This window comes from Nuphar pumila, chromosome 3, assembly GCF_984573655.1.
Source record: "Nuphar pumila chromosome 3, dmNupPumi1.hap1.1, whole genome shotgun sequence".
Lineage (NCBI taxonomy): Eukaryota > Viridiplantae > Streptophyta > Magnoliopsida > Nymphaeales > Nymphaeaceae > Nuphar > Nuphar pumila.
The window spans coordinates 47209759-47281847 of NC_143251.1; the positions used below are offsets into that span (position 1 = coordinate 47209759).

The 72089-nt window shown below is 38.1% G+C and overlaps 3 protein-coding genes across 5 annotated transcripts; 1 reads left to right on the top strand and 2 right to left on the bottom strand.

The window, feature by feature from the left end:
* Positions 1-2066: 2066 nt before the first annotated feature.
* LOC149842813 (nicotinamide adenine dinucleotide transporter 1, chloroplastic-like) lies at positions 2067-19287 on the bottom strand. Of its 3 annotated transcripts, none has more exons than XM_090001593.1 (7): positions 18849-19287; positions 4582-4627; positions 4248-4357; positions 3109-3200; positions 2933-3021; positions 2763-2857; positions 2067-2669 (listed from the first exon to the last, which is right to left on the bottom strand). In XM_090001593.1, exons 1-7 carry the CDS (start codon positions 18885-18887, stop codon positions 2655-2657), a joined length of 486 nt encoding a protein of 161 aa, XP_089857719.1. In that variant the 5' UTR covers positions 18888-19287; the 3' UTR covers positions 2067-2654. The 3 variants fall into 3 exon arrangements, with proteins under 3 accessions (XP_089857719.1, XP_089857722.1, XP_089857720.1); XM_090001596.1 differs by lacking the exon at positions 18849-19287 and adding an exon at positions 12411-12584; XM_090001594.1 differs by lacking the exon at positions 4582-4627.
* Positions 19288-22526: 3239 nt separating this feature from the next.
* On the top strand, positions 22527-45447 carry LOC149842814 (uncharacterized). Its single transcript, XM_089999453.1, has 3 exons — positions 22527-23810; positions 35590-36613; positions 44998-45447. The coding sequence occupies exons 1-3, from the start codon at positions 22713-22715 to the stop codon at positions 45228-45230; spliced, it is 2355 nt and encodes a 784-aa protein (XP_089855579.1). The 5' UTR covers positions 22527-22712; the 3' UTR covers positions 45231-45447.
* Positions 45448-46064: 617 nt separating this feature from the next.
* On the bottom strand, positions 46065-53343 carry LOC149842815 (uncharacterized). Its single transcript, XM_089999454.1, has 7 exons — positions 53282-53343; positions 50916-51000; positions 48567-48603; positions 47795-47868; positions 47602-47695; positions 46971-47053; positions 46065-46843 (listed from the first exon to the last, which is right to left on the bottom strand). Exons 1-7 carry the CDS (start codon positions 53338-53340, stop codon positions 46667-46669), a joined length of 609 nt encoding a protein of 202 aa, XP_089855580.1. The 5' UTR covers positions 53341-53343; the 3' UTR covers positions 46065-46666.
* Positions 53344-72089: the final 18746 nt, after the last annotated feature.

The following is a 72089-nucleotide window of genomic DNA, read 5'->3' on the forward strand; positions in this document are numbered from 1 at the left end:
GATTAATATTTTTGAGGTACTTAAACGAAGATTCAATTAAAACTAAAAACATAAAAATTTTATATCTAGGTTCTAGCTTTCCACATAATCAAACAAAACGAATTTTCATGCATGGAATCTCCAGATAACGAATAAATACCGAACACTACTAGGAGTGTTCTGAACCAAACTGGTGACAGTGGAGTCCTGTCAGTCTGGGACTTTGACAACACTTTTCAGGGACTCAAACGACTAATTCATGAAATGGCCTCAACTACAAAGTTGTAGGAAAATGTTTTAGCTTTCTGGGAAGCAAAGAACGCAAGGATATGACCAGTATCGAGGCCAATACAGATGATTATTTAGAGTCGTTCCAGACAACCCGGGATTCAGGAATCCGAGTTTTGATAGAAAATTTGATTTATATAATAACCAATAAAACTGGATATTTTATGAATAATAGAATCACTTCTTAATGAAAATACTTCAAACATTCATTCCAATCAAACAACAAATGGTTTACTTGCAACTTTCAAGCAATTTGCAACAAAGAAGAAAAAACACATAAGATAAAATAACACAAATGAAACACATGAACCAATAAATAATATCTGGATGAAGATGCCAATGGATGTCGCTGGGAAGCAGCCGACACCGAAAAAAAGTACACATCAACATCCAACACTTCTTCATGAGTTGTTAAACCTTTCATTAATGATGGAACTTTAGTGCTGCCAGTGGTTCATCGTGCCCCAATTACTTTAGCTCTCTCTCTCTCTCTCTCTCTCTCTCTCTTCATGCCAACCTCAAGGCCACCATATTCTCTACCAGTTCAATTGACTGACATGTTCTCATTAAACGTTTTGTGTACTTACCGTAGAGGTATGATCTCCACAGTCTCTGAGGTTGTGGTATGTAAATACAAGTTTCTAAAGGAATCTGAAAAACAACAGCTCACAGATAGGGCTGGTAAACGAGCTGGCTGAACAGAAGAAGGGTTGTTTGAGCTCAGCCCAGCTCATCTGGCATGTGCAAGCCAAGCTGAGCTCAAGCTCGTACGAGCCCGAGCCAGACAAGCCAAGTCACGAATTGGTTCACTAAATAAAATAAAAAAATGCTCGGCTCGGTTACACTATATGAGCAGCTCTTGGTTCGTCTGGACGAGCGAACTTGATGATCATGAACGAGCTTCAGGCGAGCCGAACTGAGCCAAGCCACAAGCTGTTCGGTTCGTTTACCAGCCTGGCGTACTCACAGTGCAAACAGAATTTGACAAGAATCTATTTTTACATCAAAACAATTGCATTTAAATCATGCTTCTTACTAGACACTCATGCAACCCACATGCAAACACACATACGTGCTGGTTTGTGTGTGTGTGTGCATGCATATGTTGTGTAAATTAGGTCCTCAGCCGTTGGCTCATCCACATGTACCTACCACACAATTGGGCGTAACAAGTGACTACTAGTCCTGGAGCCAGGAGTTGTAGGGACACTCAGTACCGCGTTTCAAATCCCATTTTGTGATGTGCACGATAACCCAAAACTCAATAGCAATATCGCGTAGAACATGTGACAATTATTCAATTATTTGTTGGGAGTATCACTTGGTGATTCAATGATTACAAGCTTGCTTCCTTTGTCATAGTTTTGTTGCTGGTGAGGGAAGAAATTTGTGGTGAGTGATTACACTAACACGGCCAATGATCGATCTGCAACTACAGGCTAAGTATTGTGAACACATTCTGCAGCAAGAGGTATTTCCCATGAAAGTTGCGCTCTCTTATCTGCAGCAATTGTTGGACTCGAGCAATCACCCTGAGCGCAAGTGAACTGCAGCCATCATCGACTTGACATATTGTAGCACAATGATATGATCACTGGGAGTATTTTTCCTTCGACGACACATTGGCTCTTATTAATGAAGTTATAATGAAGTCATTTTATGCTTGAACTTGGAGGTCATTCAAAGAACAGGAATAAATGAAGAAACCATTCTACCTGTAGACACACAGAAGTATTATTACACAGTAATAATCATCCAATCAAATATTGTATACTCGCATGGAAGTTCTTGTCCTTTGTAACACCCACCTACTCATTCATCATTTTACAAAATTGATAAAAAAAAACTGTTGCCATGATAATTTTAGTGACATTTAAGAAGAATTTACAATATCTTTTGAACAACCCCCAACAATTTCAAAAATGAATACAAACTATGATCATATTAGTAAAATAAAAGAGAGAGTCTCCCCACCGCAGCTTTTTGTCATCACCAGTTTACACAATCAAGGCCCAGTTTGCTATATCCATCTTCTTCAAGTAAGATCAGGAGCAGTTCTCTAACACTGTCTCACTCCATAATGCAGTGGGAACAAAGATGGTCCTGGTACACCTTTTCTGCCAACTGGTTTAAATAATGCTGAATTTTGCGCACAAGCTCAAAGTGGCTGAGGCTATGTTTCTGAAGGAAATAAGGTGATTAAAAACCTATGAATCATCTCAAAACTTGTGAAAGTAATTACAGCTGCTGGTGTGGTCCTTAACAGGTTGGTAGCACAGCCACGGTAAAATCCAGCGATCCCCTCTTCATGAAAAATTTTTCTAACACAGTCCATAACACCAAAATAGCGCTTCTCAGAGTGGTTCGCATGGCCTTGTTCCTGAAGCCTAGAGCGTACAACCCTGCATACACAGAGACAAATTAATGGAGAGAGAGTTTTATTTGCTGAGTACTCCAGGTCAGGAATGATATTTTGCTGAATCGTACTACAGTACCTCATGCGGGTATGTCAAAGTTGATGCGAATATTTTAGAGACTGAAGAGGCAACAGCAACATCACTTGCAGTGAGAGCATCTGTGTTAGAGTTATCTGAGGCAAGCCTTTTTCATCAGTAATGAGTTTCCTGGCATCAAAAAATACTGTAAAACATGAACAGCAGAATACCTCTCCGAGCCAAATAAAATTTGATTTTCTCGTATGTTGGAAACTGGATAGCAACATGGCTGATTCCTGCCAATGCAGGTAGAAGACCACTGTACACAAGAGGAGTAAAGATGTTAGCAACATCATCATTCGTAAATCATGTAAATAATATTTACTTTTCAAAGATAAGCAGCAACCTGTATAGTCCCCGTATGCCTTCCTCATGTGAAATTCGCCTTAAGGCTGATAATGTACTTCCATAAGGTACCACCCCAGCTCTCATCCGAGTCTACATAACAATGTGTATGTTAGCCTCCACAATGCTAGACATCAGCAGTCCCAGCAGTCAGCTAATAAATCAGAAGTTGAAGTGTTTTCCTAAAAAGATCATTTCAGTTTGTCTTCCTCGCTACCTATATAAGGTTATGCAGAGGCATACAGACACCCCATTATTTTGTTTTAACAGAAATATGAATAGCAATTCACTGCATATATTCCTTCAACTCTCTCTAGGTTGTTGGAAGATAATATAAAAGATGCATTTTGCTTGTTTCACCAATGCCTGATCCTAGATGAGTGAGTAATCCTTATTTTCTTTTAGACACCTGATTAATATGACATAATACAAAACGAGGGTGTTTATCTTCAGTCATGTGTCACGTATATAAGATGGTGTTCTAGGTTATCAATCTTTTTGTGATGACATGGAGGTTTGGCACCAATAAAGGCATTTATCATGCATGAAGTGAAACATGATTGAATTACTGTATGAGAAGCTTAAAATTTATCCAAGATAACTCAGTCAAATACCAAAATCAAAATTGCAGAAGAGGTAAGGAAATATCTAATCACAACTCAAACTTATAAGATTTCAACACCACCAAAAAATTTACACGAGGCAGAACAAAAGACGTGAAATTTATATTTGATTGATGAGCAAAAAATGTTAAGGCAGTCGAGTTTCTCAAATATTGTATTGTTTTGCACCACTTTAAAAATGCTGTGAGGCCGTGTCTTGGTAGCAAAATCCTTCAAGCAAAATTTGTTCTCCGGCTCCATGCATTTTTTGAAATCCTCCACATCTGAAACTTCCACCAGTCATGGTTTTGACACCTACATGCCTTACTACAACAGCCCAGCCACCAACTGATGGTGCTATTTTAATGTGTTTGTCATGCCTCTATTTGTATGTGCAAAGCCAGAATTGCATACATTATACTAAATATACAATCAAATAAAAAGGCAAGGAAAATAACAAAGCATCAACACTGTTTCTTCTGCATGACAGTAGTAATCTCAAAAATAATTTACCTAGACTTTAAAACCCCATGCATACCTGAAATCTAGTTTTGACAACCCAAAGGGGATTTGTGGCAATGGACGTTGCAGCTCCCGCACCTGAAGCAGCTAGCATGGTGGCACCTACTGAGAGTTGATGACTTTTATCTATAAGAGTATCACATCTTAGACAATGTTAGATGCAGTTATATATCAAAAAGTCAAAACTAGATAAGTAGCTCAGTGATGACAGAAAATAAAAATACAAAAGGAGAAGAATCACAGAAAGAGAATAATATTGCATAAGATGCACCATGAAACAAAAATGAGTAAAAATGGAAATAAGCACACAAAAAATAAAACCATTTTAGTTAAAAAGTTCTAAGACCAACCATGTGAAAGACAGCCTTTAAGTTGGCCATATATGGTGAAATAAACCTGAAAAATAAGTGAGAACAGCATTATTCACCTAGATCTGACACGTCAAAAAATCTAAAAAACAATTTCAAATGAAGAAGAAAGCAAAATAAAACAAGAAAAAGAACAGAAAAAGAAGTATAACTCATGAAGGTATCTGTATAATTACAGTTGTAAAATGCAAAGTTGTAACAATTGCTAAAACAATTGTTATTGATTTTGTATAGAAATGTATTTTGATCACTTAAATAAATTCTGCACCCAAAATACCATATTTTTTCAGAGTGACAGTAATGCAGTGCTTATCAGCACCTCTGGAGGTACCAGTTCTCTCAAGCAGCATTATGCATGCACATCAGGTCTAGGTTCAGAATTGGTTTGCTCAAGTTGTAGTCAGCAGATAACTATGAACTACAAGAAACAGAGACATGTCAGGCACTAAGAGTTCCTTTTTAATGATATCAGTGTATTGGCCTGGTAGTGCTAGCTTTACTCATTTTGCTTGCAAAATATGTAACACTTCTATATCGCCTCAGAATCATACATTTTTCAATATGAATCCCTGTGGGTTCAGATTTTTTTATAAAACTAAACCATGTTTCTAGATTTATGATCAATCCACTGTTCATCACACGAACATGTCATAAGATTTTCTAACATCTAACTTTAGAAAACAAGGATTTTAGTGAGCAAACACAGGATTAGTCAACTTGCATGAACTACGACTTCTGCATAATATGTCAATATTTATTGAGGATGTTTCTAGTAAAAACCAATCATAATCCTATCTTGGAATGTTCACATACTCATTATCAATAGACAAATAGGTCTAACCCATCCAATCATCACAGTATGTTTGCTTTTGGGATGGTAATAGACATAGTTTAATCATTTAATTTAAACTGACACCCTCAGTATAGATGTATGACATGAAGAACATTCTTGAAAACCTTGTCTTTTAGAAATGGATTATCTTGGATATCTTCAAGGATTTCTTTTCCTCATAATGAGCTTGTAGGATTAATGACAACTTATGTAGGATCTTCAGGAATAAAATCAACAAAAGGGGTGAAAAGAGTTTGTGGGAAGGAATAGGGTGAAAAAGTGTATTCTGGATATATTTTGGATATTAAGACCCGGGTCCATTGTATGTACAGTCTGAATATTAGGACGCGAGTCTTAAGTATGGTCCATTGTATGTTTTATTTCTTTTGGGTCTTTCGAGTCTGGACATTACACCAGACCCGGACCCATACTATTCATTTACACTTATTAATACAATGTTTAGGTCACGATTTCATTGATTGAAATCGTGACAGCCGCACCCTCTGTTCTTCTATTTCTTTCTCCTCTTTTCTCATTTCGCAGGTTCCTCTCGAACTTTCATGGTATCAGAGCCGAGATCCAGGATCGAAGAGGCTTCAAAGAAGGGTTCAACCAGAACTAGAGGTTTGAGGTTTTATCTCTCTCATGTTCTTCATTTCTCGTGTTTTTCTCCCCTGTGGATTCGCGCTTCACATGAAATCCCTAATTTCATCACGGTAACGTGAATCGTGTTTCTCTCCTTTATCTCCTCTCTGTGGATTCACGTTTCACGTGAAATCCCTAATTTCATCACGGTAACGTGAAACTTTGAAACATCCAAAAGGATCAGTTCCCTCATCCCTCGTTTCTCTCCCTGATTTTCTGGTGGACTCACGTTTCACATGAGTCCCTAAAGTCGATCTGTTTTGGTCTGATCGTTTGTACTTGGAAATATCTCAAATATTCTTCAATATCCAGTTCTCCTCCTTCTTCGTCTGATATATCCAAATCTGATCGCATCTTTGCAGCAGATCTGAGGCATTTTTCCTTCTGCGTGTTCCTTTTCTTTGATTGAAATATCAATTCATTCCTAACCAGCGTCTCTATCTCCATTTTGTCTTTCTATTCTCGCTGTCTCATTTGGTATTCAGAAAATAGTTGACTGTTCATGTTATTTTACCTGTGTTTTGTCTGCTATTTGTTCAATTTTTTATTGCTTCAAACATAAGCCTTATAAAAGGAGGAAAAGAAATTTTTTTTTTGGATCTGACAGATTCAGATCGTCAATCTCTTGAAAAGTGACAGCCGAGCAAAAAAAAAAAGGGCGGTGACCAGTACCCTTCTCAGCAACAAATTGAGCATTTCACTTCGTGATTATTATTGTTAATTTTCTCCTCCCTCCTTTCTCTTCATGGATTCTCATTCCTCTCAATCGAGCATTTCTTCGAGTTTTCTCAATCAGCTTGTTTCCGAAAAGCTAAACACCTCAAACTTCTTGATCTGGAAGAGACAAATCATCCCTTTTATAAGGAGCCAAGGACTCTTAGGCCACCTGGATAGAACCACTCTAGTACCACTAGAGTTTATTACGAGAGAAGAGAAAGATGACAAAGGGGTAAGTTCAATTGTGTATGTTAAAAATGTGGAGTATCTCAACTAGGAAAGGAAAGATCAGTCAGTAGTTGCATATATCACTTCTACCCTGTCCCAAGAGGTCCTTGTTGTCATTCCCGACAATTGTACAACCCTGCAACTATGGGAGAGATTGGTTCAGACGTATTCACAGGTTTCACAGGCGAGGATGGTTTTTCTCAAGAGGGAATTTCAGTTGCTAAAAAAAGATTTCATGACCATTATGGAATATCTGAACAAGATGAAAACTATCACAAACCAGCTTGCAGTTATAGGATGTGCGGTAAGTGACAGTGATATGGTGCAACAAACTCTGAGTGGATTGGGATCTGACTACCATATGATCATTACTTCACTATTGTGTCTACTTGTCCTTCCTACCTTTGATGAGTTACGAGCTAAATTAATTCAGTACGAAATGACTCTGAAGGGTTTTTCTGAAGAAACTCATGTTCATACAAATTCCCAAGAAATTTTTGCCACAAGGGTGACTTACGGTCGAGGAAGAGGACGAGGGGGGCAAGGGCAAAGTGGACACGGAGGACGTGATTTTCTCCCCACTCCGAACATGATGACTCATGCACAGGGACAAATATCCATCCCCACTTGCTTCCTTTGTAACAAAATGGGGCATATCAAGGCGAATTGTTGGCACAATCCAGAAAATAAAGGAAAGGCTTCACAGACAGAATCCAAAAGAAATTTCACCAATATCAGAGACAGTGGAGAGATTAAAGATTTGTTGATATCCGCCTTGTCAGAATTGAAATTGAAGCAGAATGATCAAGGCGCTTGGTTCGTTGACTCAGGGGCAGCAACTCACATGACTGGTTATGCAGGTAAACTTTCCAACCCTATTCCTTATTTTGGCAAAAGTAAAATTGTCATTGGCGATGGATCCCACCATTCTGTTTCTCATGTTGGAAAAATTGTCATTCCCATGTCACATTCCACCCTTGAACTTTCTGATGTTCTTCATGCTCCCAACATCAAGAAAAATATTGTCTCTGTTTCCAAACTTATTGATGATAATCATACTTCAGTTGAATTCACTCCCTTCTCTATGCAGGTCAAGGACCTTCGCACGAGGGAAACATTCATTGAAGGAAAGAGAAGAGACAATATGTATGTCTTTGAAGAAGCTCCATGTCATTCTGTCCCTCCTGCTCATCTAGATTCCAAGTCTTCATTAGAGTCGTGTTCTTCCTCTTCTGCAAATGTTTTTAGTATTTCTGAATGTAATAAGCCTTTCTTATGGCATAGTCGATTAGGACATTGTGGGAGTCGTTTTATTGAGAAACTTGTCTCGAATAATCTCATCCCAAAAGAAAGTCTCAATGGGGATGAGAAAAGTCAGAAGTGTTCCAGTTGTCTTTTATGCAAAAGTCATGTATTGCTTTTTCATTCCATTAATAAGAAAACTTCAAAACCTCTTGAGATAATTTGTTCTGATGTATGGGGACCCGCCCTAGTTGCCTCTGGATCTGGAAGCAGATACTACCTAATCTTTGTTGATAGTTATTCTCGATACACCTGGATATATTTCATAAAAAATAAGTCGAAAGTTTTCCTTTTGTTTCGAAATTTTCTTTCCTTAGTAAAAAATCAATTCTCTGAGTCTATCCAATTTTTCAAATGTGATGGAGGTGGGGAGTTCAGCACTAGTGACTTTATTTCTTTTCTTCAAAATAATGGGATAGGAAGAAGGGTGTCATGTCCACACACCCCTCAACAAAATGGGATTGTTGAGCGAAAACATAGGCATATCGTTGAAAGTGCCATGAGTATGCTTCATGATAGTAATCTTTCCATCAATCTATGGACAAAAGCTTTTCATTATGTCGTACATGTGATAAATAGACTGCCTATGGTTGTTCTGGAAAATAAGTCCTCTTATTACTGTCTTTTTGGAGCTCATCCTAATTATCATGATTTGCGTGCCTTCGGTTGTGTTTGTTATGTGCACATTGATCGGTCCTTGAGAAATAAATTTCAGGACAAGGCTCAAAAGTGTAGATTTGTGGGATACGCAGACGACTACAAAGGATATAGGTGTTATGATCCAACCAACAGGTGTATCAGAATCTCAAAGAATGTTGTGTTTGATGAGCAAAATTTTGATCACAGAGTCGACACAACGGACATGTTCTCTAACACAACTGAAGTTTATTATCCTTGGCTGAATTCAGAACTTTTTACTAGTTCCAATGAAGTCTGTCCTCCAGATTGTGTGCAGCAAGAAGAAGAAATGTTTGAAACCACCGGAACATCGAGATCACAGAATGAGGAAGAAGTATCATCATCCATACCGGGCAGATACAAGGGCATTTCCTATTCTAGACAGAGAACGAGAACATCAAGTCATCTAAATCCCGTCTCAGCAACCGACCCTACTCCCTCTCATACCTTTGAAGTTAGGAGATCAAATCGCATACGACATCCTATTGATAGGTGGGTGAGCTACAACAACTTTTCCTTGGATTTTCAGCTGTTTTTAACAGCCCTCAATAAGGAAGATGAACCTATTATGTACAGACAGACAGCTACTTCTACCAAATGGGTAGAAGCCATGAATGATGAAATGCAATCCTTACATGAATGTGGAACCTGGGAAATTGTTCTCAGACCACCTAACAAAAATGTTGTCGGATGCAAATGGGTCTACAAAATAAAGTATAAACCAGATGAAACCATTGAACGATACAAGGCAAGACTGGTGGCAAAAGGGTTCACCCAAGAAGCAGGGCAAGATTATGATGAGACCTTCAGCCCGGTGGTGAGAATGGGAATGATTCGAATCATTTTTTCCCTGGCTGTTGAACATGGATGGAAGCTGAGTCAGCTTGATGTAAAAAATGTGTTTCTGCATGAGGATTTGAAGGAGGAAGTCTATATGGAACAACCTCTTGGATATCAAGAACAAAACTGTAAAACCCATGTGTGCAGGCTAAAGAAAGCTATTTATGGTCTAAAACAAGCATCTCGTTCTTGGTTTGACAGCTTCTCGCTTGAGATTCAAAAGCATGGATTTTCACGTTCTCTACTAAACCACTCATTATTCATTTTTAGAAGTCAGAATGTGACCACCCTGTTGTTAATCTATGTTGACGATATTGTCATCACAGGAAACTCTGAAGCTCACATCAAAGAAGTAAAAAACTTGCTAGGCCAGAGGTTCAAAATGAAAGATCTTGGTGTGTTGCGTTACTTTCTTGGTGTAGAAGTTGACAGTCAGGCTCATGGTTTGACTCTCACTCAGCACAAGTATACAGTAGATGTTCTCAGTAAGGCAGGTATGAAAGACTGCAAGCCTCTAGGAACTCCAAGTGTGCTTCACCAAAAACTTAGCATTCATGATGGAGACCTGTATGAGGACTCCACCAGATATCGCAGTTTAATAGGGATGTTACAGTATCTCACATTCACTCGTCCTGATATTGTTTATTCAGTCAATCAAGTGTCTCAGTTTATGCATGCACCACGTACTGGACATATGGAAGCGGTTAAGAGGATCCTTAGATATCTGAAAGGAACCATTGGGGACGGATTGATATATTCACCACAGTCATCTGGCAGCAAAGATGAGCATGAACTTACTGTATATTGTGATGCAGACTGGGCAGGAGACCTTGATGAACGAAGATCTACATCAGGATATTGTGTCTTCATTGGTAGAAATTTAGTCTCTTGGAGTAGTAGAAAACAAAAGGTTGTCGTTAGATCAAGCACTGAGGTTGAGTATAGATCCATGGTTGCCGCTACTGCCGAAGCCACATGGATCAGGCATCTACTAACTGAAGTGGGAGAAAAGATATCTCACTCTACCTTGTTGTATGACAATCAAAGCGCTCTCAACATGTCATTCAATCCCGTACATCACAGTCGTGCTAAGCATATTGAGATCGACCAACATTTTGTGAGACAAAAGGTTGAAGAAAAAGAGATCGAGCTTGAGTTCGTCAATCCTGAAAGACAAGTTGCAGACATATTTACAAAGGGTTTGACAAAAGATCGTTTTTGGATGCTTAAAGGCAAGTTGTTCATGGTCCAAAACCATGATCAGCTTGAGGGGGGGTGAAAAAGTGTATTCTGGATATATTTTGGATATTAAGACCCGGGTCCATTGTATGTACAGTCTGAATATTAGGATCCAAGTCTTAAGTATGGTCCATTGTATGTTTTATTTCTTTTGGGTCTTTCGGGTCTGGATATTACACCAGACCTGGACCCATATTGTTCATTTACACTTATTAATACAATGTTTAGGTCACAGCCGCACCCTCTATTCTTCTATTTCTTTCTCCTCTTTTCTTATTTCACAGGTTCCTCTCGAACTTTCATAGGGATAACCCTAGACCATTAAGTTTAGCAACTCAGGATTTTAACAATGCAAAATTTCTTGGCGCAGTTTCTGTCATTGAAAAGAACAATTACAATCAGTGTTATTAAAAATGTGCCTCACGGCGCAAAAAGCGTGCCTCGCCTCAAGGCAAGGGGCTTTATGCCTTGAGGAGCATGAATAAAACACAAAACCCCAAGGCGTGCGCCTCATACGCCTTGAGGCGCATGCCTCGAGGCGAGGCACGCCTCAAAATGAGGCGTATACACCTTTACTGCTTTTTGTCAAATGAGGGTCAAAGCCCTAATTTGACTAAAAGTTGGGGTATAAACAAAGAGCGCCCGACCCTAATTAGGGTTGGGGGCCCTAAGCTTTTACTTTTGCATTTTGTTTCTCTCTCTCGTATTATTCTCACACAGCTTCTCTCTCTCGTCGTTCACACGCAGGCTCTCTCTCGTGGTCGAGCCCAAAAAATAGGTACTCTCTCTCTCTCTCTCTCTCTCTCTCTCTCTCTCTCTCTCTCTCTCTCTCTCTCTCTCTCTCACACACACACACACACACAAAAAAAAAGAAAAAAAAAATCTACGATATATGATCAACATAAATTTCAGTTAGAGTGGAAGCAAATGTATACATATTGGGATGCTCTACAGATGCAAGTAGATAGGAACTAGTAAGAGCAAGTCTTGAAAGAGTGCTTAAAGCATAGTGCAGGAACTAAACAAGTGAATCTAGTCAACAACACTAACAAGGTTCAATGGAACTTTTGCAAATCAAGTTGACTTCCCCAAACCATAGCACCACCAACCCACCCAGTATCAGTACTGGCAGCACAGTGCAGACCAGATTCTCCATGTCAGTTATACGCCATGACTCATGAGTCATGACCAAGCATCCAATAGGACCAATACAATTCACTCGGTGGTGGTCATGAACTATAGTTCACTTTATGGAAGATGTACCTCAAAAATTTCTACGGGATTCATTGCTCAAAAATAAGATAAAGAAACTGGAAGGATCATCATATACCATCGGATCTGATTGTTTGATACATTCTGGACAGCTACGACTCCAGTATTTGGTGGAGCCAGAGATCCCCAAAATATGGCTAGGCAGTGCATATGTTCTGGAGTGTATTTCAACATACGATGCCGACCATTTTGGTCTTCAATGGCATACACAGGCATTGTTTGATAACGCCTCCAACCGATCGAAACAATGATTGGGTCTCTCGTTTTCAACACTTTCCTATGCCACCTATGATGCTTTAGTCGGACCTGGAAGAAGGAAAAACTAACCAAGTCAGCCAACGAACTAGCGTAAGAAATTTATTTCAAATAAATTGATTGGCAACGTCCCAACACAACGCTGGCAGCCCCAAAAAAAAATCTTCTGGGGGGGCGCTGCCCGCCTACGACCCCCGCCATGGGCGGCCCCCCCTGATGCGCCGAGGGGAGCCCCCGGACCCCTTACTGCAAGGGGAAAAATTCTGAATCTTTGCATTGTAACTATGTCTTTTATTTCATAAAATTTGTTTATATTTGAATTGACCTTATGTATTCACATTCATTGAAGTCGGAGTTACAACTTCAATGCTTACTACATGTGTAATCATTCACTTAGCTTTGCCCATGATCTGTTATCATTCACATTGAATCTTTGCCCATTTACTTAGATATGCCCATGATCTGTTATCATTCACATTGAATACATTGTTAGTTTTTTCTATATTCTCCTTTTAGTTGCAAGTAATTCAAATTGATTCCTAAATAAAAAAAATTAAACTAATAATTATCTAGTTCTCACTGACTTCATGTGTTTGTGTTTCCATTAGTTTTCAATTTATATATATTGATTCTTATTGAATATGAATCTAATTTTTTTGTTAATATATATTTTGTTATATGTATTTTTGCAATTGAACAATGAGAAAAGATGTATGATGAGATCATGGAATTAAAGTTTCAAATCCCACTAAAGATCCCAAACTCGTAGGACATGTAATTTGCAATTACTGTCATAAATAGACTACGGGAGGCATCTATAGGTTAAAGCATTACTTAGCTGGCACAAAACATGGTGTAAGCATGTGCGAAGCAATTTCATCTGATATGAAAAGATTTTTTCAGAATCATCTAAAGGATCAGAAGCAAAAGAAACAAGAGGAAGAATAAAACAAGTTGGATATCGGGAGAAGTGTTTATTTTGGATCATCAACCGGCGATAATGTAAATAAAGAAACCAGTGGATATGCCACCTATGACGCTTTAGTCGGACCTGGAAGAAGGAAAAACTAACCAAGTCAGCCAACGAACTAGCGTAAGAAATTTATTTCAAATAAATTGATTGGCAACGTCCCAACACAACGCTGGCAGCCCCAAAAAAAAATCTTCTGGGGGGCGCTGCCCGCCTACGACCCCCCGCCATGGGCGGCCCCCCATGATGCGCCGAGGGGAGCCCCCGAACCCCCCTTACTGCAAGGGGAAAAATTCTGAATCTTTGCATTGTAACTATGTCTTTTATTTCATAAAATTTGTTTATATTTGAATTGACCTTATGTATTCACATTCATTGAAGTCAGAGTTGCAACTTCAATGCTTACTACATGTGTAATCATTCACTTAGCTTTGCCCATGATCTGTTATCATTCACATTGAATCTTTGCCCATTTACTTAGATATGCGCATGATCTGTTATCATTCACATTGAATACATTGTTAGTTTTTTCTATATTCTCCTTTTAGTTGCAAGTAATTCAAATTGATTCCTAAATAAAAAAAAATTAAACTAATAATTTTCTAGTTCTCACTGACTTCATGTGTTTGTGTTTTCATTAGTTTTCAATTTATATATATTGATTCTTATTGAATATGAATCTAATTTTTTTGTTAATATATATTTTGTTATATGTATTTTTGCAATTGAACAATGAGAAAAGATGTATGATGAGATCATGGAATTAAAGTTTCAAATCCCACTAAAGATCCCAAACTCGTAGGACATAGAATTTGCAATTACTGTCATAAATAGACTACGAGAGGCATCTATAGGTTAAAGCATCACTTAGCTGGCACAAAACATGGTGTAAGCATGTGCGAAGCAATTTCACCTGATATGAAAAGATTTTTTCAGAATCATCTAAAGGATCAGAAGCAAAAGAAACAAGAGGAAGAATAAAACAAGTTGGATATCGGAAGAAGTGTTTATTTTGGATCATCAACCGGCGATAATGTAAATAAAGAAACCAGTGGATCATGTAGTGATGCAAAAACAAACACAGGTGGTCCTATGAACCTCTTTGTGAACAAAGAAGCATGACAAACCACAATAAACACTGCTTTCAAAATGGATGAAAGAAAAAAATGTATGTTGTGCCATTGGTAAAAAATTTTATGCAAATGCCTTATCATTTAATCTTTACGACAGTCCATATTTTGGTGCAATGGTAGAAGCTATTGCAAATTATGGGCAAGGGTTCAAACCACCTTCTTATCACGAGATGAGAATGTGGATTTTGAAAGACAAGGTTGATTGTACTCACAAAATTTTAAAAGAGTTCAAAAAAGAATAGTCAAAGGTTGGTTGCAGCATTTTGACAGATGATTGGACAGATGGAAAAGGAAGAAACTTAATTAATTTACTTGTAAACAGCTCATCTGGGACAGCATTTTTGAAGTCCGTTAACATCAGCGACATGAAAAAAAACTGGTGCAAATTTGTGTAAGTTGTTTGAAGAAGTTGTTAAAGAAGTTGGTGAAAGTAATGTGGTGCAATTCATTACAGATAATGCACCAAATTATGTGGTAGATAGGAATATGTTAACAGCAGAAAAAATATGTTTTTGGACACCATGTGCAGCGCATTGCTTGGATCTTATGTTAGAAAATATTTGAAAGATATCAATTTTTAAAGATATAGTGGAAAAGGCAAAAAAAATTACAAGATACATTTATAGTCATGCATGGGTATTAAATTTAATGAGAAAGTTCACAAAGAAGAAAGAACTTCTATGTCCTGCCGTCACTCGTTTTGCCACAACATATCTCACACTTCATAGTATTGGATGTTATAAGAAAGAGTTAAAGTTGATGTTCTTATCTTCAAATTTTAGATCATCTAATTACTATAAAAAATCTGATACTAAAAACATTTCTTATATTATTCTTAATGATCATAAGTTTTGGGTTGCCATATCATATGCAATTAAGGCTACATTGCCTCTCGTGAAAGTGTTGCGATTAGTTGATGCAGATGAAATTGCTATGAGATTTTTATATGAGGCAATGGATAGGTCAAAGGAAGAAATTGCTTCAAACATTTACAAGGTTGAAAGAAAATATAAACCTATTTGAGATATCATTGATAGACGACAGGACTTGCAACTTCATAAGCCTTTGCATGCAGCTGCCTATTATTTAAATCCACATTTTCATTATGCTAACAACTTCAACCCAGATGGAGAAGTAATGAGTGGCTTTATGATTGTGTTGAAAAATTGGTTTCTGATGCAAATATTTGGTTGAAAATTACAACACAAATCGATGCATTTAAAAAGGCAAAGTGGTTGTTTGGTAGAGAGACAACTGTTACAACAAGAAAATTAAAAAGTCCTGGTAAGTTTGCAATTATATTGTTATTTGTCAATATTTTTTTATGTTTTTGTTAATTATGACATTCTTAATATTTTTATCATTTTTTTATTATTTTATTTGAATGCAACTGAATGGTGGAGTTCATTTGGGCACGAAAATCTTGTGTTGATGAATTTTGCAATTCGAATTCTAAGTTTAACGTGCAGTGTATCAGGCTGTGAGAGGAATTGTAGTATTTTCTCATTGGTTTGTGACTTTGTATTTTATTTTTAAAATACATTTTTATAAGTTTAATTATCTTATAATTGATTATCAATGATTTGAAATTATAGGTACATACAAAACAAAGAAATAAACTTGAACAAAAGAAGATGAATGCATTGGTTTTTGTAATGTATAATATGAAATTAAGAGAAAGAAATATGAGGAGGGCTACCAAAGACCCTATATGTCTAGATCATATAGACTCAGATGATGAGTGGATTGTGGACAAGGAAGATCCAGTGTTGCCTAGTGATCCCAATTGGTTGGAGGATTCATGGTTGGATCCAAACTTTGACATAAATGCCATTGAGCAAGTGCCTATTAAAAAGGTCACTTCACCTTATGATTCACAAAGTGGTTCTAGGCAAACCAGGTCTTCAAGAGATCGAGGTAAAGCTATATTCCTTTTACCTTGTTATGAATATAAATATATTTTTTTAATTACATAACATAAGTATTTAATACATGATTTTTTATTGAAGGAAAAAGAAAAGCAGAAGAAGTTACCGAGACGTGGAGGAAGAAAGTGCAGATGATGAAGAGTCAGAGAATGAAGATGAAAGAGAACCTATTTATATGGATTCCTCAGATGATGACATTAAAGACTTAGATATTGATGATGACGAAACACAAAAAGAGCCTAGGCCCTAATTCATATTATAGAGCTATGGCCATTTATATGTTTTTTGGGTCTTTGAGTTGTAATTATGAATGTTAACACTTTCATTTTGAAGAGTTTTGGATAAATATATTAACATTTGGTTGTTAATGTTAACATGCATTTTCTAATTATGACATGATGTTGTTAGTGCTAATATACATTTTGTTGTTAATGTTAATTTTTTATTGAATGATTGCTCATATTTTATTTCTTAGATACTTACATAGATCAAGTTGTTGCGTTAATGTTACTTTTACATGTTAATCTCATATTTTTTCCGTATTTATTTGAGATTTTTTATTTTTTGTTGGTTGTTGCTTCATCAATAAAGCATTTCTTATTTATTTATAATTTTAGATAATTTTTATAGTTTTTTAAGTTTTAATAAAAAAAAATTGAGGCTTACGCTTTGCGCCTCAAGGCTTACGCCTTGCCTCAGATTTTGGTAGAGCGCCTCGCTACGCCTCAACGCTTTTCACAACACTGATTACAATCAAAGATACAAAGAAGAAAACAGACAAAAACACTTGGACCACTCATAGCCCAATTTGGAAGCAATGCCAAGATGGTTGGTGACAGGCCGCGGTACATGCCACGCACACCCTCCTTCTTAAATATTTGTTCCAAACTCCCAACTATAAGACTTCCTGTGTTCATTAAAATACCAAACGTAAATGGTTGCAAAATGGTTGAGAATAAAATGTACCATTCAGCCATCACGTCCATAAGTCACATGGGATGCATATAAAGCTGATTATTGGAATTTTAGAAAGCATCATTATTTTTGGAAATGATACTCGACACAGTGCATAATCGATTAAAATTTTTAGACAAAGCTAAAATCCTGATTCTCAACAACAAAGAGATGATCATACCTTTCATGCTGCCATTACCGAAATGAGGGAGTCCATGAACCTGAAATTGTGTCTTGATAACATCCAATGGGCATACAAAAGTGGCAGCAATAACTCCTATTTGTTTCCATTTAAGGTATGTTAATCCTTTTGTTTGTCATACAGGGTCCGCGCTTCGAAGTATTTTAAAAATGAAGATATCAAAATAAAAATTCACTGTCTTATTCTCTGTGATTCACTGTGATATAAATGTAAGAAAATATATCTTAAGCACAAATTTCCCACACATTTGAAGCTTATGAATTACCCTGATGAATGTGTCTTTTCCCAATGTTGTCAATATGCTACCTGACCTTGAATTGTTTTGAAAATGATTCAGGTGAATCGGTCAATTCGGATTAGGAGTTGAATCGAACTGAATCGGCCAACTTTTACCAGGAAATGACGTGTTGCAAAAATATTAAAATAATATTTAAAATATTTTTAACCATTTTTAAAACTTAAAAAAAAAAAAAGCCAGATCATCCCTGCACGGAGTCGATTTCTGGCCGATACAACATGAATCAGACGATTTGCACCGATACTGACAACATCGTCTTTTCCGCATAAGAACGTCAAGCAAACCAAATAGTATATTTTTTCAGTTAAACACACTACACAGGGAACCCAAGAAGCCTGAATTTGCACTACTTTCATACAGCATCCACCCAAATTTTGTCACAGGCAAAGCATGATGATGATGATGATCGTCATCACATAATTTCAAAACTGATAATAGTAAAAGACGTCGTTTTTTTTTTCATGCACTCCGAACTTAGTTTTCCCATATGAAAGGGCTACCCAATAATCAAACAATATTATATAGAAATCTGAACGACAAAATGATAACCATAAGAATCCAATGTATACCACTCAAATCAACATGTGAGTGCGTACTACCAAACATGAACGTGCAGTTTAGCAGAAATCAAGTATGAATAACCACAAAAATCTGGAATCGCATCTCCCTCACCTTATCTAATTCGATTGTACAAGAACAAAAGAGATTTGTAATTGCTAAAAAATGGTCAACAAGAATGGAGAATTCAATGCATACCGGCGACTGCTCCCGCTCCAGCGTTACAGAGAACGCCATTAGTGCTAAGCGCGTGAGAGTCCGCCCCGGTCATCCCGATCGAACGGAATCAACACCGGAATCACTAGGGTTTCGGCGAGCCTTTGCTGGGACGAGCAGTATCGCACTGAAACCGGGTGCGTCGACGAGCAGCAACGGAAGATCTAGGGTTTTCGGGAAGCGAGAACTGAAGAACTTCCGGGAAACCCTACGGTCTCGAGGGGAATCTAGGGTTCCGGCGATCGGACGGGGAGGTTTAGGGGTTTCCTCTCGAGAGAGGGGGATCGAAGAGATGCAGCGTCGCATGGCCAGGGCGAAGTGGGGCGGTTCTCCGGCGAGGGAGTTCCTCCGAGATCTCCATTCCGGTGGCCGACAGGCCGGAGCTACCGGTAAGGAATCGCCGGAATCCTCATGGCGCAGCGAGGGGATCCAATCGGCAGGACGGAAAACGAAATAAAAAATAAATTTTTTTCGATTCCCTCCGCACATAACGACGGCCGTGTTTTGCGTCAGCACGCGATCCTACCAGTACGATTTTGATACGTGTCAAGACATGGTTTGGATTCCGGAACGACATTATTTGACGAGTCGAACTCGATCCAGCTCCTGAATCGAAAAGGTTAGTCCGACACGATTCGGGTCGCATGGATTAGGTGGATCTGGATTTGAATCAAGATATCCATCTTATTATATGGAGCGAACCCACCCTGTTCGTTTTTCTTTTTCTCCTTTGGATGTGCATGTAGGATGGGTTGAAGAGGAGTTAGATGTAGAACCTAGCGACCCTCCTGGTCCCCCCCTAACATTGATGGATTGATCCATCTTATATCTGGTTTTTAACTTGACCCATGACTCTTTAGTAGCGTTTCCACGGTTAAGGCTGGGATAAGACATAAGTCGCTCGTAGTTCAGCTCAAGGTTGTTAAATGCGATGAGGCGAAGCGAGGCGTTGAGCTTGCGCTTCGCCTCTGAGGCGTACGCCTCTCACAACTGGTATGAAAGTGAAGCGGTGGGAGGGGAGGCAGTAGGAGAAGGACCACGCGCCCAACTGATACGGAAGCGAGGGATATGTCGGTCGTTCGGTGGTCGGAGAAGACTGAGCAGCACAACAACTTCGGTAGTTGGTGGTCACAACTGGTCGGAGGTTGATGAGGGGCAATTTGTGCATCACAGCAACGCCTCAGTACCTTGAGCGTGGGCCTCGCCTCTGAGGCGTACGCTTCAGGTACTGAGGCGTACGCCTCTCACAACACTGGTTCAGCTTGTGTTCAACTTATAAAGTGCTTGTTCTAACTTATAAAATAGATTCAGCAAGTCCAACATGAACAACAAGTGTTTGTCTGAGCTCTGCTCGGCTTGGCTCAGCTTGTATAAGCTCGTTAACTAGCAATAAATATAATTTACATGGTAGATCGTAAATGGTGTTAAGGGTTTGAGTCCAATTCCCACCACTTATGGCTTTGTAACAACGTATTTATATTGTAAACAAGCCAGTTTTAGCTTTACTCAATAAGTTTAAAAATCAAATTTTCTTATTTTTAAATTTAAAAATGCATTTCTTTTGTAAACAAGCTAGCTTGAGTTTGTCCCAATAGAGTTTGGCTCAGTGAGATGAGGCCTAGGCTGCTAGGCAGGCGGTCTAGATTCAAATCTCAGGAGCATCACCCCTTGCACAAGCTAAAGCCTGGTGGTTTCTTGAGGGTAAGGGGTAAGCTCACATAGGCTTACGCTGTCAGAACAACGATAATAAGTACGGCAAGCAGGGCCAGCGCGGCTAGGTCTTTGGTCTATTTGGGGCTTGTGACACACCCAAAATATCGTGTCCCAAGTTGGAATTGTTGAGACCAGGTAGTACATGTCTAAGGCAAATTCAACCTGACACTGACTTGCAAGTTTGTTTGTTTTTTTTTTAAATAAGGCATGAGAATATGAGATATTTCAATTGTTAATCAATAAAATATGTATGTAATATTAAAAATGCTTTTTTTATTGAAATGATATTGAAAATATAAACAACTACTAAAAGAGCCAAAGTGTTACGCCTTTTTCTTTTTTTGTTATTATGTCAAGTGTACAAATCAGGAAAAAATCGGAATCCAACTGGTTGGGAATCTGATCTAAGCCACATGATCCATGATTGTGCCAACACTGAATCGGATCTCATTCATTTATGCATGGATCCACACCTTATTACATCCCCAATAAGGACCTGCTAAGTTGGAGACCATGATCTTTGTATTTTTTTGGCATGTATCACTAGATTCCTCCAGACTATTTTATTGCTAAAAGAAACACTGAGTTTAAGTGAGCTGAGTTGGACGGATCTGTTTCCAATAAAATCAAATCCAAACTACCAGTTATCATTCTTAAAACACGTCTCTTCTCTTGTAGCAACACCGTTAATTATGTGATTTACGAGCTAAATATAATTAGAAAGCTGCTAATTCAGGATTCAAACGCATATTGGACAGGGTGTGGATATACATGTCAGATCCAAGTGATCCAGATCCGGTCCAGATTTCTTTCAGTAGCAACAAACAATCCCCAATCTATCGCACGTCCGAGAAAATCGAGTCCGAAAAATCCGGGTCCATTTCTGATCCGATCCATTGAAGTGGAGATACCGTCCGTCTTCAGTCCTCCGTCAAACTTTATCGGGTCAAGTCAATTCGTCGGGCCGATCCGTACAGCCGAGCCGCTCGGGCGCGTGTCGGGAGACCCCGACGCGACACGTGTAGAGTTGAGGCAAGAACGTGGTGCTTTTCTGCGTCAGTACGCCTCGTTTCGCCTTCTTCGTAAATGCCACCCGATTTTCCAAACTATTACAATGATGCACTCAGCGGCTCCCGAATGACCAAAAAGGCCCCACGCCCTTGCATAGGATCCACGGAGCGCTACGTACCCAGATCCGCAGGTTACGTTCAAGTTGGGGGTACCAATGGGTCATGTGATCCAATCTTGACTTGTACCGGATCCAGTAGGGTCAGGCTTTGGTAACAAAGAACTGGGGTCCGAGTATTTATCTGAGCGGGACCTGTGGGGCTTGACTACCATACAAAGTCGCGTATGAGTTATAAAATTTCATACCAAACCCGAGTCCAACCCAAATTTCCATTAAGATCTGCAAATCTAAAATAAATCATGCTTTATACTACTTTTAACACTTGGCTTCTCCACTCTAGCTTCAAACATCACTTCCCATATCCATTTGGCTTATCCCCATGTGGTAAGGGGGTCCTGTGCCAAGCTGAAGGCCGAGGTTCGAATCCCTCTGCCACATGAGGCTTAAGAGATATCTGTAGGGGTCTGCCTAACCCCAGCTTGCCTTTAAAAAAAAAATAGAGTTTAGGATAATAATTTCTCAAGGAATGGCATAGGTCAAATCATTCAGATCGGGTACCTGACCCGTTACTGGATTGTGAATCGAGTCCTTGATCCAATGTTCGGGACCCGTGTACGGGGAATGGCATAGGTCAAATCATTCAGATCGGGTACCTGACCAGTTACTGGATTGTGAATCGCTAGTCCTTGATCCAAGGTTCGGGACCCGTGAACGGGTACCCCAATTACCTCGTCCCTTAATGTATTGACGAAGTGAAGGGCATTATAGTAATTGTGAAAACGCTGTCTTGCAAATTCTATTTCGTTATTGTAGGCGCTATTCGTTTTGGCATTAATCGCCCACCCGCCCTCGTCTCTCTCTCTCTCTCGCTCTCGCTCTCTCGGTTCGATTGGTCGATCGCTCCCTCCCTCGCTCGCTCGCTCTCTATGGAATTGTTCGATTAGGGTTGGCTTTCCTCCTTCTGCAAGTCTTGGAATTCAGAGAGGGCGATCTCTGCGTTGGGAATGAGTCGGGGCAAAAGTTCGGTGAAAGAAGGGAGGAAGAAGAGGAGGAGAAGCGGGAGCTCGGACGATTCTGATGAGGATTTCGTCGTGGATGACGAAGAAGAGGAGGATGACGATGATGATTACGACGATGATGATTGCGAAGATGACGATTGTGAAGGCGGCGACGCGGATGACGACGATGAGGAGGTGGAGGACGATTATGAATTCAGCGGTTCTGACGATTCGGATGTGAAAACCAGACGGAAAAAGCCTAGCAGAAGATTGTCAATCAAGAAGACGCGAAGAAGAGATAGGGTTTCGGACGAGGAGGAGGAGGACGAGGATTTCGATCCTGGATCCGAGTATAGCACTGGGAACGAGGAGGAATCGGCGGTTGTTAAGAAGGCTTTGGTCAAGAAGAAGGTAACAGGACTCAGGTGGAAGAAAACCAGAAGAAAGACCGGTTCCAAGCGTCGGAGAAAGGCTCGGATGTCTATGGTTGCCGAGAAGAGGAAGAGGCTTGTTAGGAGAGATACTATGTCGGATGATGATGATTTTGTGGTTGATGAAGAGGAGGCGAGTAGGAAGATGGTGAGATTGAAGCCCAAGGCCGTTAAGAAAAGATCAAGACAGATTAGGACGATAAAAGCTCTATCAGATTTGGATTCGTTGTCGGATTCGGATTTCATAGTGTCTGATGAAGAAATTGATATGCTGAAAGGGGTACCGGGTGGTAGGACTTCGGCAACTCGCTCGAGGAACTCGCCTGGATTGAAAAGGTGTCAAGTTGCGGGTGATTTGGATCACCAAATACAGAATGGAGGGATCTTGAGGCTGGCTGAGAAAGCTGACGGAATTGAGAGCAAAGGTAAGGAGAAGGTTGCGAATTTGGGTAAGCTAGTGTGTGGGATTTGTCTATCAGAGGAGCGGAAGGGTATGATTCGTGGTAAGCTAAATTGTTGTGATCATTTTTTCTGCTTCATTTGCATAATGGAGTGGTCGAAGGTGGAATCGAGGTGTCCCATGTGCAAACAGAGGTTTGAGTCGATTGATAAATTATCCAACTCGGGGATTTGCCTAAGGAATGTAACAGTGAGGGTTCCCTGCAGGAATCAGGTACCTGCTTTTTCCTTGAACCTGTTCAGTAGCTTTTCATCATTGTGCTTTCACGTTTTCTTTTGGTGGCATACCTTTGTGCCCATCCAATTTGTCCTCCCTTTCTCCTAGTATCTTAAACTTGATCGACATCGTTGGTTTGCAGTAGACATTTGCCTTAACATGCACGTTTGAACCATACACACTCTCACCACTTGTCTCCCTGCAGGCTGATCATACTGGTTTCTAGGTGGTGGTAAGTCTTGTAGAAATCATTGGGTTTGATAGATGCAAGATTTTCAGCTTGTTATTGATTATCAACATAGAAGTGACAATTTTAGGAACTCATTGCTCAAGCTCACAGTCTTACGGTATAATGGAGACCGGATATGATAATCTATTTCATGATGCCATCCATAAGTTTTGCTGTCCAACCCTGTCCTATACGCATCGTTCACTAACACACGACCTATCAGTATTTGGGTAAGAATTCTTTCCATATGTACATACACAAACGTTAACGGATATGTACTGGAATTTGGGTCAGGGGCCAAAAGACTGATTACCACCCAGCCACTAAATCGTTTATAAAATGTGAGTGTGGTATTTTATATGTAAAGTATCTTGATCCGGATTAGATCAATCTGCGTATGGTTCTAATATTAGGACCTGACTGTAACATCTTGATTGGTTATCAGGCTCAACCTAGATAGAGTTCACTAAGTCACAAACTCCTATTTCTAGCTGCTAGCAAGGACTCGAGGTAACCCCATGTTTGTTTAGAAGTGCAAAGCTGGATAAAAATATCTTCCTTTTGGATACTGAAGCCTGAAGTTATATTATGGTGTGCAGCTTGACCTGGAACCGCCCGGGTGCAGTCCCGCATTTGATACGTGGGAACCAACGGATCCCTGCTGGACCCATTGCTTCCCCGTTGCGTTATAAAAAGAGGAGGGAACGAAACCTGTGAGTCGCACCCCCTGGGGCGTGACTCACAGGTCCTGGACAAACGCCACCTTGTGTGTCCAGGTGGCATTTGTCCAGTGAGTCAAACGCAGCCTAAGGGCTTTAACTTGTCCTATTATGCATGAAATGTACTGTCCACTGGAATTGTCCACAAGGCAGCAACATGCTTTTTACTCTAGACTGCATGTGGGAAAATGTGTGGAAACTTGGAAATCCTATAGTCATGAGAGCGTGCAGTACAACATATACCACATATTCTATTCTTTTCTATAGTCAGGAAGTTAGTTGTTAACCTCTACTTTCAGGCTAAGACCATGGTTGAGTTAGCTGTCGACCTTGTTCTACTTTCAGGCTAAGCACATGGATCAACAACAATAAGCAAAGTTATGATTGTATCTCAGTTAAAAAAAAGAAGGCAATGCTCTGTATATTGGGGAGATGATATTTTGAAATTGCATTCCATGATGAACGTCCAACAGGTTGAAATTTCATTGGCAACCTTGTGGACTAGAAACATGCAGGCCAAAGAGAATATTTTGTCAGGAAGCAGGTACTTGGCAAGTTATATACAGCAAATATTTTCTTCCTGTTATGCATCATATGCCTGTAATGAAATAGGCAGAAGTGTAACCCAAGAATGCACGAGCATTCGCTAAGTCCAATAATGGACAAGCACTATGGCATTCAAACAAGAAGTCCACAAAGGGTCAATATGAAAGCCTAAAAAGGCTATACAAAAATAAAAATAATGAAATATTTATTGAATGAAGCTTTGAAAGGCATTACCAATACAAGGAGGAATGACCCCTATTTATACAACAAAAATGAGCAAAGGGAGAGTCATTGGGGGCTCCCATAGAGACGTTGGGGGTCCCACCGACTCTATGTGGGACTCGCAATGTGTGTTCCAAAAAAAGGGAGAAAAAAGAAAAATATAAAATAACCTAAAAAATAAATAGTTGTTTCTATAAACAACTATGTAAAAAGACAAAAATACCCCTATTGGGTATTACAAATGAATATATATATATATATATATATATATATATATATATATATATATATATATATATATATATATATATATATATAAACACTCCCTCTCAAACTTGACAGGGAAAGTTATCCCGAAAGTTCGGAAAAACAAAACAAATCTTGGGAAGAAGTCAAAGTCTTCATGAGTCTTCAAGAGAAATCTCCATCTTTATGACATCTTAGAAAATTCTTGCAAATATAAGTCTTTAAAGCACCTTTATTGGTAATCATCCCCAGGCACCTTCATTGGTTATCTCCATGATGTATCGACGGAGTCACTTCTTAAAGATCTTGAAAAGAAAGAACAAACCAAAAGAAAACTCCAAGAACACAAAGAACAATATTCTAGCACAAGAGTTGCAAAAACAATATATTGTAAAGCAAAAATAAAATGGTTTGAACAAAATTGTAACAACTTTTTGAATCATTAAATATTAAGAAAGACAAGAGGATCATCCCTCAAAGATCATGATCAACTTATTTTTCAAGAAACCATAACATTGATCATACGAAGATTTGATTTTTTAAAGGACATATGATTCATTAAGAAGAGATAAACAATTATGCATAAAAATTATCTTAAATGAAATGGTGGTCTTCCAAAAAGCATATGAATCTCTCAAAAGAATGTCTATTAAAGACACTTCAAACAAAACCCATAAAAAAAGGTATAAGTGGAAGAGTACAATAAACATAAGTAAACTTTATTTATGACAAAAATGCTTAAGAAGCATTGAATATGCACCATGTGAAAGTGTCTTCAAGACTAAAAGAACATCAAGTTCGAAAAATGACTTTAATGTGAAAATATCTTCAATAAAATCAAGTCCAAAGATGACTTGGTTAACCCACAAGAATCATAAAGCGGCTAAGTGCACAAAGGCACAATGAAATACTCACAAATGCACAAAGGCATAAAAATAATATAGAATCTTTATTTAGAGAACTTAAAATCTTTAGAAAGAACTAATGAACTTTATGCAATTATGTGAATCATGCACATGAAACAACAAATGAAAAGATAACAACTTTTATTAAAGGTGAGTTAATTAAATTTATGCATACCACAATGTGGTCACAATAATCAATTAAAAACATAATTCACTCACCCATCCTAGAGTGAATTTAAGTATAGAGGACCAAATATATATATATATATATAATTATCAATAAAATGCATGAATTTTATTGATAAATATTTTTCTATACAAGGAAGGAACAAGTAGTAAAGAATTTTAAAAGATTCATTAAAGAATTTAAAAGATCCTACATGACAAAGGGAATTATATAAGTAAGTCAAAACCAATTTGCAAATTTAAAAAATCCCATAATATCATGAAATAGTATTTTGCAAACTTTAATAATGCAATGCAAGATGCATGAAATTATTTCAATCAATCATTTCTCATAAAAGAGAAGATGAGTTTGACAATTTTGAAAAAATTCTCAAACATTTGAATGAGTAAATTAGAGCATCGGTTTAACCATCACAAGCAATCACCTTCTAGTCCTCCAAACCTTAAATATCAAGTGTATCAGCGACTAGACCAAGAGCATAAACAACATGCCACTAAAGAGCCAAAAAACACACACGAATGTGTGTAAAAACAAGTGTATGAGCGACTAGAACTGGAGCACAAAGCCAACAATGAGTTAAAAATCACACACGAAAGTGTGAACAAATGTCTTTTGTTTACATATAGTGACACTCAAAAATAAGTGTATCAGCTACTACAGCAAGATTACAAAGCCAACAATGGGCTAAAAACCACACACCAAGGTGTGAATCAACATCTCTTGTCTATATATAATAACACTTAAAACAAGTGTATCAGCTACTAGAGCAAGAGTACAAAGCCAACAATGGGCTAAAAATCACACACAAATGTGTGAATCAACATCTCTTGTCTACATATAATTGTTAAAATATGTATATATATACACATATACTTATATATATATATATATATACATTCGTATATATATAAGTATATATATACATATATGTATATATATAGTTTCCTTTTTAGTGAAATACCCGATAGGGGTATTCTTGTAAAACCACAATGTATTTTTTCTTTTTTACTTTTTTACTTTTTCTCTTTTTCTTTTTACTTTTTTCTTTTTCTTTTTTCCCCTTTTTGTAAGACCACAAGGGCCTCACACTTGTAGTCGTTGGGGCTCCCAACGACTACAAGGGAGCCCCTTGTGGTCCCTTCTTTGAGTCTCCCTCCTCTATAAATAGAGGAGGTATTCTCCTCTTGTAAGCATTGGGTTTTCACCCTTCTCTTCCTTTCTTCAATCAATCCAACTTATGACTTTAAGTCATTTTCTACTTTTGAGAGTTTTGTGTGTGCACTTTTAGTGTTTGTGTTCTTGGCTCTTGAGGTCACTCTTAAAGAGTGCTTTTTACTCCATTGGAGCTTCCGCCTCTTTTCATTACATGGTATCAGAGCTCGGTTGGTGATTGGGCTTCTCTTTATTATCTTGGAACGTGTGCCTCTCAAATTTTAAGAAGAAAGGAAGGATTTGGTGCCGATGGAACGTGATTCTAAAGTGAAGCTTTCTTTTAAGCTAAATGGGTCCAACTATCTCATGTGGGCCTCCGCGATGGAAAATCATCTAAGAGGTAAGAAACTTTGGGGTTTTGTTATGGGAACTACTCCCGAACCCTCTCTTGTTCTCACTAAAATCGAAAATGAGATTGAAAAAGCTTTAGATGGCGATGAGCGCATCAAAGCTATCAATGACCATCAATCCAAAATTGAGGATTGGGAAAGTAACCATGCCAAAATTTTGGCATGGTTTATGAACAATGTTGACCTTAAAAATTGTGCTAATATTGCCAAATTTAGAAGGGCCAATGAGGCATGGTTTTTCTTTAAGGGTATGTATACCCAAAAGGATCTTGCTCGACAATTTTTTTGTCAAGAAAAAATCCGTTCCACCAAACAAATGGATATGAGTGTTCGGGACTATTTTAGCTCTCTAACCCCTCTTTGGGATGAACTTGCTCTTCTTGAGCCTAAATGGGTGGCTCCGGAAGATATTGAATTAAGAAGGTTACAAATTGAAAAGGAACACTTCTTTCAATTTTTTCAGGGTCTTCGCCCGGAATTTGAACAAGTTAGGGCATCTCTTCTCCATAGAAGCAAAGCCCTACTTATTGAAGATGCCCTCGCCGAAATATGCCAAGAGGAAACTCGACTTGGCTTAAGCATTAAGAATGATGAAGTTTTGGCCGTTACTAGGCCTGGATCAAATGTTAAAGTCTATAGACCTCCTCACTTTAACAAAAATAGTAATGGGCCTAGAAAGGGAATAATATGCTATTATTGTAATGAACCGGGACACATTAGACCGGTTTGTCCCAAACTTAAAGGAAAAGTAGCCGCGGTTGGAGAAAATTCTCCAAAGAAGGAAGAAGAAAATGCCAAAGAGGGAGATATCAAAGAGACTCTTAATCATATCTCTGAAGTTCTCCAACATCTTCTCAAGACTTCTTCCTCAACATCTGGAGCCGCCATCGCCTATTCTTCATCACCTCCAGGTATGTGGATACTAGACTCCAGTGCTTCTTTTCATATGACATCTCATAAAAACTCTCTTTCAAATGTTTTTTTCGAACCCATATCCTCTTATGTTTCAACGGTCGATGGAACATCATTGAAAATTGAAAGTATTGGAACGCTTGAGTTTAAAAATTCTAAAAAAAAAATCGTTCCTAAAGTAAGAATCGTTCCAAAAATTAATTTAAATCTTTTTTCCGTTTCTCAAATCACCGATCATGGATGTCAAGTCTCTTTCCCACCTAAAGATTGCACCGTGCAGGATCTCCAGTCAGGGAAGCTGATTGGGCAAGGCCATAGAAGGGGTGATCTCTATTTTATGGACTTTTTGACTCTTCCATCTAAATCATCTTGCAATCTTGTAAAAGACAAAAGTATTGGAATTTGGCATGAGAGACTTGGTCATCCAAATTTTGTAAAAATGTCTCTTTTTCCGTTTTTGAACAATACTTGTAAAGACAATCACATGACTTGTAAAGATTGCATTTTTGGGAAATCTAAAGCTACTCCATTTCCTCAAAGAAGTTACTTTACCACTCGGCCATTTGAACTTGTTCATTCCGATGTGTGGGGACCCTCCCCTATTTTGTCTAAAGGAGGATTTTCGTATTATGTGGTCTTTATTGATGACTTCACTCGGTTCACGTGGATTTACTTCCTAAGTCGCAAATCCAAAGTTTTCTCCTTCTTTAAAGAATTCCATGCAATGGTTAAAAATCATTTTTTGGGAAATCTATCTATTCTTAGGTCTGATTCGGGAGGCGAATATATGTCCAATGATTTTCAAAGTTATTTCAAAAAAATGGAATTTGTCATCAACGTTCTTGTCCCAACACTCCGCAACAAAATGGTCTTGCGGAAAGAAAGCATAGACACATAATAGAAATGACAAAAACGTTATTAATTTCAAAAAATATCCCAAAATCCTTTTGGGCCGAAGCGGTTCTAACCTCAACGTATCTTATCAATAGAACCCCTTCATCCTCTTTGAAAAATCTTTTTCCATTTGAAAAACTTTACAATATGTCTCTCGATTATAAAAGACTAAGGATTTTTTGATGTAAATGCTTTGTTCTAACTCACAAAAATGATAAACTTTTTCCTAGGGCTATTGAATGTGTTTTCTTGGGATATGGCGAAAAACAAAAAGGTTATAGATGTTTTGACATACTCAAAAACAAACTTTATATCTCAAAAGATGTCACATTCCTAGAAGAAGAAAATGGTTTTTCGCACCAACCAAATGAAAATATTGATTATTCCTTTTTATTTGACTTATTGCTTCAAGAAAACATCATAGATGATCATATTGATCCTAGTGAACCCCTTGGTGAAAATCATTTTGAACATCCAAATGATGATCAAAACTTAGAAGAAAATGTTTCAAGACAAATACAAGTCTACTCTAGAAGGAATGAAAGAAATCTTCCTTTTGCCCTTGAAAAAATTTCTCAAAGTGAGTCAATCGAAGAGACCTCTCAAAGAAAATCAAATCGGATTTCCAAAATACCCAATAGATTTGTTTCTTATGATTCTTTTTCTCCTAACTTTAGAGCATGCCTACTTGCTCTTCACTCCTTTCATGAACCATCTCATTGCAATGATGCTAAACAATATGCTCATTGGAATGAAGCTATGGACCTAAAACTTAATGCTCTTAAAAGGGCGCAAACTTGGGAAATCGTTGATCCTCCCAATGGCAAGAAACCCATTGGATGTAGATGGATTTTTAAAGTTAAAACTAAGAGTGATGGTTAATTGGAAAGATATAAGGCTAGGTTGGTAGCCAAAGGATATGCCCAAGAGTATGGGGTAGATTATGATGAAACTTTTGCCCCAATTGCTCGAATGACTAGTGTTCGAGCTCTTATTGCTATAGCCTCTGTTAAAAAATGGTCAATCTTTCAACTTGATGTCAAAAATGCCTTTTTGAATGGTAATTTAAATGAAGAAGTTTATATGGAACCTCCTCTAGGTATGAATTTAAATGAAAAAATTTTGAAATTAAAAAAAGCTTTATATGGACTTAAGCAAGCTCCTAAAGCTTGGTATGATAGGTTTACTAATGTATTAATCAATTTAGGATTTTCTCCTGCTATACTGACACTGCACTTTTTGTTAAAAGGACAGATGACTCCATTATTATGCTTCTACTGTATGTTGATGATATGATCATCACTGGGAATGACAAAAAGGGAGTAAATGATGTAAAGTCTATGCTAAAAGAGACTTTTGATATGTCTGATCTTGGATATTTGAGATATTTTTTAGGGATTGAAGTGTCTTATTCCCCGCGAGGATACATCCTATCTCAAATGAAATTAGCTGCAGAAATTTGTACCAAATCAGGAATATCTGATGAAAAGAAAGTTGAGACTCCCGAAGTTATTAATGTGAAACTAAGACTTGGAGATGGTGTTCTTCTTGAGGATCCAACCCCCTACCGTCAATTAATCGGATCTCTCACCTATCTATCCATCACACGTCCAGATATAGCTCATGCGGTTCATGCAGCAAGCCAGTTTCAGCATGCACCTACTTCGGTTCATATGGCGGTCGTAATGAGAATTGTGCGATATATCAAAAATACTATATCCAAGGGACTCTTCTTATCCTCTTCCTCATCCCTTGACTTAACTGCTTTTACTGATGCTGACTGGGGAGGAAATCTCAATGATCGTATCTCAATAACGGGTCTTTGTATTTTTTTAGGTGAATCCCTCATTTCGTGGAGATGCAAGAAGTAGCAGAAGGTTTCACTGTCATCCACTGAAGCTGAATATCGGGCCATGGCAATGACAACTATGAAGATCGTATGGCTCAAGAGTCTCCTTGGTGACATGGGCGTCCACATTTTCACTCCCACCAAGCTCTGCTGTGATAACAAAAGTGCGATATACATTGCCAGCAATCACACCTTTCATGAGCGAACCAAGCATATCGAAATGGATTGTCATTATGTTCGAGACGAATATCTTAGATGGACTATCTCATTACCATATGTTACTTCAGAGTATCAACTAGCTTACTTCTTCACCAAGGCGCTCCCAACTCCACGATTTATGTTTCTTCTTAGCAAACTTTTGGTCATCTCCCCGTATGAATCAACATCTCTTGTCTACATATAATAACACTTAAAACAAGTGTATCAGCTACTAGATCAAGAGTACAAAGCCAACAATGAGCTAAAAACTATACACGAATGTGTGAATAAACATCTTTTGTGTACATATAATGACATTTAGATAAGAGGCATAAAAAGGAGAAGACACTCGAGGTAAGAAGGCTTGTAATGGAACCACTAATGCAATTTAAAAAATATCAATTTAGACCACATTTTGAAACACCATGGTTTCAAAAAATAGGTTGCCATCACATATACACATAATTAAAAACATCCATAATAAAGTCAATGGCCAAAGAACAAATGAGTGATACAACACACTCACAATCAGAGATCCCATAACTGTCAGTTAGAGTCAAACTACAAGTTGACAATCTAAAATGATATAAAATGAGGTGCACACAACTCACCCCAACAATCTCTCTAATTCAACAATAATAAGGTCAAGAAGATTGATGCATCATATAAAAGTCTGTGATGGATAACACAAATGTCATAAGAAGGCAATAAATACTCACGAAAATCATTTTCCAAATAGGTGAGTTCATAAATGAACCGATATGAAAAGACAATCTCAAATAAAAAAACCAATAATGGTAGAAGATCAATCTTAGAAAAAGTGCAATCATATGTATAACAATGTCTCATGACAACCTTTTGAATAAACATGAATCATGCTTAACATAATCAATTCCGATCAAGGAATAGATGCACTAGAGCATGTTATATACAAAAGATCTAATAATTTTAAAGAGAAGATAAAAACATATTATTTTAAAAGGGATTCTTTTAAATCAAAGGTCTACTATAAGACAAATGAAACATGTAATATATTAAGGAAATAATACATATAAAGTTTTTAGAAGAACCTTTTACAATCTCAAAAGTAGACATAATTACTATCAATCATGAATACTTGAGGCAATAAGATGATCTAATAACTCATAGCCACATAGGTTATATAGAAGCTATGAAATTATACCAAACATAATTCATAATGCAATCTAATTTTGTGTGACTATGACACAATTTTTTAGAGAAAAACGAGTTAACAAAAATGCATTCAAAGCATCTAATACAAGATTTACTTTCTATATAAAAGTCAAATCACAAATATCGAAGATCATTCTCAAGCATAATCAATCGAGAATGTTTTTCAAAGAATTAGTTTTGCATAATGAGAAAAACATCTTAAAGTTAACCATTGTAATGAGATATGCGAAAATACAAATTACAAGAGATAACACAAGAGGATTTCATAAAGAACCAAATATCACAAGCACATAAAGTGCAAAATACACAAAAACCCACTAAGGGTTAAATGCTAAAAAGCAAAAGAAGAATATTATTGAAAGAAAATGAGAGAATCGTTGAAATCATATGAGTATGCAAATATATCTACGATATTAAAGAAAACATGATGACACATGCTGTACTTCATACAAATTTCTAAAATTTTAAGGAAATCATAAAATTCTTAATGATTACCAATTATTATGATAAAACCAAATGCATATAACAAGGGAATTAGCAATATGAAACGCATAATCTTTAAGATTTAAAGCAAAACCATATATTCTTGTAAAATATAATTTTTATGATAATATGCATAATTAAAACAAATATTTTATGGAGATATGCTTATGCACAAGATTTAATAATTTCTTTAAAGAACTATTCATTTTTAACATATTTAGCAAGTGGCTACTATATTTTAAAATACATTTTCAAATGCATACCATAAATATTTAAAGTAGAGGATCCAAAGACAATAGCAAAAGTATCCATATATATATATATATAATCAAGAAAATAAGTGTTTTCTCATGCACAATGCATGAGATAAATAATACAAGCGGCACCTTTTAAAAAGTATGTGATACATACCGGGTAAATTTCTTTCTTTGAATCCAAACTTTGAGTGGCACGCTTTTCGAGGCGACCATCGTGATGAAGCAACACACGGGATTTTCTTTTAGAGACCAAGCTCTGATACCATGTAATGAAATAGGCGGAAGTGTAACCCAAGAATGCACAAGCATTCACTAAGTCCAATAATGGACAAGCATTGTGACATTCAAACAAGAAGTCCACAAAGGGACAATAAGAAAGCCTAAAAAGGCTATACAAACATAAAAATAATGAAATATTTATTAAATGAAGCCTTGAAAGGCATTACCAATACAAGGGGGAATGAACCCTATTTATACAACAAAAATGAGCAAAGGGAGAGCCATTGGGGGCTCCCCATAGAGATGTTGGGGGTCCCAACGACTCTATGTGGGACCCCCAATGCGTGTTCCAAAAAAAGGGAGAAAAAAAAGAAAAATACAAAAAAAGAAAAAGATAAAATAACCTAAAAAATAAATAGTTGTTTCTATAAAACAACTATGTAAAAAGACAAAAATACCCCTATCGGGTATTACAAATGAATTATATATATATATATATATTTATTTATGTATTTATTTAACAATGCCCACTCGCTGTTTTGAATGAACTAGGAGCAGGCAGGAAAGAGTGATGAAGACATTTGGTTTCCAAGTCCTACATTTTATATGTTTTTTATCTGAAGATGTCTGATGAGGAACTCTTGCACCTTTTTGATGTGTGGATACTTTTCATCATATAAAGAAGAGGGTAGGTTTAACTGGATGCAACAAACTCTGTTTCAACCATTTCTTCCTATTTCCGACGCATAGCTTCATCAAACTCGAATAGCAGAGTGAAAAATGATTCTCAGTAATCGACAAACTTACTACTAGTATGATGCATGTCATATTGTGATACTTTGAGAAGGATAAGAGTTCCAAAAATCATTTTGCTAAATTGAATTTTGTCGTGATTTCTAAGATCTTGTTGTCATTTTATTATGAAGGGTGAATATGACACTATAGTATTGTGATATATCATTATCATTTTGTTGCAAAAATGATTTTATCATGCTATTATCATGATATATTAAGTTATTTGCAATTTATCTGGATATTTATTCAAGTTTGCATATGACTATTTCTGTATTTTTCTTTGTCACAATTCTTAAAGTGGCAAGAAGCAGGAAGGTAGAACTTTACTTCTCTTTATAAGTTCCTTGTTTTTTTTATAGGTTTACCAGCCTTCTGAAGAAGAGTTGAGGAGTTACCTTGATCCCTATGCCAACATAGTTTGCATGGAATGCCACCAAGGTGGTGATGATAGCCTCATGCTGCTTTGTGATATCTGTGATTCCTCTGCCCACACTTATTGTGTTGGTCTTGGGATGGAAGTTCCTGAAGGCAATTGGTACTGTGAAGGTTGTAAAGCTTCTGATCCTCGATCATCTAAGTTACAGGAAATACAAAATTCTGTACCAGATCAGTTTGCTCATAGTGGTTTATGTTCTGAAGGTCCTACTGGTGGTGATAATTCATACATTCAAACACCTTTCAACCCTAGTTTTGAATGTTTAAGAACTTCACCAAGCCAACCTTCCTGTCAAAGAAGTGATGTATCTCCTAGATTTTCTTTGTGTGGAGATTCTGGAATTACATCACAGGTATTGGGAGCAGGTGCTTCGACTGTCATGGGTAGGCGCAGGTTAAGACGCCAGATACACACTATGCTTACTAGTAATAGGATGAGTCCCGCTCCTGATTTGGTTGGTGTAAGTGATAGGTTGGTAAATGCTAACTTTGAAAGTGATGTGATCAAGTCTGAAGTTGAGCAAGATGGTGAAGAAAAGGAATGCGTTGGGAGATTGAAACATGACAGATCTCATGATCTCCTTGATAATGAGAGGGGCCGGTGTGGCAGTTACAGTTTGGCAGATAGCTATGGACAAAATTCCTCCCAGCAACAGCATATAGATTGCTCTTCTAGTGCAGGTTTGAGCTGTTTGAGAAGGCATGTCACTCAATGCCAAATTAATTCCACTACCAACAATCCTGATGGCGAAAGTAGGCCCAGTGATCAGCTTAAAGAAACAGTTCCTTCACAAGCAGCATGTGCTGAGGAAATACAAGATCTGGAAGGACGGCGCAGCATTAGGTCAAACAATGAGCTAAACAGTTCACAAATACATGATGCAAAAGAACGAGTTTGTTCTTTGGTTAAACGTTATTTGAGATCTTTGGTCAGGGACCAGACTATAGGTATTGATTTTACTATGATCAACTTTGTGCATCTTTTTTTGCAAGCGTTTTGATGTTATTGTGACAGTCAATGTGCAATATGTTTCTTTATACTTAGATGCAAGCATATTGTCATGTTTCCATGCTTTTGCTTCTTATAGTGTGAAGTGGTATTTCAAATGGCGAGATTATATTGGTAAATCGTCACCTTTTTTTAGTGAAAGAAGAAGTTTAAGAACATGTTTATTGTTTAATGTATTTCTTAGCTTTACATGTCTATTACTGATAAGTTATGTAAAGACTTATTTACTTGCCTGAGCAGTTAATATTATTACAAACTGTGGCATATTGGTTTTTTCTTGTCTCTCTTCTGTATTCTTAATAAAGCTTTCTCTTGCATTGCTTCAAAAACTAGAACCAAAAAAAAGAAGAAATCGAACTTGCAGCTAGGTTCTTCCCAGCTTATCTGAGATGCGATGAAGAGGACCAAGTAACCATGGTGTTGTGTGATTTGGAATTAACACATTTTGAGTTTGATTGCTTCTGTGAATTCTTGATGGATTTATCTCTAAGAGTAAAGTATGCAAGTCTAATCGTTAAACAAAAACTCAAAAAAGTTATATTTTCTGTGGGGATATATCTAGTATCACACGTACTTTGAAATTTGTCTAATTAATTTTTAGAGCGGTAATGTGAGGTTGGTCAGGTGATTGGACACTTAACATGACATGAGTTCTGGAATCCTGAACTTTCTTATAATGATCGTGATATATACATGTACACATGCATACACGTACATGCAGATAATATTATAGTGTCATTAGTTATTCTTGTGGAATCATTTCACTTTCATCAGGTTCCTGGTGAATGTGATGGCGTGACATTTTCTTTTTTTCTTGAATTTCATGTTGGTAGGCCACATTTATCGTTCCTGCTATGGAACCTTCCTGCATTCCCCATGTCAACCTTCCAATCTCCTTACAGTCTATGTCACACGGACTCGGCTCCAAGGTCGACGCACCCGCGTCGACACGCACCGACACGGGTGTGGCTCGGACTCAGTCAACCCGACCCTGGGTGCAGTCAACGCACCCAGGGTCATTTTGGTCCATTTTTTGGATTTTTTTTTTAAAAAAAAGTTTCTGGGCTACAGAATTTAAAAAAAAAATCTTGGGGGGGGGGGGGGGGGTGCGCTGCTCCCCTATAACCCCCTGACCCCCGCCCGCGCCGGGGGGAACCCCCCCCCCCCCCTTCTGTAAGGAAAAAAACCCTGAATCAGGCTTCACAACTCATCAACTTTGACTGAGTCTTATATATATATATATAGCCGAGTCCCCGTGTCCAAAATTTTTGAAATTGCGCCGCACCCGCACCCATGTGACATAGCTTACAGTTGAACAACCCAAAGTCAATTGGTGATGCGCTTTGTGTTCTTTATTAGGAGTTAATGTGCTTTCTTGATGATGTCCCATGTGTCAGATATGATTCTCTAAGCAGTTGTGCCCACCCTCCTCCCTTGCACATCCCTTGAGGCTATCCATAAGCATGATGCTCTCCATTTTATCCTTGTCTTCGGTGACCAAGGGGAATAAAATGGGTGCTGTCTTAAGACTCTGGGGGAGATGGCTGAGTGGTTGACAGCTCCGCTCCAGTCTTGAAAACTGGTATAGTTATAAACAAAGAGAACTATTGAGGGTTTTACCAACTGGAGGCCAGCCAATGTGCTGTCAGTGATGGAGGGGTTTTTCCTTGGATTTGCGTTCGACCGTGCATCCGACGTTTTGGGCATCCATTACTCTGTTTCGTGTGTGTGTGTGTGTATATATATATATATATATATATATATATATATATATATATATATATATATATATATATATATATATATATATATAATCACTGCCCTTGGCAGCATCGATTAATTTGGAATTTAATTTGAAAGCCATATTTTGACCTGGACGTTTTCAAGATGCCACTAATAACCAACGAACCACAAGTGCTTTTCCTTGTGTACATCCTATTTCAATTAATGTGCCCCCCCCCCCCCCCCCCCCCACACACACACACACACAAACAAGTTGATTTCTTGAGTAATTGGCTTATTGACCACATGGTTGGTAGGGAGATTTGGGAAGAGAAACCACCAAATCTTTGAAGGAAAAACAAGACATTTCTCCACCATTCACCCCTATACTCAACGACCAGGAAATGGTAAGATTTGCATTGGTCTGTGGCAAGTGGGACTCCATTTGCCCTCATGACTGATTGTTATTATTTCATATGTTATCCTGAAACATATTTATGTAAAATACAAGAGATTGGTGGGGAGCTCGCAAAATGTTTGCTTATGCACATCCTCAAACATGAAAGGAGGAAGTTGTTAAAATGTAAAACTGTACATATATATATAATATTATATTATTATATATATAAATATATTTTTCATTTCTTTCTTTTCTGTAATTTTTTTCTTTTATTTTTATTTTTGGTCTTTATGTCATCTAGTTCAGTTTGAACTAGAATGACAGTTGCTAGTCAAGTCCTGTCCAGACTTGACTAGCAATAGAGTTGTTGGACTGTCACAGTCCAACAGCTCTATTGAGTCTTCTTTCAGCTGTGTATATAAAGGGGTGCAGCCCCTCTTGTATTTCATTCCAATGCTTCTTAAGCAATTGGTTTTTCATATCAATAAAGAATACATTTTTATTTTTATTTTGTTTCCAGTTATACCCTTTTTAAGGGTTATGCTTTAGTGTCATTCTTGACACTTGCCCTTGTTAATCTAAGCTCGTGTTTCGAAGATCCCCATTTCATTTCATGGTATCAAAGCCGCGGAAGTACTAAATCTTGAGGAAAAGCTGCCTCGGTTTCCGTGCCCGTTTGCAAAAGTGTTCGCCACTTGAAGAGAAGTGTTTTATCACTTCATTGGAGAAGATTTCACATCTTGTTGTATTGTTTTTTCTTCTTTCTTTTTCATTTTCCTTCTTGTTTCTCTTTTATCCCTATTCTTTCTCTCCTTGTAATCGATGGATGACAATGATAAAGTCACCATCATGCCTATGAAACTAAGCAATACGAACTATGTAACATGGGCTTCAATCATGAAGCACCATATATAGGGAAAAGGCCTATGGGGGATTGTGGATGGTTCTGATTCAGAACCTAAGCTATCTCTTACTAAAAATGAGGGAGATAAAGAGGTCTCTCTATCGAAAGAAGAGAAAATCAAGGCTATTGCCTCATACGAGAAAAAATGGAAAGAATGGAGAATATCTCATGCGAAGATAATGTCATGGCTTATCAATAGCGTTGACATTAAAAAATGCTCAAGTCTTGCCAAATTTGATCATGCCGATAAGGCATGGGAATAGCTTAAGAATATGTATTCCCTTAAAGATATTGCACACGTGTGCAACCTCCAAGAAAAAGTTCGAATGATGACACAAGGCGACAAAACTATTCGTGAATATTACAATGGGTTGTCCGAACTTTGGGAAGAACTTTCCCTTTTAGAACCAAAGTGGCATTGTGCCGAAGACATCGAGCTTCGTAAAAAACAACCCGATGCTGAACATTTTTACCAGTTTATCACTGGATTAGGCCGGAATTTGAAACCACTAAATCGGCCCTACTTCACAGGGGAAAAATTTATTCTATTGTTGAAACTATTGAAGAGTTAACAATAGAACAAAATCGTCTTCCGAAAGGTTCTTTAAAAATTAAAGATGATTCTGTTTTAGTCGTGTCTAGACCAGGGAATCATGTTCGATTATATAGGCCTCCTCACTTTAACCGACAAAATGGTGACTATGATAAAAAGAAAGTTATTTGTCATCACTGTCATGAACCGGGACACTACAGGCCACAATGTCCCAAACTTAAGGAGCTGAGAGAAAAAAGAGCTGCAATTGCTGGATCGGAACCTAAAGATCAGGATGCACCAGTTTCCCTAGCCCAACTAATGAAGATTCTTCAGCCTCTCATCAAAGGTGCCTCTTCCTCATCTGAAGCTTCAACCGGCACAGCAGCCTCATCTTTTTCTGATCCAGGTAAAATTTCTTGGCTCCTCGACTCTGGTGCATCTTTTCATATGACCCCAAATAATCAAAGTCTATCCAAATGTGTTAAAAATAAAACAAGTGTGTCAAAGGTCTTTACTGTTGATGGGACTTCTCTTGAAATAGAAGAAATAGGAAAATTTTAAAAAATTTATAAAACAAAGAAATTTTTTATTTCAGAAATTAGACATGTTCTCAAATTAAATTTAAATCTTTTATCTGTATCTCAAATTTCTGATTATGGGTGTAATATTTCCTTTTCTTCTCATGGTTGTTGGGTACATGATCGCCAGTCAGACAAGCTGATTGGGGAAGGCCATAGAGAAGGAGGACTCTATTACATGGATTTTTTTTAAATGCCGAAGAAAGCTTTTTGTTATAATATTCAAAAAATAGAGTTAGAACTGTGGCATAAGAGACTTGTCACCCACATATAGCCAAAATCCAACATTTTTCAAATCTAGAGAAAATTTGTAACTCTGAATCATTTGATTGTAAAGATTGTATTCTCGACAAAATGAAAAGATTACCATTTCAGAACAGAACCTTTTTCTCTTCAGGACCACTTGAATTAATACACTTGGATGTTTAGGGTCCTGCACCAGTAATTTCTAAAGGAGAATTTGTTTACTATGTTATTTTTGTCGATGATTTCTCTTGACATACATGGATGTACTTTCTTAAACATAAGTCTGAAGTATTTTCATACTTTCAAACTTTTCATAATATGGTTAAAAACAAGTTTCAAAATGATATTACTATTTTTCGCACAGATTCAGGGGGAGAGTTTTTATCCACAGATTTTCAAAATTATCTTAAATTGCATGGTATTACACATTAAAGATCTTGTCCTTATACACCTCAATAAAATGGACTGGCAGAACGAAAACATCACCATATTATAGAAACCACTAGGAGTTTATTAATAGCAAATCAAGTCCCGAAAGACTTTTGGGCACAAGCTGCCTTAACTGCCACCTATCTCATTAATAGGATGCCATCTTCTTCGTTACAAAATATCACTCCCATTGAAAAACTTATGAACATTTCTCCAGACTACTCTAGACTAAGAATATTTGGGTGCAAATGTTTCATATTTACTGACAAAAATGATATACTTTTCCCTCGTGCAATTCCCTGTGCCTTTTTAGGATATGCTGAAAAACAGAAAGGTTATAGATGTTTTGACTTAAAAATAATAGACTATATGTGTCTAGAAATGTTTCCTTTCTTGAAAAGGAGAGCTTCTTTGATTTTAGAAAATTAAAAGACGTCACTGAGTACTCCTTTTTGCTAGATCTAACATCAACATCTGATGAATATGACCTTGACTGTAACTTTGATGATGATCAAAGAATTATTGATCTTAATGTTGAAAATGAAGAAGTTCATAGAGATACTAGCATTCAATATTCCAGGCGACAAGAGTCTAATCTTCCATGTGCACTTGAAAAATATTCTAACATTCCAACTAGACAATCATCCCGAGTCTCGAGGCCTCCATTAAAGTTTGTATCATACGAGTCTTTTTCACCCACATATAGGGCAATTATTGCATTAATTCACTCATATGAAGAACCATCCACATATTTTCAAGCAAAAAATGATATCAAATGGATAGAAGCCATGAAAACTGAATTAGATGCACTTGAAAAGGCTTCTACATGGAATATTCAAGATCTTTCTCCAGGGAAGAAAACTATAGGATGTCGATGGCTTTATAAAATTAAAACCAAGAGTGATGGTACTCTTGAAAGATATAAAGCCCGTTTAGTAGCCAAAGGTTATGCCCAAGAATATGGGATTGATTATGAAGAAACCTTTGCTCCGGTGGCTCGTATGACTACTGTCCGAACCTTAATTACCTTAGCTTCTATCAAAAAATGGTCTATTTTTCAAATGGATGTCAAAAATGCTTTTTTAAATGGAAAGCTAGTTGAAGAAGTATACATGGAACTCCCTCCTGGTCTAAGTATTCCTAAGGGTAAAGTCCTTCGCTTAGAAAAAGCTCTTTATGGACTTAAACAAGCACCAAAAGCTTGGTATGATAGGTTTAGTCGTGTTATGATTGATATTGGTTTTCAATTCTGTTTAACTGACACTGCTTTGTTTATTAAGAATTCTGATGCAGGGATCATTGTGCTTCTTCTCTATGTGGATGATATGATTATCACCGGAAGCGATAAATAGGGAGTTGAAACAATCAAAACACTTCTTAAATCTCATTTTGAAATGACTGATTTGGGCTTGTTGAGATATTTTTTAGGCATTGAAGTTGTTTTTTCTCCTAGAGGATATTTATTATCTCAGACTAAATTTGCTTTTGATATTGTTTTCAGGTCTGGTATTACTGATGATATGAAGATTGATGATGTAGAACTTCTTGCAGATCCTACTCCTTACAGACAGCTTGTCGGGGCACTTTCCTATTTATCTATTACCAGACCAGATATAGCACATGTTGTTCACACAGCAAGTCAATTTCAACATGCTCCTACTTCTGTTCATATAGGAGCAGTCATGCGTATTATCAGATACATCAAGTCATCTATTTCACGAGGACTTTTTTTATCTTCCTCCTCTTCTCTTGATTTAATTGCATATACTGATGCTGATTGGGGAGGTGATCCCAATAACAGACACTCAACCATTGGCTTTTGTGTCTTTTTAGGGAAATCATTGATCTCGTGGAGGTGTAAAAAGCAACACAAGGTATCTCTCTCATCCACCGAAGCTGAATACAGAGCCATGACAACCACGACCATGGAAGTAGTTTGGCTCCGACGACTGCTTGCTGGCATGGGAGCTGAAGCAACAATTCACAAATGTGTTGTGACAACAAAAGTGCGATCTACATCGCCAGTAACAGAACATTTCACGAATGCACCAAACACATCGAAATGGATTGTCACTACGTTATAGAGGAATATCTACACGGGATAATTGATCTGCCATATGTCACTTCAGAATATCACTTAGCAGACTTCTTTACAAAGCCTCTCGCTGCTCCCCGATTTCACTTTCTCTTAGACAAACTTTCGCTCATTGTACCGTAAGTTTGAGGGGGAGTGTTAAAATGTAAAATTGTACGTATATATATATATATATATATATATATATATATATATATATATATATATATTTCATTTCTTTCTTTTCTTTCTTTTTTGTAATTTTTTTCCTTTATTTTTATTTTTTGTCTTTATGTTATCTAGTTCAGTTTGAACTAGAATGACAGTTGCTAGTCAAGTCCTGTCCAGACTTGACTAGCAATAGAGTTGTTGGACTGACACAGTCCAACAGCTCTATTGAGTCCTCTTTCAGCTGTGTATATAAAGGGGTGCAGTCTCTCTTGTATTTCATTCCAATGCTTCTTAAGCAATTGGTTTTTCATATCAATAAAGAATACATTTTTATTTTTATTTTGTTTCCAGTTATACCCTTTTTAAGGGTTATGCTTTAGTGTCATTTTTGACACTTGCCCTTGTGAATCTATGCTCGTGTTTCGAAGATCCCCATTTCATTTCAGAAGCATCACTTCCAAGAATTAAGAGCATAAATTTTGGAATGAATGTGGTTCAAACTCAGGAGAAGGAAGTGTGCATGGGTCATCGCTAAATCTCTAAAAATGTTTAGGACCTTCCATATTTCTGTTGTTCTTCTTAGAAAGCATTGATGATTGATGATCATTAACTAGCAATATGTTTTCCTTTTTCTCAGTTTAGTTTATTTTGTTCTTTTTTATGTATTCGCTTGTTGGCAGGGTTGACTTCAGTCAATGTGTTTCTTTTCCCTGTAATTTTCATTGATTACGCTGTGAAAAACAATAATGTTACCCTGTATGTAATGCAGAGTTGAGTTGCAAAATCCGTGTGGTTAGGCGTATTGATCTTGGTTTTATGAATGCTATAGGATGTCCATCTTCTTCCGTCTAGTTTGGACGTTACTACTAGAAATGGGATTGCATGATTGTTGTGGTATGCCAGACATCAGTGTGGAACAATTCTCACGTTGCCAGATTTTCGTTCCATTCTATTAAGCATTTATTTCAAAAGATTGAACCACCACCGTCTGTAGGGCATTACCTCCTTTTCCATGAAAGAATTTTCATGACTACAGAATTTGGTAGGAGGTGTCATAGAGCTTTTGATTCGTCTCTTCCTCCCGGTTCCGTCTCTCTTTTTAGCATCTGGTTTGGCTTTGGTTAGTCTTACACCTTGACAAGTGAAATGATCAGTAATGGTTGGCAGAGTTGGTTTATATTCTTGCCAAAAGTCTGTACTTTGTAAAGTTACCAAAAGTTCATGACTACTTACACTAACTATTGGCTTTGCTGGCTCAATGCAGACCGCTTTGAATTCAAGGATATCGCTAAACGATCTACGCACACAATTCTAGCGGCTTATGGGATTAAGTGCTCAATCAGTCATGCTATGTTGGTTCCAAGACCAAGTTGTTGCCACACTGGAGATGGCTTTAAATTGGGGAACTTGATAAGTGGATGTTCTAAATGCTTCAATGCATTCCTAGATGATGTGGTGCAGAGGATTACAAGGGGAATCTTGAAGGGGAAAGATTAGATACTGAAATTCTTTCTTGGCTTGCTTTTCTGGAAGCCAATTAGACTGCCTTTTTTTTTAATATAAATTTCACGAGCTTCATTGCTGTTGCTGCTGCTTTTTTACATAAAATTTATTCTGTGTAGATGTTCTTGTAATACCACTGTCGGTAAAAAATTTGATCCGGCTACCATTTGGTGATTATCAGTCAATAAAAATTTTATATTCTTTTTTAGCACATTGGATTGCGTGTGAATGGGTAAATATTTGATATTAATGGTAGTGCTGTGCTATGCTATGCAATATTTGTATTTTGACGTTTTGTATTGTGAAAGACTGAAAGTTTGGTGCATTGTAGAGCTGTTAATTCTTAAAAATTATTGAAAACTCGTTTAGATATCAAAATATCATACTTTAAAATCATGGTTACCAGAATTGAAAGTTGATACAAGGAAGCAGAAAAAGAATGTCAAGTATGAAGCGTGAAACGTTATGAAAGCATAAATGGGATCGAATATGAAACATGGAAATAAATGGGAAGCAAATAGGAAGTGATGTTAAGTGAATATAAATCTCGTTATAACTAAAAATAACACAATAATATTTAAAAATAAGAAGCGAAGCAGAAGTGACTGGGAAGCTAGTAGTAGGGTTGAGCTGCTTGCTGGCCCCATGGCTGGACTGGTTTTTGGGGACCCAGCTGTACCCAGTTTGGTGTATGCTTGGCTAATCCATGAGCACGATGGCTTGACTCATGCTATACCCAATAATGGCCAGCTTAGCACGGTCCAAAATTGGCTGACAATAGGTTGGCCCGTTGCCCACTCTTAACAAAGAGAATTCAGAAAAAAGAGAAAGTGAGGTGAAAGAGTTTGGGAAGTGAATAAGAAATGTGGTTCCCACTATATAGGAAGTGTGCTTCCCACTCACAATAAGCACTCATATCATGTCCTATCATCCTTTCGCATCCAACCATCGTCATCTTAAACCATGGAATACCTGCCTACCACAAGTTACAACCATAACACAAACTAGTCCCATTGAGGCGATAATGTGAATAAATTTTTAACCAATTGGAAGCATTTTTTGTATAGCAATTACTGCCCCGCAAAAAAAAAATCCCACCTTGCCCCCAACATAAAGATCCTTGGTGGAACCCCCACAGTAGTTGTCTAACTTGGATGTTTCAGAGGATCATACAGCCTTTGAGCGAAACAATACATCATTAGACTGAATTGACAAACAAAATCAACAGATTAGTAGATTCCAAGCTGATGCACACATGTTGATGCTGGTCTAAATAATTATGACAATTAATACGAATAAACTTTTCCTCCGAATGGCTTGCTTCTAGCACTCCTCTAATGCATAATAACATCGGCTGATGAGTCCAAAGTTTCATTCCCGAATACCGGTACCATACCAAGTGCCAAAATCCAGAGAAAGCAAGTAATTCATCATGACGGTCTATCAACATGCTTGTCCAAAAAAGCTTTGGCGAGGTTACTGAAAGTCAGATTCACTGCTTCTGCACCTGCATATTTCCTGATAACTTCAATCACTTCAGGCTTCAAAATCTCTTCCTTGGTCACTGGATTGCAGAGATAATATAGAGCTCCAAGACCATAATTAACCTTGAAACAAAAAAGACCGGTCGCTTCAATTATATTATTGTAGGCAAGAAAATTTTCCATTCACAGAAGAGCTTGAACAGATTCAATTAGTGTTCCAACATTAAATATTTGGGTTTCAAAGATTTACAGTGTTTTTTACTGGACTTGATAGGCACTGTATAATCAGTGGGATCCCTCCACACTGCACTATCACCCCTGCATTTGAGGGATCTGCAGTAACAACAAACCAAAATATTACTTGTGTAATACATTAAAAGAACTAGCAGTGGCGATTTTTATCATCAATTTAAATATGAAAGGTACACTAACAAATTTTCACAACTTCTGCAGCCTCCTATTCATTTCAGTTGTGTATTAGAAGAAATTGAACATGTGGACCAAAATAGAATTGTGATATCAGGAGTGCAACTGTGTCCATCTTCTCAGAAAATGCCTGGAAAACAGTGAGGTACAATAATGACTAAGCAAGAAGCTAGATTTTTTTTTGAAAGACAGTTTTTCAACTAAGAGATGATCCAGATAACATATAAAAAATGGAAACGGTTAATGTTGCACAAAATTGCAGAAAAAAGGTCAAAGGCTGAGGCTTTTTTCTGATATATGAGTGCCTTAAAGGTTAAACAATGGTAGTAATAGCAGCAGCAGTGGTAGTAGTAGTGTCAGACACAGTCAAAACCACACAATGCATATACTGATAATAAAATTCTGGTTACTGCCTGTGAATGGGTTATGCAAGAATTCATGTTTATTAGTTTTACCAGCACAAGCATTACAAATCCCACCAGCTCCAAACTCTACCAACTTTTCATTCGGTTCAGTGATGCAGTCCAGAAATAGTTCCAGCACATTCAGCTGTGTATAATAGAAAAATGAGATTTTACTCATGTTTGTGACATGGTAAAAAGCACATAAGTGATCTCATACTTTCATGGGAGTTTATAAGTTGGTTACCCTACGAAGAAAGCTGTAATTGTATGGATCATATGCAAAGTTAGCCAAATGGGCAACAATTTTTTCTTTTGATTCTGCACCAAGAAAGAAAATTGCATCAGCACTAAATAAAATAAATAAATAAATCCTAAATAATAGTATACGTAAGAAACTATGACACATGAGTAAGATTCAATCCAATTGCATCCCAGATGCTTCATGCTAAAAGAGAAATCTCTTAATCAAGTGATCTTATTCATGAATATGAAAGTACTCATCTGAGGCCAGAACGGGCACTCAATTACATTTCTTACATGATTGATAATCCATTTCAACAACAGGCATCATATAAGGAAGCCTGAGATTGCTGATATAGATGAATAATATACATCTTGGTTATTTGACTTGCCATAAAAAACCAAGACAGTAGTATGAATATTGAGTGCAGAGCTTGTAACATAGATCATGGTGTTGATGCATTGTTGTCTAACCAAAACATTGTTTTGTATTTGTTTCTCCCAAATAAAATCATCATTTCCTTTCTCATTACAAAAACAATTGAAGCCAGAACATGCAAGCATCCACCCCTCAAACACAGATTCATGAACACATGCACACATATAACTCATCAATTCACTAGTACATCATTCATGAACCGTGGGAATGAAGGGTCTTGGGAGAGATTGTGAGACAAAGTTTAGCGACTAACAATACCAAATATAATTAACCAAGACAATCAGTAAATATGGAAAATAATCATATCAACTTAAGAGCTTCATAAATCTGTGCATACCTTCATCAGATGTCTTCTGAAACTCTGTGACCAATTCCTACATTCATATAATAAGAAAACCAAATGAACATGCATGTAAAATTGAGAAACAACCTAATATTTTGGCAAATAGCAAAGCAAAGTTACGTATCATGAAAAAGTTTTTTGGTTAATTACAGCAGAAGAAAATATTTTCCTGAAACTGATGATATTTAAATGTTGTCCTTTGTTAGCGATCTTCTATCAAAGCTCAATACTGCTGTGGTTAGAGATGGTTGAGAATGTCTAAGATTTTTCTTTATTTTTTAATTTTTCAGATGCCACTACCCTATGATTAACTCCCCTTGAGTTCGTCTAAATTATACTCTGCACACAATGACATTAGAATTTAAGAACTCAAATGTCATTATCCCTTTAGGCATAAAGGCAACCATACAGATCCACAAGTTACCAATGAATATTGTATGTAGATAATAGAGGATCATCTAACATAAATAGACCTTAAATGTTGTAATACATTGAAGATTCGAATCCTTTCTCTAGGCTTTAGAGTCACTAGTTAACTGCTCTAAAACTCAGTCAAGTCGATCAAAAAGTTATAACCATCCAAAGACATGAAAATAAATGCAAAGAAACACGAAACAATCATATGTAGTTTTGAAACTTTACACGGCCTTCATAACTGGATAACAACAGAGGAACTGGAAGCATGACACTTTGTGCACGCAAATATGATGGTACATCTGAACTCTTTATATATATATATATATATATATATATATATATATATATATATATATATATATATATATATATATATATATATATATATATATATATATAATTGAATCATAGATATGTAGCAAATCACAATAAAAGCAAGCCTAACACCAGACCATAGTTTGTTCAGGCATCCATGCATCAAACTAGGGAACCATTGATACATCATACATCTTTATCTCATCCCTGAGGAAATGTTTTGCTGTGTGATGGAAGATAAGATGGTTGGAATGAAAGGGTTCGAGAAACAGCGAGGCTAGAATCTGATAAAACATGGAATAACTATCATCAGTTCCAGAATATGTTCTGAATCTATGTCACAGGGATTCGGCTAGCAGGGTGCCACACCCGCGTCGACGCGACTCGACGTGGGTGCGGGTGCGGCACCGGGTGCGGTCAACCCGACCCCGGGTGCGTTGACCGCACCCAGGGCCATTTCGGCACACGAAAAGGCCAGCAGTTGCATCCACACGAAAACCCCTCTAAAACTTCAAAATCTTTTCGATTTGGGTGTATTACAACTCATTGCAACTTGAAACAGAATACACCCTCAACAATCATAATAAACCCTACCCTAAATCCCAAATTTTTTATTTGGGGATTCACGGCAAACCCAAACCCCCAATTTTTCGAGTTGAGAGTTACAGCAAATCCAAAGCATGCTTGAAAACTCAGTAGTTGTGCGAAATCACAGCAAAACCTACCTTAACCGGCGAGGAGGCTGTTGTCGTGAGAGTGGAGGTCTGTCGGTGCCGCTACTGTCGAGCTCAGGCCGAGAGGGAGAACGAAAAAACAGAGGAAGATGAGAGGCAGTGGGAAAAAGAGATAGAGGGAAATGTAGAGGGCATCGATTGCTCCTGCTGGCGTGCGCAAGAACGAGAGTGTGGGAGGCAGAGAGTGGAAGAGAAGGGGTTTGGGACCCCTATTTGAGGACGGTGGTCCCCGAAAAGGTAGGAGCGCCCCGTCCTCCTGGTGGCTATGCTCCGGCCCCCTCCCCCTTTGCGATTTCACCTTGCGGGAACCACCCTCGTTTTATCGAGCAACCCGTATCGGGTTGCCTTAAAGAATACTTTTTTTTCCTCGTAGGGTACGGGCCGAGTCCAAGACCCGGGATCCAGCAGCGAGGTGGATCCGCGGTTCTCTTGCGGTGTGGATCCGCATGTTGGATCCAACTGTGGATCCATACATTAAAATTATTTCTAGATTTTTAATATATGTTTATTATTACATTACTATTATTATTATTATTATTATTCCCTTTTCTAATATATATATATATATATATTTATTTATTTTTACATTTTTGCCCCTACCGCACCCAGGTTTTTTGGAAGTGCCGAATCCCCGCACCCGCACCCATGTGACATAGCTCGGAATGTTATTGACCATTAGGCTTCCAATAGCAAAGCTAGAAGGAATTGCAAGATATCAAATTACTCAAAGGAAACTAAACTGCATAACAACCACACACCAACAACAAATAACAACGATAATGGAAAGAAGAAGCTGCTTTTAACACACATAAGTCATCAATTAAACCTCTGCTTACAGCATGAGTTCCAAAATACAGAGCGTATGAACAAATAGAACCTGAAGGTACTGCTCTCTTGGGGTCCCATACTTTCCAGTTCGATCTAGTTGCCTTGCATCATTGGTGAACATCCCTAGCCAAAAACTGAAAACAAGACGAGGGTAGCAAAACTAATGAGAAGGAAACCATCTTTTCTGTCTCTTCAATATTCCTTCTATTTCAACCAGTCACAAATATTGGTATTGGCGATATCTATGCAAGGTTATTTCTCACGATATTATAGGTTTGGTGATAAATCTTGGAAAAATCTCGGGGGCATAAAAAATACATAAAAAATAACAAAAATAAGTAAGAAAATATCATGTTTAGATAATAAAATACATATATAATAAAAGAAATAAGTAAAAAATACAAAATAAAGAAGAAAACACATTTAAGATGTAGAAAATAAGTAAAAACAGTAGCAGCAAGTGATAATATCATGTTATTCTCGTGATAATATTGCGATATTATCATCATGGCGATATTTTCAAAATAACGCGATATTTTACCTATAATATCGTTTACTGAAAATATAGCTATAATATCGCAATATTTTGAAAATATCACTGATATCTGTGACTGATTTCAACCCAAAAATTTAAAAATTGAATTTTGGGTCAGCACTAATACAAAATGTACAAATTTAAGGAAACCATCCAACCATCCAAAGAATATACAAGACCACATTCCTTTATGAAAAGGAGCAATTTCACTTTAATTGAGAAACCGGGTGTTTTGTATCTCAAATTCAGAGAGTGCATAAGAAACATTTCCTTCTTGACAGGGGCGGAGATGGGAATCTAAACTAGGGAACACGGATGCACAATAAAAAAAAAATTAAAACCCTAAATCCTAACGAGCATTATTAATAGATATGTTAATTGAAAAAAACCTAAAATTCTAACAAAATCAAGCATGCATTCATCGAATCATGTTTAATGTTGATTGAAAAAAAAACACAGAAATGCCTAATTAAATATTCATTTCATGCCTAATGATAATTGAGAAAAAAAACACAAAAACCTAAAACCATAACTAAACATTTATGGCATTGAAAGAAAATAAAATGACCTTAAATCCTAACAAACATCATTCCTAGATATGTTAATTGAAAAAAAATAAAAAACCCTAAAAATCTAACCAAAATCAAACATGCATTTATCGAATCATGTTTAATGTTGATTGAAAAAGAACCACAGAAATGCCTAATTAGATGTTCATGTCATGCCTAATGCTAATTGGAAAAACACAAAAACCATAAAACCATAACTGAACATTTATTCCATTAAAAAAACCCAATAAAAAGACCCTAAATCCTAACAAACATCATTCATAGATATGCTAATTGAAAAAAAAAACTAAATAATCCAACCAAAATCAAGCATTCATTCATGGAATATGTTTAATGTTGATTAAAAAAACACAGAAATACTTAATTAAATATTCATGTCATGCCTAATGCTAATTGGAGAAAAAATACAAAAAACCCTACAACCTTAATTAAACATTCATGCTATTAAAAAAAAAAACTAAATAAAAAACCCAAACTCTATCAAACATCATGCATTATGTTAACTAGTAACGTGCTCGTGTGGTGCATAAAAAAAAAGATTCAACTATACTACAGAGAGAGAGAGAGAGAGAGAGAGACCACATTGAGATTCAAGAGAAGGGAATAAAATAACCATATGTATAACAAAATAAACAAAACTTTTTTTTATAATAAGATCCTTTTTGTTTAGATGGAAAAAGTAACCCTTAGGCCTTCTTAGAAAATACCAAAAAAACCTACAAGCCTATTTGGTGCTAAAAGTTGACAATGTAAAAAATATTTATTATCAGTAAAATCAAAGGGTAGGGGGCATCCAGGCACCCACTTAAGTGGAGTTAGGACCCTCCAACTTATCCACAAGAACAACCCCCCCCCCCCAAAAAAAAACAGAACCAAAACTGACAATCAGATCAAAAAATGCCAACAAGGGAAGAAAATGGTTTGCCTTTCATGGGGAGAGGAAGCAGAGACTGCAAGTGAGGGCAGGTGGGAGAGAGAGAGAGTAGGGACCCTGTGGGTCTGTGGTGGCTGTGGGATCGCGGGGAGGGCCGGAGAGAGAGAGAGAGAGAGAGAGAGAGAGAGAGAGAGAGAGAGAGAGAGAGAGAGACGAAAGGGTGGAGTGCCCACCCTGACCCATATTCCTGGGGGATTTTTGTGGGTCAGCGGCTCCGCCCCTGCTTCTTGAAATAGACAAAAAATATAAAATTCGGGTTTTTTGAATTCAGAAGTGAGGGTGGGCATCATCAGAGGTCAACAAGCATGCGTTCCCACGACAATAAAAGTAAATAAAAACAAACAACAGTCAACACAAAGGAATCAAGAAAAGCTTACACTTTTCCTTTGCTGCTCTTCTTCTTCTTCTGAATCCCAACTACAAAACCAACAAACATTGGTGGATGACAGACGCCATGTAATCACATTTCTTCACTTCCGTTTCTCTGGTTCATATTTTGGATATTTTACAGAATCCCCCACGAATATAGAGAAATTCCTCGACCTACCTGGGCTTGATATATAATTCTGGATAACCGTCAATGGGTCAGATACAGCCCGTGGTTTTTCTTATAACTGAACCTAAAGAAACTAAAGAGTCTCAACCTATGGCTTGGTCAAAACCAACCGACTCCAAGACATTATGTGAAAAAACTTGCGCCTCAGAAGATTTAAAGTTGATCATCTGCAATAGAAACAATTGGGTATTTTGTAAAACCCACTTTGACCTTACAAGCATCCTTTACAACAATAATGGGATCTCAGTATCTCACACAAGATGCTCTTCTGCTTTTCACTATTAGAAAAAGTGGCAAGAATCTAACTATATGCCTCAATCTGATAAGGTCTGAGGTCATTAACGAGTTTAACTGCCTCTGAAGATCTCACAATTGACCACAGAGAACTTGAAAATTTGGTTGATTAAACTGTTGCTTAATATTGATTTCCAGCAAATTTAGACAATGTCTTTTTTGTCTAAAAGTAAACTTTTAAATTTATTTATGAAGATTATGTTTGATAACTTTCAAAGCTTCCGCATTAGCACATTCTGAAGCTCTTTTTTTTTAAGTCTAGCTGGGGTTAGGCAGACCCTCACCAATTATACAACCGTACAATTGGGTTTTGAACTTGCAACGTCCCAATACAAGGTGACGTACACTAACTGCTCTTACCAGACAAGTGAAGCCTCCATTACTAGCACATCCTGACGCTTGCGATAAGCAGCCCGGTGCGTTGGCCACGATTGGCAGGAAGAGCTGTTGGCAGCTACTCCCTTCTTCTCTCTCTCTCTCTCTCTCTCTCTCTCTCTCTCTCTCTCTCTCTATATATATATATATATATATATATATATATATATATAAAGTGATAGCTGCACAACCTTAGGTGCGCAGCTAAGGGTGGAAGGCGGCTGGCCATCCATCAACGCGAGTTTTTGCTCGTTTTCTGGGCTTTAGCGATGGTCGAAACCGTCGCTAACATGCCAAGGAAACACGCCCGGCATTATTAAAAAGCCTTTTTAGCAGTGGGCGCGAAAAACCTGATTTTACGCAAAAATGACGCTGAAACCCCATTTTTTGCAGAAAAAACGTTGAGCGTCCTGCGTCCTGCGTTCTACTATGGTTGCGCTCCTACGCATCACTCATAATAGAAAAAGTGGTAGTTGCGCAACCCTTAGATGGGTAAAACTAAGTTGGTCGTCCATCATCGTATGATGGACGACGAGCATGTGAAAAGGCACAAAAAATGTGTTTTTGTGCATTTTCTGGGCTTTATTCTGGAGTGCCAATAAAGGTCTCAGATGCTGGGATCTTTAGGGCAGTCCAAACCATCGCTAATGCCTCCCAGGAGACTCGTCCGGCATTATTAAAAATTCTTTTTAGCGGCGGGCACTTAAAGCCCAAATTTGTACAAAAATAATGCTGAAACGGAGTTTTTTTTTCGGGAAAAACGTTGAGTGATGGACGCTCAGTGGCGTTCCACTATGGTTGCGCGCTCCTCTCTCTCTCTCTCTCTCTCTCTCTCTCTCTCTCTCTCTCTCTTATTTCAAATGGCAAATGGTGATGATATGGCAAATGGTGATGATAATACACGATTTTTTCATATGAACGCATCAAATAAGTACAGAAAGAACTGGTTCCTCTCGATCGAGATCGATGGATGCCAGTTTGATCAGCATAATTGACTGCCAGCTATTACTTCTTATTTCTCCAGTGTGGCACCCCCGGTGTGTCTCTGTGTGTGAGCATGATTTTTGGGTTATAAGCGGTTGGCTGCAAACCAATTTGTTCCTCTGCAGGCTAGATTCACCGAAGCTGAGATTTCTGATGCTATTAGCAGCCTCTCAGGATGGAAGGCCCCAGGTTTTGATGGTTTTCACGTAGACTTCTTCAAAGTTTTTTGGCCAATTGTTAAAGCTGACCTGCTCCAGTTGTTTGATGAATTTTATCGTAATGCCAGGCTGCCTAAATCATACCATGTGGCAGTCATTTCTTTGATTCCTAAAAGGCAAGGGGTGTCAGACATATCCAACTTCAGGCCGATTTCGGTGATGGGCGCTCTGTATTGCATTATATCTAAGGTGTTGGCTAACCGGTTGCACGCTGTCATCGATCAACTTGTCTCTCTGAATCAGGGGGCTTTTATTCCAGGTCGAAGTGTGCAAGGGTCATTTATTTGTGCAACTGAGCTTCTTCACTCTTTACAGTCGACTGGAGCATCGTACTTCTTGTTAAAATTGGATTTTCACAAGGCTTATGATAGTCTGGCATGGGATTTTCTGTTTGAATCTCTAACAAATATGGGGTTCGACAACCGGTTTATTGCATGGGTTAAGGAGCTGGTCACGAAATCAGTGTCGTCGGTGTGTATCAACGGACTGAGAGGGGAAAAATTCAAGTTGGGTAGAGGCGTGCGATAGGGTTGTCCCCTAGCCCCCATCATCTTTAATATTACGGCATAGGGTTTACCTATTCTCATGAAAAGGGCAGAACAAAATGGCTTCTTGAATTCGTTGGGCATTCCTGGTTTTGTTGGTCACACAATTCAATATGCAGATGATACTTTAATATTTGGTCATGCGAATGTTAATCAAATGTCTAGGTTGTGCTTCATTATTAAAATATTCGTTGTAATTTCTGGCCTTCGCCTGAACGAGAGTAAGTGCGCTATGGTCTTACTCAATGTTGACCCTCTCCTCCAATCGGCTGCTGCAAGGATCATCAATTGCCCGATATCCGACCTTCCTGTTAATTTCTTGGGTCTATCATTGCACTCACTGCAGCCGTCGAGAACTTCGCCTTGGACGTCTACTATAGAGCAGGTGCAAGGGAGATTGCAGTCTTGGAAGGCCCGATATTTATCTTTTGCGGGACGATTGACGCTCATTCACCATGTTTTGGCCAGATTACGAGATTTTCGTATGAGCATGTCCATTATACCGACGACAGTAGAACAAACGATTAACTGTTTGTTTTCGCACTTTCTTTGGTCTGGGAATGCATCTCACAAGAAGTACCCGCTTGTTTCTTGGCAGCAGATCGTTCTCCCGAGGCAGTGAGGCGGCTTGGAGATTCCGACTCTGAGAAAGAGGAACATCGTTTTAGTCTTGAAGTGGGCTTAGGTCACTTCCACATCTCTATCTTCTTGGGCTACGTTTGTTAGGAAAAAATATGGTAGTTTACCTGACTCCCTTCTTTGGACGCCCAGTTCAGTGTGTCATTCGTCCCTCTGGTTGGAGTGGCGAAAAACACTTCACTCCTTCAGTGACAGGGATCTTAGGCCTGGCCATGGCCGCTCGTGGCTTCACTGGGCCATGGCGAGCGGAGATAGATTATCCATTAAGCAAGTTTACTATTCCTTGTTGTCATCCGGGATGGAATGGTTTTCCATTGATTATATATGGGGTAAGGGGCCCGCTCCAAGGACAAAAGCGTTGGCGTGGTTAGTGGCTCTGGATCGTGTTCAAAACCAGATTAATGTCAGGAAACAGGGGCTTCAATTTCCAAGCATGTGTGTTCTTTGTGAGAAGGCGGTAGAGGACACGACTAACCTATTTTGGTTTTGCCTGGTAGTTTTAGACCTATTTTTTCAAACTTGGGGTGCACCGTCGGTTCAAACGCGTTTGAGTTCTGTTATTTGGGACCTCTTGTTTGGTCCCATGAGTTTACGAAACAAAAAAAAAGGAAGATTATTATGGCGGGTATGGTTGTTTTCAGCATGGTGGGTGATATGGACTGAAAGAAACGATATCTTTTTCAGGGGCATCAAATTCAATTTTGGAAGGCTACGTCAGCGGGTTATGTTTGATGTGTATCTGACTCTTAAATTACATAGTAAAGATGGGGGTTTGGATCTACTTGTACTCTGAACTGTGCACAGTCACCATCTAGATGGTGGTTGTCTTACTCTTATGTTTTTCTCTCATCCAATATTCGGTTGGATGTATTTTGGTAATGTTGAATGATAAATGCTCTCTCTCTCTCTCTCTCTCTCTCTCTCTCTCTCTCTCTCTATATATATATATATATTAATGGCCCTTTTCTTAACCAAGAATGGATGATTTTTTTCAAGGTGCTAAACCTTCAAATTAGAATAAAATGTTGGTTGTGATTATTTTTCTCATAGAGGGAGCTTACCCCATTTCAAACAATGGAGGAACACACTCTTAAGTCTTATCACAACAAGGTGTCCTCACATGTGATATTTTTGGCTCTTTTTCGTTTATTATATACAGGGAACAAATTCTTGCATTTATGGCCGAGTGGTTGCATGTAGGGATGGTAGTGGACCGAGGGAAAGCGGGGCCCCGCCCCGCCTCGCCCCGTTGGACCGGGGATGAAGGGTATGAAATGGGGATGGAGGCGGGGACGAAGGTTAAAATCCATCCCCGTCCAGGGGTGGAGGCGGGGATGGACGCGCACTTTTCCCCGCCCCGCCCCGTCCCCGCCACGATCTCCGCCCCAACCACTTTTCCCCGCAATATCCCCACCCCGCCCCGCCTCATCCCCGTTTGAACCGGGGATGGAGGACATGAAACGGGGATGAAGGCGGGGGTGGAGGATAAAATCCATCTCCGCCAGGGAGGTGGGGCGGGGGTGGAGACCTTGTCCCCCGCCCTGCCCTGCCCTGCCCTGCCCTGCCCCGCCCCACTGTCATCCCTAGTTGCATGCGTTAAGGTTGGCCTTTATTATACACACACACAACCAACTCCCAGTGGAATTTATTTCCCGTGGGTGGCATCAAAAATGGTATCCCTGTGTTTGGATTATGGGTATCAAAACTAACAAACTCTGGGAATTTAACTAACGAGCTTTTCTTTTCTTTTTCTTTTGGTTTTGGGAGTGGATATCAAACTGGGGGATCGAGCCTGAGAACCCTCCATTACGATACTGTGACCTAACCATCCATCCATCTCATTCGGTCCCACGACTAGTAAAGCGTGGCCATACTTGTTCATATTATAGTCACAAATATTTGCAACATTTTGATTAAAATATATTAGTCGCAAAATATTTAATAGTTTGCATTATGATTTTAACATGACATTATCATGCAGTTTTTAAATTTTTTATGTTGTCACACATTTGCTAAACTTAAAGATTGCTCAGAATGTTTTAATACTGATATTTGTGACACTCCCAGGATAAAGATCTCTCGGTGTTAGAATTGAGTTATTTTTTTCATTCATGAGAAAGAGAAATTGATTTCATGTGAAAACCATTTCTAATGAGAAAGTTAAATAGTGTGAAAGAAATTTTGTGTCAAAGAATGTCCGTGAAGGTGTTTGTTTCACTTGAGAAAGGTGGATGATCTTGTCTTACATGTCCCGTCCATGATAAGGGCAAGCGGTGTTCGATCCAGTGTCTTCATCTTAACGTCTTCAAATATGTCACAAAACACACCCTGCTGTCCCCCTTGCACTGGTAATATCGGTGGTATTTTGAAAATATCAAGATTAAATTTTTTCATAAAATCACAACATTTTCAAACCATTGCTTATTCTAAACAGAGTGATTCATAATGAAACTTTGTATAGGAGAATTTTCAAATACCCCTCATATTTTTCAGTCTAATTCATGCACACCAAAAGTTTGAAGGTGTGCAAATTAACACTTCAAATTGCCCCAATCATGAATTAATGTTGGGTTGTCCGTGGTTAATACTAACTCATGTTTTAAAATTACATTTTTACCCTTATATGTTTTAGAAGTTTGACTGTAGTACCTACCGTTTAAAATGATATTTGAAGTCATGACCTCATTAACAAAAAAAGAAATGATAACCAGTGTACTAAATAGACAAATGTTAGACAACTAAAATAAAAGTTTTATAATGTATAAATTTCAGCAAACCAATCAACCCATTAATGGTACAACCGGGTCCGTATTTGGTATGCATAAAGTTTCAAGTTTCCAAACATAAAGTTGGTTGTGCTATTAGTAGGTTCAGTCGTGGTTATGTTAATAGGTTTTAGGATTGTCAACGGATCCGGTACCCAACCCATGAAAATCTACTCAACTCCATAAAGTAATAAGTTGTTGTGTTTATGTTTTGCCAAGTTATGATCATGAATAGAAAACACGGACCTGAATGTACGATCATGGTTAGGGTCATTATTGTTTGATTGGCTTGCTGAAATTTATGAATAATTATATAACTTTTTTTAAAAAAATTGTTCACAAAAAAGTATTCAGTGTTATGACTTGACATCAAGTTTTATGTTAGAGAGGTCACAAGTTCAGGCACCATTGCAAACATTAGTTTTTTTTACAGTCAAACTTTTAAAATAAAGATAAATTTCTCACGAGTTGAGGGGTAAAATAATAACTTCAAAATTTGAGTTAGTGTTAATTGTTAACCCAAGAACAATCCAATATTAATTTATGATTGAGACCATTTGATTAACCTAATTAAAAACTTTGGTGTGAATTTGCAAACTTTTGGTGTGTGCATAAATTAGACTAAAAAGTTTGGGGGGTATTTGAAAATTAATCTAAATTTTGAATAAAAAGAAAATGGATAATAATTATTATCATTTGGATATAACAATCACTCTTTTTTTTTATTACTCAGAAACCAAGTCTAGGATCAAAAACTTGTTTGCGCATATCATACTTATGATCATAATCCTAGAGAGGTAAAACTCCAAGTCTAGGACCCTCACTTCCATGAACTATGGTGGGTGTCGGCCTGCGCAAGGAGGTGATGCCTAAAAGAATCAAACCTTGGCAATTTTCATGATGGCCAAGGCCCAACCCCACTACACCAACCTCCTTGGAGCACAATCATGTTGGAGTCACCCACGTATAAAGACTCTCTTAGAGCTGTCCCTATCGGATAAACCTTACCATTTGGAGGAAACAATTATCTTAACTATTTACTAATAGAGATTAATGTTATAAAAGTGGTATTGATGAGAGACCCCAATACAGTGCACAATACAAACACAGTTGATTGCTCTGGGATTTTTTATTGCTCTAGGATTGGATCCTGCTCACCATCGTTGAAGGGCCTGCATTCATTGAGGGTAGTGATCGGCTGGAGAGACAAACATCTCAGAAACGCTCAACTGGTCCACCGTCAGCCATTACCAGACACTCATGGCCGCATCAAGTATGCTCTTTGTCTCTCTTGGGTGCAGACAATCCCAACATTGGGTTATGGGCCCACGCCATGCTTTTCGTTGTGCGGGCCTGTTGGCATTTTTTCTGCAACTATTGCCATGGGGAAACGCAGGTTGCAGGTTGGTTGAGAGTGTGGGTGCATTGGGACCATCTTGTTCATGTTGCTGTTCTGCTAATCCGAGTACCCCCTTGCATAAAAAAAATTCACCGGGATGGAAGGGGCAACCAGCTCATACCCATTGTTGGTCGCCGGCAACTGTCGTCGTGGAGAGACAGCGTTCTTGGCAGCGCTTTCTAAGATAAAAAAAAACACATAAGGATAAGTCATGGATTTTTACATGTGGTCGTCGAGCTGCAAGGGCTTCTGTTGGCGCCGAGGTCTGCCCTTAGATCGTCGTCGGGTCGATGGGGATTTCGCCGGATTGTCGGTGTTAGTCCAGCAATATGCGACAACAAGAGGTTTTAAAACCCCCCTTTTTCCCCCTTTCCATGTTTGCCTCTTTAGTCGTCGGGTTAGGGATTTTGGCTGGTGGCATTTCGCCGAAGAGTTGAGAGGCTCGTGAAAGATGGAGGCCTTGCCTGCATCGCCGCTTGCCCAGCGGCATCACCGATACACTGGATGCATCGCCCACCATGGTTCCTGCATCTCGGTTGCCACAGGGGCATTTGCCTTTTTCGGTCGCCATCGCCGGTGACTCTTGACCACGATAAGACCGTCGTCAGTGTCGGTCGCCGACAATGGCAGGCAGCTCCGACGATAGATATTAAAAAAATAGGGTTTACCTTCGCTGGGGTGTCGTCGGGATCGTGACCTGGAGCGTTGTCGCAGTTGTCGCTGGGGTTATCGTCGGAGGTGCGTCGCCGGGGATAGGTGACCATCGCGGGCTGGGCACTTGCGTCGGTCACCGTACGATGGCGTGGGTCACCGTGGGGCGACAAAGGGGGAGAAACTGTTTTGGTTTCTCAGGTTCTGTAAACAGAAACCCTTAGGTTTCTATTTTTATCGGTGGACCTAGATCAAGTCTGATATTCTGACCCGGTGACAGACCTGATCCAAAACCATTTTGGTGGATCGGGTTTGTTGTTTTATTTGGATCGGACCCGGACCCATACTGATTCTGGGTTTGGGTCTGACCCATGTAGATCGGGTCATACTCGGGTCCATTTCGGACCAGGTCCAACCTGGACCCATTTGGTTTCAGGTCTGGTCTGATCCGGTTGAACTGGGTCAAGATCTAGAATAATTTGGATCAGGTTATGATCCAGACCCATAAGGTATTCGGGTCTGGATCTCATTTGAATGGTTCAGATCCAGTTTTGGACCGAGTCAGACCCAAATCCTCTTTGGATCTAGTCAGACCCAGTTCCCATTTGGATCCATAACAGGGTCCACTGTTTTGGCCTGAACCAGTTCAGGAACCAATACGACTGTTTCTGAGACCGGTTCAATGCTGTTTTTGACCGGTTTCTTTAAGCTTTTCATCGGTTCCAAGAAGCTATGACCCTTTTTTCCTATATATATATATGGAGATACAGAGATTTTGGCATAGTTATAGGGTTTTATGAACTTTGTTCATACTTGACACCGGTTCATAAGGTTTAGAATCGGTTTGGACCCTTGGATGACCGGTTCAGGGTATTTTCAGACTGTTTCCTGCTTGAAGATCACGTGTTTTACCCATTTGAGCTTGCTATTGTTATTTTTTATGCATTTTATTTATGATTATGCATGCATTATGTATGACTGATATTGGAATCAAGGATAGTTAAATAACTTAGTAAATTCATGTTACCAAAGTAACTTGATACATATATGTTGTCAATAGTGTTCTATCATACAATTTATCTAATATTAATATTGTACTTAAATTCATGAAACAATGAAGCAACCTAAAAGGAGTTACATTGTGTTTGGAATTTAAGTAGAGTAAAATAAAGCAAGTGTGTGGAGATACATTGCGCATGTGCATCCAAAGGTGCCATGTGTTGATGGTCTAGCTTCACACAAGCTTTAGTTTTACTAGCTATGGTCGGCAGGCATAGTGATTATGTGTGTCAGAGCTCTTACCAAAGTAGGACTCTGATGACCCCCTACACTCGAACGAAAATAAGCATATCAAGGGCCTTTTATTTATTACTTTTTTTATCAAGTTTGTCTTGTATATGTTTTCTTTGATACATGTCTTTTGCCATGCAGTTTCTGGTTCTGTGATTTTAGATGACTCAAATACTATCTATTTTCTTGATGAATCTAATTTTAGTGATTGGAAAGAAACTATCATTTTCATATTAGGGTATATGGATTTGGATTTGTATTTGGCCTTAAAAGATGATGAGTCTATTGCCCTGATAGAACAAAGCACTACTGAACAAAAGAGTGCTTTTGAGAAGTGAGAGCGCTCGAATAGACTTAGCCTGTAAGAATTTTCTGAGAAATTGTCCAATACAAAGTGAAAGTTCATAATGCAATTATCTATGTATTCGTATATACACATGTATATGCATATGTGTGCATATTCGTATATATATATATATATATATATATATATATATATATATATATATATATATATATATATATATATATATATATATATATATATCGGAAAGCCTAAAGCGAAAGTATATATATACATATATATATTCTTCGTAATTATACCTAAGTTTTATTCAAAAGCATAAAATTAATTGAACTTCACCAACGAGTCCTCTAAATGATCTAAAACCCTTTTATTTTACGTAATTCAACAAGGGATCGAGGTTTGAGAAATTTTTAAATCTTATGGGAGTTTAGACAAATCCTTTTAAATATATATATAGCTCTATGTGAAAATTTTAGTAAAGCAAAATCGGATTGTGGTTCGGTTGGGCTCGACTCGGAGAGTTCGAACTTAGACCCTAGCTGGGTGTGTTTGACGAGCTAGGGGGTTTGACCAAGCTGGGCGGTGGTCCCTTTGTAATTAAAAGGGTAAGTTTTAAAAGGATGGAAGCTCATTAGCCATGGGGGCAGCAACCCCATGGCATTTTTGAAAAGAACTCAAATTCTCAAAAATAATAAAAATGTATTGGCCACATGAGGCAGCAGCCCTATGGCATTCTTGAAAAATTACCAAACCAAAAAGGGTGTGAATGACTTAAATAAATGGCATTTTTGAAAAGTTTTTGAAAGAATTCAAATGCTTGAATCCTATAGGGGGCGTGGGAGGCATACTTGAGGTATTTCAAGCATGCCATTGCATGGATGGGTGTGCATCATATCCCAACCATCTATTTTTTAAGATTTAATCTCAGCCACACAACCGAAAACCCTAGACTTTATAACATTTTAAGAAATGATGAGAGAGAAGGAAAGAGCTCTCTCTCTCTCTCTCACTTTAACCGACCGTGGGCTCCTTGATAGCTCCCTCTTTGCTTTTGTGTAGGGGTGGGTGCCGAGTTTTAGAACTTCCTCCTACACTCCAAGCAAGGGAGTTGGCGTCTTCTCCTCTCGTGGTTTCCGAAAATCCAATCAAGGTGAGAATATACTTTATCTTTTCCATTTGTATTTTTTTTGTTGGAAAAATGTGTTATTGTATATTCCTCCAAACATGAAACCGAATCCTACAATGCATTTATTTTGAGTTGCATGGTGGATTAGAACTATGCTAGATGCTCTTTGTTTCATTTCGTATCACCCATATGTTATGCATTTCGTGAGCACACACACACGATTTTGTCATGCTTTCAACCCTTGTGGTTCGGCTAGCACCTTGACTGGGTGACCCACAACCTCTTCATGGTAGTGTGGACCCCAAGCATGGGTAGTATTGACAGTACGGTGGCTGGATCGCACCCTCTCAGCCATGGGTGCAAGTGTGGACATTCTGGCACCCTATTTTCAAAAAGGAAAAATTTGGGTTTAAGGCATTCAGTTGTTTCTTCCTTTTGTTATCAGTTTTTGGCTTCTGTTGGGGGACCTTGACCAGGGTCTGAACACACAGTTCAAACCTGGTCTATTAGCCCAGATCAACAAGCCTTCGGTCTGGTTTAGTCGGACCAGACCTGTTTGTTCTTTTTGTTCAGCCGAACCACCCCTTAGCCGCTGGGTGGCTGCCTCTTGGCAGGCGCACCCAGTCGACTGGGCCGAGTTGGGTGCAACATAGGTGTGTTCTAGAGCAACCCAACACTCTGGGATTTTGCTCAGAACTGAACCTGCCCCAGGTCTGAGTCCATTCAGAATATACATGGGCTTCCCTTATTTTTTCACCTGAATAGCCCTTAGTTGTTGGACGGTTGTTGCATGCCGGGTGCGCCCACTAGGCTAGGCCAAGTTGGGTATAGCCCAGATGGACTTTGGAGCAACTCAACACCCTGGGGTTGCTCAGTCACGAATCTGCCTGCGTGTATAGAAAAGCATATTGTTAAAGAATGCTCATATTGGATATGTTTTAAGGCACAAATAAATAAAAATAGAAATTCATAGATTCTTTCATTTCAGTTTGCTCCTTTTGGCTCACGTTTTTGGGCTGCGCAAGTGAGCCCAAATCAGCAGGTCAGCGAGCTGACCCGATTGCGTATGTGTCAGCCCTTTTTTTGCAGCATCTCGTGGTTGCTTGGTTCAGCTGCTAAGTGCTCCAGCCGTAGGAGCCCGGGCAGCTTGCACATGCATACCGAGTGGTGCCTTTCCTTGCACCAGTCGGCGCTCTGGGCCTACATGTCAGTCCAGACCAGGCTGTGTGCTAGCCTAGTCATGGGCTGATTTCTTGCCCCTCCAATCTGTCCAACAAGGACAACAGTTCACACCCTTGCTCAACAAATGTTTGAACTCTGCCTACACGAAAACCAGCAAGAGTTGGTGCGATTCTTTGCATTAGGAAAACTACCATGGGTCAACCCCTTAGCTCACTGCCATTTTTATTGCATTAGTGCGCTTTGTTGTAGCATGAATTACGCTGCAATGGACCTATATTTTTGTGTTTTAGGGCACCTTGTAGTTGTTGTCAATTTCTGCACATCCAACACGTATGGTGGCACGTTTGTTGTTGCAGTTTAATCGCAGCAAGTGCGATCTTTGGCAGCAATCTTGTTGCTGCCAACTCTCGTAGAAGGGTCGCATCACAACAATAGTTTAAATGATGTCATTATTTCATGAAGACAGTCATTTGCGGCAACATTATAGTTGCTGTATTTTTCTGCAGGAAATGACATTGCATGACAGCAATTAGCAGGCTGCATTTTATGTATGATTGCATGGTTATGGCAGCACTTCGCTTGCTGCCATCTTCTTGCAGAAATGGTACTGCGGGCAGCATCCCTCTTGCCATAAATTTTCTGTAGAAATGACACACCCTTGACAAGTTCTGAGAATACACCTACATTGCTTTTATGAACTTGTCACTGGAATACAGTATGTTGTTGCACAACTTGTCATTAGAACGAGCTATATGAATGAGGCACACTTTACCCCATATCCAATATGAATGTCGATATGTTCCAGTATGGTGTATAGTGATTTTGTTGATAATTGTACATATTTGCCTAGAAGAATCATGTGCAAATAGTATACATCTTGATAAAATGATATAGTTCGCAATCTAGAATTTCTAGAACTATTGTAACATGACTACTAAGTTTTGACAAATCTACTTGCATCTCCAAGTTGGGATTTTGGGGCGTTACATAGCCTATTGCTTTTGCAATTTAAGATGGGTAAGAATATTTACAGTGTTATCCCGTAATGCAGGACAGTGAGGGAATTCTTGGGTGCCATTGAGGCAAAGTTTGTCAGTTCGAATAAGGCTAGGGCTAGTACCCAAATGTCAAAACTCATATTTATGAAGTATTCTGGAGGGGTAATATTCACCAACACATTTTGAAAATAAGGAACATAGCGTCCCAGCTAAATGACATGAAGTTGACCATTTCTGACTCATTCCTAGTGTATTTAATTTTGACATCCGTACTTTTAAAATATGAACATTTTAAGATCTCTTACAACACAGATAATGATGAATGAACATTCAATGAACTTATGTCCAAGTGTATTAAGGAAGAAGATAGATTGAAAGGAGAGAATGTGCAAAGTGCACATATGGCTTCTCATGGATCCAAAGTAGGACCAAAGAAAAATACATTTAAGAAAAAATGCTATGAAGAAGTTAGCAAGAGAAAAGTCATCTCAGAGCAAGTAACCTGATTCTGCTCTCATAAAGTGCTTCTTTTGCAAGATAAAGAGACACAGGAAGATAGATTACATAAAGTACAAAAAATGGTTAGAAATGAAAGGTAATTTGTCATTTGTTTCTCATGAATATAATTTATTACATATTCTTAAAAATAGCTGGCGGATTGATTCTGGTGCTACTATTCATATTGCCAACTGTTTGTAGTTATTCCTGAACAAAAGGAAACCAACAATGCATGAGAAAAACATCTATTTGGGAAACAAGATGCGTTCGCATGTGAAGGATGTTGGGACCTATATGATCACTTTAGATACCAGCATAGATTTGGATCTTCATGATATTTTTTATGTTTCAGCAGATAGTAGAAATTTAATTTCAATTTCAAGGTTGGATAAATTTGGATATTATTTTAAATTTGAAAACTCCAAGTTATTCATATACAGAAATTCAATTGAAATTAGTTCTGCTTTTGGTTATGATGGTTTGTATAAATTAAACGTGAAGATCCAAACTCAGGAGTCTTTGACTTCTGAATACGTGCTGGTTGGAAACAAACGTAGCATGATTAATGATAAGTCCTACATGCTTTGACATCAAAGGTTGGGTCATATATCTGAAAAGAGAATAAAAAAACTCGTAACTGAAGAGATTTTAAAATCCCTAGATTTTACTAACAATGACCCGTGTGTTAATTGCATAAAGGCTAAGCAAATATATATATATATATATATATATATATATATATATATATATATATAAAGAGGGTGCCGAGCGTAGTAGTGAGATATTAAAAATACTCCATACGAATGTATGTGGACCTTTTACCTCCTGTTACACAGGCAAAATATATTTTGTCACCTTTATTGATGATTATTCTTGGTATATGTATCTCTACTTGATTTATGAAAAATCTGATATTTTTCAAATATTTAAAGAATTTAAGAAAGAAGTAGAGAAACAAACCGCTAAAGTTAGTAAGATAGTCCGGTCTGATAAAGGTGGCGAATATTATGGTAGGTTTATTGAGATGGGGCAAAGAGCATGACTATTAGCATGATTTCTTAAAGAGAAAGGCATTGTACTTCAGTATACTATGTCTGATAGTGCCTACCAGAATTGTGTAGCTGAAAGAAAAAATCATACGTTTAACGAAATGGTGAAGGCCATGTTGAATTATTCAACATTTTACATCAAGTTGTGGGGTGAAGCCTTAAGGACTGCTGTGCATATTTTGAATAAGGTTCTTACAAAATCTATACCTAAAACTCCCTATGAGTTATGGACAAGTAAGAAACCATAATTGTCTTATATGCACATATGGGGATGTCCTGCAGAGGCTAAGTTGTATAACCCTCACATTAAAGCCTTTGATCCAAAAACTATCAGTGGATACTTCATTAGTTATTCAGAGAGATTAAAAGGATACCGATTGTATTGTCCATCTCATTCACCATAAATTGTTGAAACAGATAAGGCAAAATTCCTTAAAGATGGTTCAGTCAGATTAAGTGCACTTCAAAATCTTGGTTTTGAGGAAATACAAGATTCAATTTCATTACCTGTTGAGGAGAACACCGAGAGATACCATATTGTTATTCATAATAATAAAGTGGTTGATCACTCAATTGTTGATGCATAAATCTAAAATGAACCTATTGTGGATAATACAGAAGAACACGAACATGATGAACGCGTTTAATCTGAACCTATATAACGACCTGTTTGGATATCCACAAGAGTTAGAAAATATGTCATACATCCTGATTATGTGGTGTACCTTCAGGATCTTGATGATTTCATAGATATAGATGATGACCCATTGACTTTTATGGAAGCTATTGAAAGCAAACAACCTTTGCACTAGATAAAAGCCATGAAAGAAGAGTTGAACTCTATGGCTAAGAATTAAGTGTTGGATTTTGTCGAGTTACCTAAATGAGTAAAACCCATAAAGTGTAAATGGTTCTTTAAGACTAAAAGGGACTCCAAATGTGACATAGAGAGACATAAGACAAGATTGGTTGCTAAAGGATTCACCCAGATGAAGGGCAATGACTATAATGAGATATTATCTCATGTCTCAACTGAGTCAATGAAGATAATTTTGGCCCTCGTAGCTCATTATGACTTAGAGCTATATCAGATGGATGTGAAAACAATGTTCCTCAACGAGAATCTGAATGAAGAGGTATACATGGAATAACCTCTTAGTTTATCTGAAAATGATCATTTGGTTTGCAAGCTTAACAAATCAATATATGGACTTGAAAAGTTGCTAAGAAAGTCATGCAGTATTTGCAAGAGACAAAAGACTGTATGTTGATGTATTATAAGGTTGATTACCTCGAGGTCATTAGCTACTCAGATGCGGACTTAGGAGGATGCCTTGATAGTAGAAAGTCTACTACTGGGTGCGTCTTTCTACTTGTTGGGGGCACAATATCTTGGAGGAGTTGGGAAGTAGACGACCACTGCTGCTCACACTATGGAAGCAGAGTTTATAGCATTGTACGCAACTACTTTGCAGGTCATATGATTGAAGAACTTCATATCACAATTAAAGGTGGTTGATTCCATCGAGAAGCCACTGAAGGTCTACTATGATAATGAAGTTGCAGTGTCTTTTTTGAATAACAATAAAAGTATTACGTCATGTAAGTATAAAACAACAACAACAACAACAACAACAACTACACCTTCATCCCAAAACAATTGGGGTCAGCGATATGAACCAAAAAAGAAATTCATTTTGGGTCTTCCACATGAATCCTTTTCCTCCAATCATTTCTATCCAACGCCATGTCCTCGGTGAGGTTCAAAGCATTCATATCCTTTCCTATCATCTCCATCCAAGTCTTCCTAGGCCTACCCCGACCTCTTTTAACTAATATATTTTCCCATTTCTCCAACCTTCTAACTGGAGCATCATTAGGCCTTCGCCGAATATGTCCAAACCACCGTAAACGATTCTCTCGCATCTTATTTTCAATGGGTGCAACACCTACCTTCTTACGTATCTCTTCGTTCCGAATCTTATCTTTTATTGTATTTCCACACATCCATCTAAGCATCCGCATCTCAGCTACACTCATTTTTTGAATATGATGTCTCTTGGCAGCCCAACATTCCGTACCATATAGTAAAGCGGGTCTAATAGTCGTCCTATAAAACTTTCCCTTCAACCGCAATGGCATTCTACGATCGCACAGCACTCCAATAGCACTTTTCCATTTCATCCACCCAACCTTTATCCTATGATTTACATCTCCATCAATTTCTCCATACTTTTGAATGATGGATCCCAAATATTTGAAATAATCATTCACCGGTATATCTTGCTCACCAAGCTTCACTACACTCCCATCACTACTTCGTTGCTTACTAAACCGACATTCCATATATTCAGTCTTACTCTTACTCAACTTAAAACCTCTAGCTTCCAATGTCTGTCTCCATAATTCTAACTTAGCATTAACCCCAGCTCTAGACTCATCAATCAAAACAATATCATCAGCAAACAACATACACCACGGTACATTTTCTTGAATTGATCTCGTAAGCTCATCCATCACTATCGCAAATAGGAAAGGGCTTAAAGCAGATCCTTGATGTAACCCAACCGTTATCGGGAAATTGGTTGTCACCCATCCACAAGTGCGGACATTGGTTACTACTCCTTCATACATATCTTTAATTATACTAATGTACTTGAGAGAAACACCTTTCTTCATCATTGTCCACCAGAGAACGTCCCTAGGTACTCTATCGTATGCCTTCTCTAAATCAATAAAAACCATATGCAAATCTTTGTTCCTCTCTCTATATCTTTCAATAAGTTGTCTAAGAAGATGTATAGCTTCCATAGTTGATCTTCCAGGCATAAAACCAAATTGATTCTCCGATATCATGACAACCTTCCTCAACCTAGACTCAATCACCCTCTCCCAAAGTTTCATAGTATGACTCATGAGTTTTATACCACGATAGTTTGTGCAATCTTGTATATCACCCTTATTCTTATATAAAGGCACCAAAGTACTCTTCCTCCACTCATTAGGCATCTTATTTGTTCGCCAAATCAAGTTAAAAAGATTTGTCAACCATTCTAAACCTTTCTCTCCCAAGCATTTCCAAGCCTCGATAGGTATACCATCTGGGCCAACTGCCCTTCTTGATTTCATTTTCTTCAAAGCCTCTGCAATTTCTTTCTTTTGAATCTTGCGCATGAAGTCACGATTTATCTCATGAAAAGGAATGGAGAAGTCTCCAAGATCTTGAGCACGTCATGTAAGTATATGGAATTAAAATACTTTATTGTTAAATAAAGGACAAAGAATCATCTAGTGCATATTGTTAATATTGATATCAAAGAGATGATTGTTGATCCTCTTACTAAAGGTCTAGCACCAGGATTGTATTCCGAACATGTATTGATGATGAGCTTGTTAAACTCTTTTTGACATATGCATATGAATAAAGTGATCACATACAATTTTGATTCTCATTATGGTTGTTTTTGTTAATCTCATAAAGATTAGAGATTCAACTAAGGATCTGTAGAATAGATTTTAAAAGCCAATCTATTCATCAAGTCATTCCCATAAGGTATTCGGTTAAGGGTTTATCGCTGGGATAAATGAGAGAATTTTGGAGTCACCCATGTATAAGGACTCTCCTAAAGGTGTCCCTATCGGATAAACCTTATTATTTGGACAAAACAGTTATCTTAACGGTTTCCTAATAAAGATTAATGCTATAAAAAAAGGTATTGATGAGAGACCTCAATATAATGCATAATACAATCAACAGAGTTGATTGCTCTAGAATTTTTTATTGCTCTGGGATTGGATCTTGCTCACCATCACTGAGGGGCCAGCATTCATTGAAGGTAGCGATCGGTTGGAGAGACTAACATCTCAGAAATGCTCAATCGGTCCATCGTCAATCATTATCAGACAGTCGTGACCGCATCAGGTATGCTCTTCATCTCTCCGGTGCCTAGGCAATCCCAACAAATCACTCCCTCCTTCCAATAATCCATTTTGGAATTAGAGTTGGGTGACCTTGTACATGAATCAGAGAAAAGGTGACTATGACAAGATCCAACATGATTATATATGAACGTGTAGCGGAGCTCTATCAATCCTGTTTGAATTCAACTTCAAATCATATCAGCTTACATCCGTTTATTTTAATGATGAGAAACCCTCATCGAAATGAGAAAAACCACAAGTGAGGCCTTACAACCACCTTGTCGTATGAAGCTCACCTCTGAAAGCTACATACTCATACACCAGCAAGAGGTTTGATCCGGCGCCTTCGTATCAGCACCCTATCAACCACCCCATTGGCCATGTGGGC

Excerpts from the sequence above, each read along its gene's own strand:
- LOC149842813 (XM_090001593.1), bottom strand. The coding sequence starts at position 18,887 with ATGGCGTTCTCTGTAACGCTGGAGCGGGAGCAGTCGCCG. Across the intron at positions 3,022-3,108 it reads GGCATACGGGGACTATACAG|TGGTCTTCTACCTGCATTGG; the intron begins GTTGCTGCTTAT and ends TCTTGTGTACAG. Across the intron at positions 2,858-2,932 it reads ATTTTATTTGGCTCGGAGAG|ATAACTCTAACACAGATGCT; the intron begins GTATTCTGCTGT and ends GGCTTGCCTCAG.
- LOC149842815 (XM_089999454.1), bottom strand. The coding sequence starts at position 53,340 with ATGTTTGTTGGTTTTGTAGTTGGGATTCAGAAGAAGAAGAAGAGCAGC. Across the intron at positions 48,604-50,915 it reads CAAGAGAGCAGTACCTTCAG|GAATTGGTCACAGAGTTTCA; the intron begins GTTCTATTTGTT and ends ATATGAATGTAG. Across the intron at positions 47,054-47,601 it reads GATTTGTAATGCTTGTGCTG|ATCCCTCAAATGCAGGGGTG; the intron begins GTAAAACTAATA and ends TTGTTACTGCAG.
- LOC149842814 (XM_089999453.1), top strand. The coding sequence starts at position 22,713 with ATGAGTCGGGGCAAAAGTTCGGTGAAAGAAGGGAGGAAGAAGAGGAGG. Across the intron at positions 23,811-35,589 it reads GGGTTCCCTGCAGGAATCAG|GTTTACCAGCCTTCTGAAGA; the intron begins GTACCTGCTTTT and ends TTTTTTTTATAG. Across the intron at positions 36,614-44,997 it reads GGTCAGGGACCAGACTATAG|ACCGCTTTGAATTCAAGGAT; the intron begins GTATTGATTTTA and ends GGCTCAATGCAG.